This window comes from Anomaloglossus baeobatrachus, chromosome 4, assembly GCF_048569485.1.
Source record: "Anomaloglossus baeobatrachus isolate aAnoBae1 chromosome 4, aAnoBae1.hap1, whole genome shotgun sequence".
In the NCBI taxonomy this organism is placed as follows: Eukaryota; Metazoa; Chordata; class Amphibia; order Anura; family Aromobatidae; genus Anomaloglossus; species Anomaloglossus baeobatrachus.
In genome coordinates, this window is record NC_134356.1 from 18,166,457 (window position 1) to 18,238,545 (window position 72,089).

At 47.4% G+C, this 72,089-nt stretch overlaps 3 protein-coding genes, 1 long non-coding RNA gene and 1 pseudogene across 5 annotated transcripts; 2 read left to right on the forward strand and 3 right to left on the reverse strand.

The window, feature by feature from the left end:
* Positions 1–2,881: 2,881 nt before the first annotated feature.
* On the reverse strand, positions 2,882–3,262 carry LOC142301031 (histone H2B 1.1). The gene has a single exon (XM_075342051.1). It carries the CDS (start codon positions 3,260–3,262, stop codon positions 2,882–2,884), a length of 381 nt encoding a protein of 126 aa, XP_075198166.1.
* A 4,952-nt stretch (positions 3,263–8,214) lies between these two features.
* Positions 8,215–8,600, forward strand: LOC142301032 (histone H2A type 1-like; annotated as a pseudogene).
* Positions 8,601–13,449: 4,849 nt separating this feature from the next.
* On the forward strand, positions 13,450–16,103 carry LOC142301033 (uncharacterized). The gene is made up of 2 exons (XR_012752689.1): positions 13,450–13,679; positions 16,040–16,103. It is a non-coding gene; the product is annotated as an uncharacterized LOC142301033 (long non-coding RNA).
* Positions 16,104–56,996: 40,893 nt separating this feature from the next.
* Positions 56,997–57,406, reverse strand: LOC142301034 (histone H2B 1.1). Its single transcript, XM_075342052.1, has one exon. It carries the CDS (start codon positions 57,389–57,391, stop codon positions 57,011–57,013), a length of 381 nt encoding a protein of 126 aa, XP_075198167.1. The 5' UTR covers positions 57,392–57,406; the 3' UTR covers positions 56,997–57,010.
* Positions 57,407–59,602: 2,196 nt separating this feature from the next.
* Positions 59,603–63,702, reverse strand: LOC142301035 (histone H1.2-like). Of its 2 annotated transcripts, XM_075342053.1 has the most exons (2): positions 63,074–63,702; positions 59,603–59,785 (listed from the first exon to the last, which is right to left on the reverse strand). In XM_075342053.1, the coding sequence occupies exons 1-2, from the start codon at positions 63,697–63,699 to the stop codon at positions 59,704–59,706; spliced, it is 708 nt and encodes a 235-aa protein (XP_075198168.1). In that variant the 5' UTR covers positions 63,700–63,702; the 3' UTR covers positions 59,603–59,703. The 2 variants fall into 2 exon arrangements, with proteins under 2 accessions (XP_075198168.1, XP_075198169.1); XM_075342054.1 differs by lacking the exon at positions 59,603–59,785 and having other exon boundaries at positions 63,055–63,702.
* Between the last annotated feature and the right edge of the window lie 8,387 nt (positions 63,703–72,089).

Consider the following 72,089-nt stretch of genomic DNA (forward strand, 5'->3'; position numbering starts at 1 on the left):
TCCCCATATACATCCATACAGGGCCATAAACTCCTGAGTGCTCCCCATATACAGCCATGCAGGGCCATATACTCCTGAGTGCTCCCCATATACAGCCATACAGGGCCATATACTCCTGAGTGCTCCCCATATACATCCATACAGGGCCATATACTGCGGAGTGCTCCCCATATACAGCCATGCAGGGCCATATACTATTAAGTGCTCCCCATATACATCCATACAGGGCCATATACTCCCGAGTGCTCCCCATATACATCCATACAGGGCCATATACTCCTGAGTGCTCCCCATATACATCCATACAGGGCCATATACTCCCGAGTGCTCCCCATATACATCCATACAGGGCCATATACTCCCGAGTGCTCCCCATATACATCCATACAGGGCCATATACTCCCGAGTGCTCCCCATATACATCCATACAGGGCCATATACTGCTGAGTGGTCGCCATATACATCCATACAGGGCCATATACTCCTGAGAGCTCCCCATATACATCCATACAGGGCCATATACTCCTGAGAGCTCCCCATATACATCCATACAGGGCCATATACTCCTGAATGCTCCCCATATACATCCATACAGGGCCATATACTCGAGAGCTCCCAATATACATCCATACAGGGCCATATACTCCTGAGGGGTCCCCATATACATCCATACAGGGCCATATACTCCTGAGTGCTCCCCATATACATCCATACAGGGCCATATACTGCTGAGTGCTCCCCATATACATCCATACAGGGCCATATACTCCTGAGTGCTCCCCATATACATCCATACAGGGCCATATACTCCTGAGAGCTCCCCATATACATCCATACAGGGCCATATTCTCCTGAGAGCTCCCCATATACATCCATACAGGGCCATATACTCCTGAGTGCTCCCCATATACATCCATACAGGGCCATATACTCCTGAGAGCTTCCCATATACATCCATACAGGACCATATACTGATGAGAGCTCCCCATATACATCCATACAGGGCCATATACTCCTGAGAGCTCCCCATATACATCCATACAGGGCCATATACTCCTGAGTGCTCCCCATATACATCCATACAGGGCCATATACTCCTGAGAGCTCCCCATATACATCCATACAGGGCCATATACTGCTGAGTGTTCCCCATATACATCCAGACAGGGCCATATACTCCCGAGTGCTCCCCATATACATCCATTAATAACATCATGCTCTCCCCAGCACCCAAAGTTCGGTGCCTCTTAGTGACCTTTGACTCTGCCCTGTCCTTCATACCACACATCCGATCCCTCACCACCTCCTGCCGTTATCAACTCAAAAATATTTCCAGAATCCGCCCTTTCCTCAATCCTCAATCTGTAAAAATGCTAGTGCATGCCCTCATAATCTCCCGCATCGACTACTGCAACATCCTCCTCTGTGGTCTCCCTGCTAACACACTTGCCCCTCTCCAGTCCATCCTTAACTCTGCTGCCCGACTGATCCACCTCTCTCCTCAATACCACCCCGCGTCTCCTCTCTGCAAGTCCCTCCATTGGCTCCCAATCTTCTATCGTATAGAATTCAAACTACTAACCCTGACCTACAAAGCTATCCATTATCTGTCTCCTCCATATATCTCTGAACTAATCTCTCGCTACACTCCAAAACGTAACCTCCGGTCCTCCCAAGATCTCCTTCTCTCCTCCTCTCTCATTCGCTCCTCATGCAACCGACTCCAAGACTTCTCCCGAGCATCCCCAGTCTCCTGGAACTCACTGCCTCAACACGTCAGACTATCTACCACCGTGCGGAGCCGCCGCACCACCTACACCCCACCTACTGTCTCCTCCCCAAAATCCTTTAGAATGTAAGCCCGCAAGGGCAGGGCCCTCTTCCCTCTGTACCAGTCTGTCTACTGTAACTTGTGTATGTATTCTGTATGTAACCCCCTCATGTACAGCACCATGGAATCAATGGTGCTCTATAAATAAACAATAATAATAATACAGGGCCATATACTGCTGAGTGCTCCCCATATACATCCATACAGGGCCATACACTGCTGTGCACCTTCCATGTTGTCTACATCCCATATTGTACTATTTACACCCATTTAAAGCTTTATCACAGTAATATTCAGTTTTACTCCAAAACAGTCCAGTATTATAATATGAAAAATCCATACAGCGCTGTATACAGCAATATAGCGTGACCGTATCAATCACTCCCGGCCTGAGAAGATCACCCGAATCACCGCGTGTTACCGACAACAAAGAGCGGAAACTCTCAAAATTCACATTCAGCGCTCAGTCAATCAGTAAAGCTCTGGCTCCGCCCATAGACGCTATGTGTTAACCCGTTAATTCCCGCGATGTTCAAAAGCCGCCTCTAGAGCAGCACAGACTGCAGTGATCGAGCGCACAGGTTCATTACATAGAACAATTGTGGAAAGAGAACAGATGTAGCGATTCCGAGGGGCATTATCAGCTCCGCCCCCTCTTCTGATTGGCTGAGCGCAGAACTGTTAAAGATTTTAAAACTCCCGCTCATTGTCCACTTATTGTCTAGTAAACATCCATATACTGCTATATATCCCCATATAATACGGTTATCGCCGTATGCTGCATATACCGCCATATATTTCCAAATAGCTTTGTATGCTGACATTGCCATATAACCCCATAGCTCTGTATAGCGCAGTACATTCCTAATCTAGTCCTGTATACCGCAATATTGTGCTACACACCTATTAAAAAAAAGTGCTGTATAGTCAACTATAACCCTATATAACGCGTGATTGTGCTGTGTACCCCATACAGTTCAGTATAAAGCTCAGATCAGACAATGTGGTGGCTCTTAGAAGAGCCTTTGTGGTGAGGAGCAGCGGTGGTGATCACTTGGCGCTGGTGTACTTGGTGACGGCCTTGGTGCCCTCGGACACGGCGTGCTTGGCCAGCTCTCCGGGCAGCAGCAGGCGCACGGCGGTCTGGATCTCCCGGGAGGTGATGGTGTGGCGCTTGTTGTAGTGCGCCAGGCGGGAGGCTTCCCCTGCGATGCGCTCGAAGATGTCACCGACGAAGCAGTTCATGATGCCCATGGCCTTGGAGGAGATGCCGGTGTCGGGGTGCACCTGCTTCAGCACCTTGTACACGTAGATGGCATAGCTCTCCTTCCGGCTCTTCCTCCGCTTCTTGCCGTCCTTCTTCTGAGTCTTGGTCACGGCTTTCTTGGAGCCCTTCTTGGGCGCTGGGGCGGACTTGGCGGGATCAGGCATGATGAGAGCAGAGAGATCTCTTCACTGGAGAGAGAATAATGATCCTGCGCCTCCCAGAGCGGCCGTATTTATAGCCCGGCCATGCAAATGTTACTAATGACACATCGCTGTTCTACTGGGTGACAAAGGGAAACGGAACCAGCTCCGCCCCCTGCAGCTCATTGGTTGCCTCCTCTCTGCTGTCACATCAGCAGATTTTCTCTACTGTATCTCCCCCATACTACAGAGCTCCATACAGCGCTATAAACCCCGCAGTCTACACGGCGCTGTGCACCCGGGCCCCGTAACTCTGCCCCCGCTCTGCAGTCACCGGTAATGCCCCGTATAACACGGAGGAAGCAGTGACTGCAGGAGCGGAGTCTCGGTGCTGAGCGGCCGCTGCTCACTCTCCTGACAGCGGCTTTTACTTCTACATTCAGATATTTCACATTAGAAGCTGCAAAAACAACAACGGAGATTGGAAAACGAGATTTAGAGGAAGAGGCGGAGCTGAAGCGTCACCAGCCGCAGTCCTCTGTGCGGTCCGCCGCCGGTGACTGCGGGGGATGTTCCGGCTGCGGGAGATCGCGTGCAGTCCTCACTTCTGGGAAAATAAAAATGATTGTGATAACGAAGCACGACGACGAGAAACACCGGACACTGAGGGGTTAACAGAGAAAGACCACGTGGTGCCTGCACGTGGTGCCTGTAACCGGAAGCATTCTGTGGGCGGGGCCAAAGGTTTGCTACAAAGTGATTGGCTGGAAATCGAATTTTGAACCTTCCCGCTCAGTGGCCGATAGCTCCTCCCACTCTTTGTCTCTATTCTGTAACACGCGGCCTCAGGGCGGACGTTCTGCTGAGATTTCTACATCCGCCGATTCCCAGCGCCCGACACAGATCTGTGCGATCTGCAGACGATGAAGTTGGTTCCTAATTAATTAATCTCTCACTCTGGTTAACCCCTCATTGCTCGTGTTACCGCGGATCCGGTATTATTTCCGTGCACACAAAAGATGCGTCGTCACCACCAGAAGCAGCGGCACCGCACAATGATCCGCTCCCGGTATCACAGCAGAGGATGCATGTAGAAACGGATATATACGGTTATATACAGTATATATTCTCACAATCTGGTGCAGACACTACCACACAATAGGGTGAGCGGGATGTAAGTCATGCAGGGACCAGAATGGGAAACATATTGTTACCAAGATGGGATCAGGAAGAAACACAAAAGTGGACAAGGAAGGAAGATTTATGGGGGTGAGAGTGGAACTCTTATGGGGACCGTGATGTAAGAAATATGAGGGCCAGGATGGCACATATGGGAATCAGGCTGGGAGACATTGGGACAAGGTGTGTGAGGTATATGAGGTCTCGGATGACGTATACGGACGAGTATTGTGTACTGGAGATTGAGTACAATTCACATTATCAGTACATTTTAGCACTAAATACACTGGGCAGCCGGGAGATGTGCGGCAGTGGAGGTCAGCAATGGCAGCCGGGCAAAAGTACAGTATAGATGACATGATGGTCAAGCTCTAGATGCAGGGGTCGGATTCAGACGGTCTTGCCTCCCTGAACCGGTAAAAATCAGCGCCCACGTCCGATTCAAGGGATCATCCGCTTAATCTGATGGCCGACAGCTGATTTTGACAGGCATGTGGCCGACGTATAATGTCACCGCCATATGCCGTCCTGTCTGCACCGCACAGACAGCAGGAAGAGAATGCGGAGAGGGAAGTATCTTCATTTTATTTTTAGTAAAAAAAGAGCTAACATATGGGGACGAGAATAACATTTGGGGACCGGCATAGAACACATATAGGATACAGGAGGGGAGTCATATAGGGACCAAGAGGGAGCTAATATCGTATCCTGACCAGGATGGGAGACTTTTGTGGACCGGAAAGGCAAAAATATGGGGAGTAGGATAGAAGATATATGGGGTCCAAGATGGTAACATATGGGGACCAGGGTTGCAAAAATATAGGGCAAGTATGGGAAACAGATGGGTACATGAATGGAACACATATGGGGACCAGGATGATATATGTGCACCTGGATGGGAGACGTATGGCTATCAGGATCAGAGACAAATTGGTACTAGGATGGGGGAAATAGGTGGACCAGAATGGAAGACATATAAAGAGCAGGATGGAACACATTTTAATCAGGATGGGAGACATATAGGGACCAGGATGACATATGTGGCCCAGTAGGACGCACATATGGGGACCAAGATGATGCGCATATGTTGCCAGGATGGGAGATATATGGGGAAAACAAAGGAAGACATATGGGGACCAGGATGGGAAACATAAAGGGACCGGGATGGAAACAGGATGACATTTAGGAACTAGGATGGTACAAATATGAGCATCGAAATGGAACACACATACAGACAAGGATGGAAGAGCTATAGGTACAAGGATGGGAAATTTATGGGGACAAGGATGCGACCAGGATGACACAACAGAACCAGCCTGGAACACGTATATGAACAAGAAAAAGACTGTACAAAGGCTTAGAAAATGTATATAATTTTATTAAAGTCAAAGCTTACAAAAGGTATAAAAGGTTAAAAAAGGAAAATGAAAAGAGAGAACCAGCAGGTGGCGTACTCACACCACAACCCAAAAAACAAAGTCTTTAAAAGTAGTATTACATGTGCTGAAGCACCATACTGAAAAACCTACCATTTACTGCTTACAAGAAAGGCTATAAATGACTGCCAAACGGCATGTCCCAAGGGCCAGTAATCATGCAAAAAGGAGTTAGGCAGTTTCAGGATGTAAAACAGCAGGTGCGTGTATAAGAATAAGCAAGGTAACAGCACACTAAGAGTGGAGAAATCGTATACCTGGGTTGTGGAGTGAGAAACCAAGAGAACCCGACCTAGGTTTCGATCTTAATGCCTTCTTCCGGGGGTCAGGATGGGAGACAGATTGGGACAAGGATGGAGCTCATATGGGAAACCGGATGACATATGGGGACAAGGAAGGAGTGTGTATAAAAGCCAGGATGGAGAGCTTATCGGGATAGGCATGGGTGACATATGGAGAGCACAATGACATATGTGGCCTAGGGACCATTATTGAAAGTACAGGGTGAACGCAATTGGAGACATATGGGTACCAGGATGTGAAATATATAGATACTACCAGGATGGAAACATGATGACATATAGGAACTCGAATGGTAGAAATATGACTATCAAAATGGAACACACATGGGGACACAGATGGAGCTCCTATGGGAAACAGGATAACATATGGGGACAAGGATGTATAGAGACAAGAATAGAAATCTTATGGGGATCAGGATAGGAGACATATGGAGACCAGACTGACATATGTGGACGAGGATGATCACATATGGGTGCATGGATAGCACATATATGGGGACCATTATATGAAACATGAGAACCAGAATAGGAGCGGGATGACATATGGTTGAGGATGTTACATATATGGGAGACACATGGGGACAACAATGGTTCACAGATGGTGAACAGGATGTAAGTCATACGGGGGCTAGAAAGGGAAACACATGGTTACCAAGATGGGATCAGGGTGATATATGGGGACCAGGATGGGAGACATATTGGGACAAGGTTTCTAAGACAAAGAGAGGTTTAGGATTACATATGCGGATGAGGATGGAACACATATTTGGACCATCATGGGAGTCATATGAGGATGAGGATAGACCGTATGAGGACCAGGAAGGGAGACATATAGGGACCATGATATAAGACATATGGGGTGTCATGAACCAGCCAGTGACAAAGACAGCCCACCGTTTGTTGGTCGACCTGTCAATCTGTGATGAAACCGCACCTCACAGCCCCACCCTGACATCGCTAATACGTCAGAGCCACGCAACCTCGTCACTTCCAGCAGCACGCGATGTTCCATGCCCCCAAGGAGTATGTTAGGTCCGCTTGGCGCAGAATAACTCTAACACCCCCTGTCCATGCGGACACAGAGGTGTCACCGTACTATTGGTGCAAGAAGCGAAATAGTAACCATTACTGTCACTCATCACTAGTATTCTGCACAATATAAGGTGCGCAGCGCTATATGGCGGGATAATGCACTATATAGAATGCACAGCACTATAGGGAGGGACTCTTCCCTATATAGGGTTAATTGCACTATATGTGAATATACAGTACTTGCCTAAAGGTCTATAGTATTATATGTGGATATACTGCACTATATGTGAGTATACAGCACTATATGGCGCCATATAGCACTGTTTTTTATTCCCTCTTTGCCAACCTATTTATAACAGAAAATTATACAACATGCAACACTATATGGCGTATGCAGCACTATATGGCGTATGCAGCACTATATGGCGTATGCAGCACTATATGGCGTATGCAGCACTATATGGCGAGGATACAGCGTTATCTGAGGTTATAAGTGATTAAAACAGACATCGTTCTATTTAGCTGAGAAAGTCATGCAACCAATAAAGCCATAATAAGCTCCGCCCCCTGCAGCTCATTGGTGTTTCCACAAGTCTGATTTCCATTGCCCGCTTCAGATCTGTGCAATGACAGGAGAGGAGGGCGGAGCATCAGCCTATATATGTCAGTAGTAGCTGTTCTCGTCATTAGTTTATTTATTCGTAGCTGGAGCAATCATGTCTGGACCCGGCAAACAAGAAGGGAAGGCCCGAGCTAAGGCCAAGACCCGCTCAAATGCAAATGAGCACTGTTGTCACATCGCTGTTCTATTGGGTGACAAAGGCATGTGACAAGTGTAAACGTCATGATCACCGCCCCCTGCAGCTCATTGGTGAATCCACAAGTCTCATTTACATGAATGACTTCAGATTCAGTCAATGACAGGAGAGGAGGGCGGAGCAACAGCTTATAAAAAACTCCAGAGCCGGCACACGCGTCACATTACAGTTCTTTATCTGCTGATCTTTGAAAAACCTGCCACACAGCGATGTCTGGACGCGGCAAACAAGGAGGGAAGACCCGAGCTAAGGCCAAGACCCGCTCATCCCGGGCAGGACTGCAGTTCCCGGTCGGTCGTGTGCACAGGCTTCTCCGCAAGGCAACTACGCCGAGAGGGTGGGCGCCGGCGCTCCGGTCTATCTGGCCGCTGTGTTGGAGTATCTGACCGCTGAGATCCTGGAATTGGCCGGCAATGCCGCCCGGGACAACAAGAAGACCCGCATCATCCCCCGGCACCTGCAGCTGGCCGTGCGCAATGACGAGGAGCTGAACAGGCTGCTGGGTGGGGTGACCATCGCCCAGGGAGGCGTCCTGCCCAACATCCAGGCCGTGCTGCTGCCCAAGAAGACGGAGAGCAGCAAGAAGGGCAAGTGACGCCGCTGACCCGCATCCTCCACAACACAAAGGCTCTTGTAAGAGCCACCACCCCGTCCTCACAGGAGCTGACCCCGTCCTCACAGGAGCTGACCCCGTCCTCACAGGAGCTGGCCCCGTCCTCACAGGAGCTGACCCCGTCCTCACAGGAGCTGCTGATCTCTGCTGTGGTTCTGTACATATAGATTTATTATGGCCGGGGTTCTGTATATCTCCGGGGGTATAATCTGCACCTGGCAGTGGGAATAATCCTGTATTATGAGATTGGCAGTGGCTGTAATTACTGGCACTAATGAGGGTTATCATCTGCGCTGTCACTCGCGTTCTGTAGGAAGCAGCGGTCACAGCACAAGGAAGTGTAAAATATCCAAGTACATACACACATAGCGCTGTATATCCACCGTGCTCCATATACTGCTGTATAGGCGGCTGTAGTGCTGTATATCCTCCATATACTGCTGTATAGGCGGCTGTAGCGCTGTATATCCTCCATATACTGCTGTATAGGCTGCTGTAGTGCTGTATATCCTCCATATACTGCTGTATAGGCGGCTGCAGAAAATTAGAGAGCTAAGGCAGGTTCCCCCCACTAGTATTCTGTGCACCTGGGACGTAAGTAGCTTGTACACGTCAATCTCGCATGAAAAAGGGATCATGGCCACTAAACTAGCACTCGATAAAACCAATCTTAGCCAAGAGTCTATTGATTTCACTGTAGGCCTCCTGGAAATAGTCCTACATGAAAATTACTTCTTGTTTAAGGACGACTACTATGTCCAGACGCATGGGACCGCTATGGGCTCGAACATGGCCCCGGCTTATGCTAATCTCTATATGGACTATTTTGAAGGACGCTACATATACTCTTATCCGTCCTTTGATGAGCATTCCCATCTATGGGTTCGCTACATAGATGATGTCTTTTGTATTTGGCAGGGTGATCTCGATAGTCTGTTGTCTTTTGACAACCACATTAATACCATATGGCCAGAATTAAAATTCTCATTGAGTTACCACTCTGAGAGTATCAACTTCCTTGACACATGCATCAAGAAGGATCATCTGGGTACTCTTTCCTCAGATCTGTACCGCAAGCCAACGGATCGTAACTGTATGTTGCTTTATAGCAGCTGTCACCCTAAATCCACAAAAAATAGCCTACCTAGGTCGCAATTCAAAAGAGTCACAAGGATTGTATCTGATGAAGTCACAAAAAAAGAAAGGATAGAGGAAATGTCAGAAAGGTTTCGTGAACGTAATTACCCAGAGGCATTATTGGAAACTGAGAAGGGGATGGCGTTGACCACCACTCCGGAAGAAAGAAATAGAATACTTCCTGATAGAGTACCATTTGTCCACACCTTTCATCCCTCCATGCCAAAAATTTATAATATTATCCACCGCCACTGGCCCCTCCTGAGAAAAGCCTATCCACAAATTGACACCTTTCTACTTCCCCCCATTATGTGCAAAAAAAGACCCAAAAACATCAAGGACTCTTTAGTTAGAGCAGACGTAGGCAGTGACAAAAAATTAGACACGCAGACGTTCCTGGCACCAAAACGAACCGGAACCTTTCCCTGTTTAAACTGCCCGTCATGCTCCAATGTGATTAAAGGGGATCACTTTACGCACCCTAGGTCTGGGAAGAGTTTTTTCATCAAGGAACACTTCACATGTGAGAGCAATTTTGTCATATATCTCATTAAGTGCCCCTGCGGCCTCCTCTACATAGGGGAAACCATCCAACACGTGGGTGACCGCATTGCTAGCCATAAATCCACCATTAGGTGTGGTAAATTATGGCTACCAATCCCTCATCACTTCCATGAGGCAAAACACACAATAGCACAGTTACGCTACCAAGTGATTGAGAAAGTCCATAGACCTAGGAGGGGCGGCAACCACATCGAACTCCTCAGAAGAAGGGAGAGCTTTTGGATCCACAAGTTACAGACACTAACCCCTAAAGGCCTGAATAGAGAGCTAGATTGGCCAATGTAAAGTTTATAGTTACTTCCTGTGACTTATTCCTGTGATGGACTTTATGCTTACTACCATATACTAACTAGCTTGTATTGCTTACAGAAAACTTGAAAGATGTCACCCTTTCTCTGCTCTCTTCCCACATCGTGCACTTCTCCATAGATGGTAACGTATAAAAATTGCACTTCTATATAGTTCATAGTTTATGATCATGTATTCTCTCTAGCATGTTGGGACCCTACCTTGTTATTTTCAGAAATGAAATATGTCTAACCAATCATTTATTCCAGATTATATCCTCCTCCTGGACCTCTACATTATAAATCAAGTATACTACACAGTATTGGATGTAAATTGACAGGATCGTATTATGTTCCATTACAGTTTAAATATTGTTTGTCTAGGATAAATCTGCTGAATTATCTATATACCTATCCTTAATCCACTGTCTGCTGTATACTGATATGCTAGGAGGGTCAGCCAATGTGTCTTTATACGAAGTATGGTTATACTGCCTCTCTTCTACTGACTTTATCCTCATTTTACTATTGTACTCCCAAAATAACTATTTTTACCTACATTCTCTATCTCTCCCTTTCCATTTCTGACTTCGGAAACCAGCAACCCAATCATACCACTTCATTTACATATACCTACATCTACAACGCCTTCCCAGTGTTGCTGTATGCTCCTCCTGTGTCTAAGTCCGGAATTTGACGCACTGCGCATGCGCGGGCGCTCTTCTTCTATACCTAACGGTAACCACAGATATTCTAGTAGCAAGGCCGACTACCACTGCGCATGCGCAAACGGCGAATGGCACTTCCGGGTCACGGCGTTAAAATCCGGCAGATTCTGGCACATAGCACACTCGAGCCACAACCTGGGAAGGCGGCTATAAGGTATGTTGACAGCTCCTTTGACACTCAGCCAGACTACAACGCTATACTAAAACTAGACTTTGTCTCTCTTACCTTGTAGAGGACTTCTTGCATTCCACCCTTATACACCAAATCTTTCATATGCAGTATACAGGTAGTATGTCTTTGTTCCTTGGCATTTTTGTTCACCTTAAATGTAAACTAGCAAGATGGGTCTGTGTTCATACCTTGTGATCATATGCTTGACTCAGATGCAACCCCATATACATACGTTGCCTTTAAACATCTGTATAATATTGGCTATTATGACTTTGATTGTAGATGGAAGCACTCCTCAGTACACCATAACAAAAATTTGCCCTTATATGACTGGCCCTATCCACCGCAACCAGCAGGTAGCTAAAGTAGTGATGCAATAATTAAAACCCAGTACATGCTTGTGTTTCATGTATAACTTGCTTTATATCTACTAAGGTGCAACTCAGCAAAGGGTTTTTCCCTAGCCACTACGTCTTCCGCAAAAGACATATGTCCACACCTGAACGGCCCGTGTGTAATGAATACACGCTGTATACCATAAACTCCCTCTATACGGCTGTCCCCATCTACTTCAACTACCAGGTATTTTACTGAGTAACGCTATTAGTAGGAACCAGTATATATCTTAGTCTTATAAATAACTGACTCTATATCCATTAAGGTGCAACATATCAGGGAATTCTTCCCGTATTTCCACATCTACTGCAAAGGACGTACATCCACACCTGAACAGTTAATATGTAATGAATATGCAAAACAGGTACTGAGACAGATCTAGAAACCTCTACTCCCGGTTACATGTTTTTTACTCATGCACATACCATTTTATCTACAGAGCTCTTCTCCTGTGACCTCTATTCTAACATACCCTGGGTGGAAGTCCTCTCTATTCATCTCTTATCCCTGCAATTGCAGACTACATAGAATAAAGCAAATATTCTTGAGAGAAACTGTCTTTTTCTAGTGAAGGTATGCCATTTATGCTTGTCTTGCTGTCTTCTTCATAGCACTGCCTTATATTCAGTATAATCCTACAAGGCAGAGTTGCCTTTTGCCTATATCTGTCATCGTTGTATTTACAGAAATTCACTTTATTCCCTTCATGGGTTGTTCTACTTATCTGTATATATGTAAATTTTGTATAATATTGTAAAAAATTGATTATTACTTCTGTTCCCCTTCCCTAGTGACCCGGCGTGAGAAAGGCCCGTAATTAGGCCGAAACGTCTTCCTCCCTTGTCACTGTATAAATAAAATTCCACGTTTTTGCAAAAGGAATCAACTTTGTTCAAGTTTTTCTTCTACTCCTAATATATATTTGAGAGTGCAGTGTATTAATATTGACTGATAACCAGGACCACGGTCCTCTCACTTGCACCTCACGAACTTTGATTTTGGTTGGAGCACACCATATTTTTTTGAATATAGCATACAGCTTGGTTGCTGCACCGACCTACCCATGTCAGCTGAAACATTTGCGTATGATGACTCAACGAGCCTCAGTATATTGGCACAAGTCACCAACTCTACTGAGTTCTTGAAAACTCCAATCAGAGAAGTCAGAACCAGGGACTGGGAGAAGGAGAACCGGACATTCATATCCCTGGACCTGCACTGCACAACCTTGGCGGAGTACCACCGACAGAATCGTATTCCCAGAGGCTTAAGAAGTCATTTGAAACCCACCCTGTTTGCCAATATTGATGACTATTGTAAAAAATATCAGCAAATACTAAATAAGTGCTCATTAGACCTGATAGTTCTAACTATTGAATATTTACAAACCGCCATAAAGGAATCCAAGGACAAGATTCAAAGTATCGAGGCACAATTGGCGGACAGTTTGACCCCGAGTGATCTCACTACTCTTAAAAATAAAACAGAGGACGCGCTGAAAGAATTTAGGAGGAACCTGGAAGACAAGAAAAGACAAAAATTTCAAAGGGACACTGACGATTACTTGCAAAATCGGGTTTATAGATGGAACGACTGGTCACTGAACAATACAAGACCATGGCACAGACAACCCTCCTACAACCCATCCGCAAGTTCAGGGAGCGAATCAAGTGGCAGCCGAACAAATTCTGTTTCTTTTTTAGGACGCGGGAAGAAAAGAGGAAACCCACGAGGAGGTCGAGGAGGAGGAGATTGGGGAATGACGCTTCGGTCACAGGTGAGGGTCCCAATTTAGTCGTTAATATTTCTACTTACACTCTAGCCCCTAATGAACTTGCTGTACTCAACAAGGGTTTAACCTTCTGTCCTACATCTAAATGGGATGCCTTTTCTTTAGAAAACGATTTACAAAAATTCTATAGATTAATTAGGCTTAAAACACACTTTGGCCTCAATCCCAGTATAACTACGGATGCACCCTCACCCTCCGAGGACCTCAGTATAAAAACATTAGGTTTACGTAACCCTAGTCAGTACATGCCCCCAAGAACACACCATGCAACAGAAACTTTCATAACCCTGGTGGACCGGGATATTAAGGATAACATCCATGAGCATGCACTGGGTTTCTTCCCTACGCGTAATAACTTGAATGCCTCTGAAAGATCAGCCATAACCTCCTTAAAAAACAATAAGGAGATAACTATAAAGCCTGCGGACAAAGGGGGTGCTATTGTAGTACAGAATACCCACGATTATATTAGAGAGATCAAACGCCAACTAGAAGACCCTAATACCTACCAAAAACTACCATTTGACCCAGTCTTTAAAATACAGCAGAGGATTAAACAGTTTTTAGCTACATATGTAGATAACGGTATTATTGATCAAAAGACGTGCACTTTTTTGACTAAATTACATCCAATAACTCCTGTCTTCTATGTCCTACCTAAAATTCATAAGTCACTGTCCAATCCTCCCGGCCGGCCCATAGTAGCTTCGACTGAATCTATATTAGCACCTTTGTCTATTTACCTAGAGAAAATTCTCACTCCACTAACCAAAAATACTAAGTCATATATCTTGGATACCAATAATTTTCTACAGAAAATTAGAGAGCTAAGGCAGGTTCCCCCCACTAGTATTCTGTGCACCTGGGACGTAAGTAGCTTGTACACGTCAATCTCGCATGAAAAAGGGATCATGGCCACTAAACTAGCACTCGATAAAACCAATCTTAGCCAAGAGTCTATTGATTTCACTGTAGGCCTCCTGGAAATAGTCCTACATGAAAATTACTTCTTGTTTAAGGACGACTACTATATCCAGACGCATGGGACCGCTATGGGCTCGAACATGGCCCCGGCTTATGCTAATCTCTATATGGACTATTTTGAAGGACGCTACATATACTCTTATCCGTCCTTTGATGAGCATTCCCATCTATGGGTTCGCTACATAGATGATGTCTTTTGTATTTGGCAGGGTGATCTCGATAGTCTGTTGTCTTTTGACAACCACATTAATACCATATGGCCAGAATTAAAATTCTCATTGAGTTACCACTCTGAGAGTATCAACTTCCTTGACACATGCATCAAGAAGGATCATCTGGGTACTCTTTCCTCAGATCTGTACCGCAAGCCAACGGATCGTAACTGTATGTTGCTTTATAGCAGCTGTCACCCTAAATCCACAAAAAATAGCCTACCTAGGTCGCAATTCAAAAGAGTCACAAGGATTGTATCTGATGAAGTCACAAAAAAAGAAAGGATAGAGGAAATGTCAGAAAGGTTTCGTGAACGTAATTACCCAGAGGCATTATTGGAAACTGAGAAGGGGATGGCGTTGACCACCACTCCGGAAGAAAGAAATAGAACACTTCCTGATAGAGTACCATTTGTCCACACCTTTCATCCCTCCATGCCAAAAATTTATAATATTATCCACCGCCACTGGCCCCTCCTGAGAAAAGCCTATCCACAAATTGACACCTTTCTACTTCCCCCCATTATGTGCAAAAAAAGACCCAAAAACATCAAGGACTCTTTAGTTAGAGCAGACGTAGGCAGTGACAAAAAATTAGACACGCAGACGTTCCTGGCACCAAAACGAACCGGAACCTTTCCCTGTTTAAACTGCCCGTCATGCTCCAATGTGATTAAAGGGGATCACTTTACGCACCCTAGGTCTGGGAAGAGTTTTTTCATCAAGGAACACTTCACATGTGAGAGCAATTTTGTCATATATCTCATTAAGTGCCCCTGCGGCCTCCTCTACATAGGGGAAACCATCCAACACGTGGGTGACCGCATTGCTAGCCATAAATCCACCATTAGGTGTGGTAAATTATGGCTACCAATCCCTCATCACTTCCATGAGGCAAAACACACAATAGCACAGTTACGCTACCAAGTGATTGAGAAAGTCCATAGACCTAGGAGGGGCGGCAACCACATCGAACTCCTCAGAAGAAGGGAGAGCTTTTGGATCCACAAGCTACAGACACTAACCCCTAAAGGCCTGAATAGAGAGCTAGATTGGCCAATGTAAAGTTTATAGTTACTTCCTGTGACTTATTCCTGTGATGGACTTTATGCTTACTACCATATACTAACTAGCTTGTATTGCTTACAGAAAACTTGAAAGATGTCACCCTTTCTCTTCTCTCTTCCCACATCGTGCACTTCTCCATAGATGGTAACGTATAAAAATTGCACTTCTATATAGTTCATAGTTTATGATCATGTATTCTCTCTAGCATGTTGGGACCCTACCTTGTTATTTTCAGAAATGAAATATGTCTAACCAATCATTTATTCCAGATTATATCCTCCTCCTGGACCTCTACATTATAAATCAAGTATACTACACAGTATTGGATGTAAATTGACAGGATCGTATTATGTTCCATTACAGTTTAAATATTGTTTGTCTAGGATAAATCTGCTGAATTATCTATATACCTATCCTTAATCCACTGTCTGCTGTATACTGATATGCTAGGAGGGTCAGCCAATGTGTCTTTATACGAAGTATGGTTATACTGCCTCTCTTCTACTGACTTTATCCTCATTTTACTATTGTACTCCCAAAATAACTATTTTTACCTACATTCTCTATCTCTCCCTTTCCATTTCTGACTTCGGAAACCAGCAACCCAATCATACCACTTCATTTACATATACCTACATCTACAACGCCTTCCCAGTGTTGCTGTATGCTCCTCCTGTGTCTAAGTCCGGAATTTGACGCACTGCGCATGCGCGGGCGCTCTTCTTCTATACCTAACGGTAACCACAGATATTCTAGTAGCAAGGCCGACTACCACTGCGCATGCGCAAACGGCGAATGGCACTTCCGGGTCACGGCGTTAAAAGCCGGCAGATTCTGGCACATAGCACACTCGAGCCACAACCTGGGAAGGCGGCTATAAGGTATGTTGACAGCTCCTTTGACACTCAGCCAGACTACAACGCTATACTAAAACTAGACTTTGTCTCTCTTACCTTGTAGAGGACTTCTTGCATTCCACCCTTATACACCAAATCTTTCATATGCAGTATACAGGTAGTATGTCTTTGTTCCTTGGCATTTTTGTTCACCTTAAATGTAAACTAGCAAGATGGGTCTGTGTTCATACCTTGTGATCATATGCTTGACTCAGATGCAACCCCATATACATACGTTGCCTTTAAACATCTGTATAATATTGGCTATTATGACTTTGATTGTAGATGGAAGCACTCCTCAGTACACCATAACAAAAAATTTGCCCTTATATGACTGGCCCTATCCACCGCAACCAGCAGGTAGCTAAAGTAGTGATGCAATAATTAAAACCCAGTACATGCTTGTGTTTCATGTATAACTTGCTTTATATCTACTAAGGTGCAACTCAGCAAAGGGTTTTTCCCTAGCCACTACGTCTTCCGCAAAAGACATATGTCCACACCTGAGCGGCCCGTATGTAATGAATACACGCTGTATACCATAAACTCCCTCTATACGGCTGTCCCCATCTACTTCAACTACCAGGTATTTTACTGAGTAACGCTATTAGTAGGAACCAGTATATATCTTAAGCGGGCTTTACACACTGCGATATCGCCGGAATTTTGTCGTTGGGGTCACGGTTTTGGTGACGCACTTCCGCAATCGTTAGCGATATAGCTTTGTGTAACAGCGTTCAGCGATGTAAAATCGTCGCAAAAGCGTGATTTATCGCTAATCGGCTACACGGGTCCTAATTCCCAAAAATCGTTGTAATTTATTTGTAACTATCGTTGCTCGTTCCTTTCAACATACTTAACGTTACGTGTGACACTACTAAAGCGACTTTAAAAATTGTTGCTTCTTGCGTCATCATCGATACGGGCGTGTATGGTGGTTTAAATGTTCAATACGCCTACTTGTTTCCTATTTGCTAACGCATCTGCTCCATGATTGGACCATAATATATGTAATACGCTAACATCCTTTTTGCGTTTATCCATTTGGTGGGTTCATTTCCTAGGTTCATTTCGTCGGTTTTGGACGTGTCCTGCTGCCTCCGTGTCCGGCGTTTAGTTAGGCGTCATTCGTCTGTGAGATAAACTTCGCATGTGAGTTTTTTTTTTTTTTTTTTTTTTTTTTTATATAATTGTTGTATATTTGGCATTTTTGATAGGATTTATGTCTTCCTTTGTATTATAACATTTAAATATTGTTGTAGTATTAAATGGGGTTTATCTTAATTTAGTAACTAGCCTATATCATGACTGTATTTGTGTTTCTTTAATACATTACAGTGAGATATATTATATTATCCATAATTGTATGTTAATCAAGATTGCTGGCATCCAAAGTGTAACGGTTAAAAGACGTCAAACATTACTGTGACCAATAAGAATAATAATCATATTTGTTAAGGGGTTTTATTGTGCGACCCAAAATAAATTTTTAGATTATTATCACAAAAAGTTTATATTCTAAAATACCACAACAAATACTATATTATTCTCTGTTATACAGGCTAAATATGCGTAGTTAGCCGGAAAATGCCGTCATAGCTGCCATGCTTGTAGCCGGAGGAGCCCTTGCACTTGCCGAGGATCATGACATGCGATGCCGAACTAGAAAAAGACGAATTTGGGCACGCAAATGGCTACTAGAGAGACAACGCTATACTCACATGCACCTTGTAAGAGACCTACAAGAGCATAACCCACATGACTTTCGAAACTACTTACGCATGTCGGAAAGCTCGTTCTCATACCTTTTAGAGAAAGTCCGCCCTTATATCCAGCGCAATAATACAGTAATGCGTCAGGCAGTACCTGTAGACGAGCGTTTGGGGGTGACTCTTCGATTCTTGGCTACAGGACGCAGTTTGACTGACCTTCAGTATTCATCAGCAGTGTCCCGCTCTCTACTTAGCTCATTAATTCCAGAGACATGTTTGGCAATAGCACATGCTTTACATGACTACATGCATTTGCCAAATAGTCCTACTGATTGGGACAAAATTGCTAATACATTCAACCTATTATGGCAATTCCCTAATTGTGGTGGCGCTATTGACGGAAAACACATAAGGATAATGCAGCCACATAATTCTGGCTCATATTATTACAACTACAAGGGCTACCACAGCATTATCCTTATGGCGGTTGTCAACGCCACTTATGATTTTCTGTACATTGATATCGGCATGAATGGCCGAGTTTCTGATGGTGGGGTATTTGAACATACGGAGTTTGCATTACGGCTAAAACAAAATCAACTCCAATTACCCACAAACCAAAATACCATTGGAAATTTAAATTTTGTTTTTTTGGCGGACGAGGCCTTTCCATTACTACGTAATTTGTTACGGCCATATCCACTTACAGGCTTGAATGTAGAAAGACGCATTTTTAATTATCGTCTATGCAGAGCTAGAAGAGTTGTCGAGAATGCTTTTGGCATATTAAGCAGTAGATTTCGTATCTTTTCCATGCCAATCAACTTAAAACTTGAATCCATTGACAATGTTGTGCTTGCATGCTGTTATTTGCATAATTTTCTCAGAAAAAGAGATGGTCTTGAATATGTTCCACCTGGCTTTGTTGATGTAGAAAATCCAAGTAATGGTGTTGTTGAGCTGGGGGCATGGCGTCAGCAAGGTAACCCACTGGATAATCTTTTGCCACAGCCACCCCTGTCACGTAGTATGATGGATGCTATGGAAAACAGAACTAATTATTGTAATTTTTTTAATGGCCCAGGGGCTGTGTCATGGCAGCATGTTTATAATTAATTCATGAGTTTAGGTGCTCTTTAAACATGAGATTGCATGGTTGTGTTTAAATAATGTAAGTCATAAGTTTTTTTTGGTATTTGTGTTTTTTTTAACTTAAATTACCTTAATTGTTGAAAGAATCTGATTTTGAGTTGAAAAATGTTTATTGTGTTATTAAAGTAAATAGTTTGATGTAACTTAATACAACATTGTGAATATAGTTATTTGAAGTTTATTGTGATAACATGTTTAATCATCACAAAATAATGTATGATTGTAAACAAAATATTTCTTTATGCAAAATTTTTTTTTAAGAAATTATCATAATAAAAAAATTAAACAATTAAGCAGTACAAGCATTCTGTCAATCATTTTTCTCGATTGATTATTTACATTTACTAATATGTATGTTTTAAACATGACATAAAACATTATGATTTTTAAAACACGGCACTTTTCCATAACCAAAATATAATTCAAATATAATTCTTTAATAAAAACAAATAACAAAGTGATAAAAACAAAAATAACCATTTGCGCATAAAAAAATGAGCACATAAGTATTACTAAGGTACATTACGGCGACATACAATGTTCAGTTTTTTCACATATAAATAAAGAAACGTCATGACGTACAAACGTCTAAATGAGCATGTGACACGCCACACTGTGTACCTGCTGATCTAAAGCGAAACTGAAAGGGAAAATGGCAACCAACAAACGTTCAAAGGTCTGGGGCCAAGGGGAGGTCCAATACTTGGTGAAAAGGATGGATGCACTGGACTATATATGTGCAAAGACATATCCACGTCCTATGGGACATAAAAGGAGTGTTGTGAAAAAAATATGCAGGGGCCTGTTCCGTAAATTTCATATCAGACGCACATCAACGCAGGTACTGAAGAAATGGGCAGATTTAAAGTACAGGGATAAGGAGAGAATCGAAGAAATTCGAAGTAGCCTGGTAGTGATAGCTGGTAAGATAATTTTTTCATACATACATTATCTATATTTTTGATTAATAATATAAAAACATAAAAGTTTTAAAAATCATTAACGGTCTGCATTGATTTGTTAGATAATAAAATCACATTATATGTAGTTGTTTGGGTTAAATTAAAAGTGTTTTTATTTAATGTTAACAGATGTAAACTCATTGAATAATGAGTCAAGGCAGCCCACCAACAATACTAATGAAAATGTTGTCCAGCAGCTGGCTCCAAGCATGGATTCCAACCCTGAAAATAGCCTACCCATTTTAAATGAGGAAGCAGACAGCCTTGATTATGATGTGATGTCACCATCATCAGGACATGGTGATGCTGATGTAACGTCTGAAGAGAATATGGAGGACAATGGTACTGATGTGGTTTTCCAAATTTAGTACAGTGGAAAATCTTTTGCTACATGGCTAATACTCTAACTAAATTAACTTATGTTTCAATTAGGTGGTAGAGGATCAGGTTGGGACATAAGTGCATCATCCGGAGATGAACGTGAAGAACAAGTTGTCAGTAATGGTAAGTTTCATGAGTGTACAACATAATGGTAAATGTTTCAATTTTTCTATTTTTTCTAAAAATTTTCTAACCAAACGCTAAAATATATAACAATAACTGTTTTTTTTTTTGTTTTTTTTACAGAAATAGTCACACTATATGATATTTATGTGTCTGCGAACCGACTCAAAGAAGCCTCTGAGGCGCATGCTGCCATAATCCATAAATATATTAATCAACGTCATAAATAAATGATGTTTGTTTTGTAGATTTATATGTTAACCATGTATGTCTAATTGTTTGTAAACTAAGATTTTACCAGAAAAATGTTTTTAAAAAATTTAAAAAAAAAATATACAAGTTAATAAATGATTCTAAATTAAAATTAAAGTTTTAAAACATTTTCACAAAAAATGTGCCTAATTGATTCGAAAAACACAATAATTCATATGGCAGGTTTATTATCTGTGGAATGGTTACACATTTGTTATTTTCACAAATATGCACGAAATATCAGGCAACAGAAGGAATACAATAATCACCAAAAACATACAAAAATAATATACAAAAAAAAAACAACTACTTCTTTTTGCGTTTGTTAACCAAACTCATGCGTGACCTACGGCCACGCACACCACCCTTTCGAAGTGCTTGTCTTGATGGCTCTGCTGCAGCTTGAGGAATTTCAGGGGCATCAACAGGGTCAACAGGTTCAACAGGTTCAACAGGTTCAACAGGTTCAACAGGTTCAACAGGATGAGAAACCTCGCCAATGGCAACATAGGATGAGTCTGTTAGTTTTTTTGCTCTTGCCAAACGTAAGACATCCTGGATTAAACATTGGGCTATGTATTTTTGATCTGGGGTCAGTTCACGCATTTCATCATCCACAAACATAGCAATACCAGAAAGGGGTGGTCTGTTGTGCTGGTCTAGGATGTTTTGTGCCACTCCCATCAGTTTTGTTACAGCTGTAGTAGTGTTAGGAGGGATGGTTTTTTTTCTCCTTTGCCAACTTTGTGTGTATAACACATTGGATGGGCCTGCCTCAACCAAATCAACATTGGTTAATTGGCTAGCAGGAGTTTCCATTAGTTGTTCAGATGTTGATTGCTGACTTGTTGGCTCCTGCAATACAAAATTAACATGAATAAATAAAATTGTCATTCAAATCTATGTTTCAAAACAAAATTTGTACACTTTTACATATATATTGGAAAGTAGACAAATATTCATTTCATCATCATTTAAAAATACATAAAACAATTTTTTTAACCAATTAGTACAATTTGAAAAATTATACCTCAGATATAGTCACTTCATTGTTCGCATCAGGGGGAATATCAACACCAATATTGAGGCTACTGGTTGATGGCCTGTGAAGCTCCTGGTCCCTTGTGAAATTTAATAAATCAAAATACCACAGCGTTGGGACGTAAACATCACCAGTGCCAGCACCAGAACGCTTGGATTCCTCAATTTTGTTCAGTTCTTTCTTATAAACAGTGCGTATTGCCTGTATTTTTCTTTTAACCAGATCCTCGGTACCTTTTTGATTAGGATGGTATTTGTCATATATTGCAATCATTTTAAGGTACGCATCCTTTTTCAGTTGCCTATTGCTGTACTCGGGGGATTTTATTTTCCATAAGGGTGTTTGCGTCTGGTACACCTCAATGAATTCACGTAGGAATTCCTCCTTATTAGTACACATCTGTAAAACAGTAAATTGGAGATACATCAGTACAAGCACTGATTTACATAAGAAAAAAAAAAAATTATTAAAAAAAAAAAAAATTTGCACATACACGTCAGGCAAACATTAAATTGGAGCAAAATCAGTACAAACACTGAGTTTAACCAAATTAAACAAAGAAAAAAACAAAACAATTATATACAGCAAATACTATAGCACATACACGTCAGGCAAACATTAAATTGGAGCAAAATCAGTACAAACACTGAGTTTAACCAAATTAAACAAAGAAAAAAACAAAACAATTATATACAGCAAATACTATAGCACATACACGTCAGGCAAACATTAAATTGGAGCAAAATCAGTACAAACACTGAGTTTAAAAAATACATAAAAAAAAAAATTAAAAAAAAAAAGATGAAACATACCTTGAAGCAAAGAAAAGCAAGTCCAGATGACAGTTGTTTTCCAAAATAAGTTGTGCGAGGACAAACGCAAATGGGTAGACAACAGCTGCAAGAATGAACACGCATCTGCGCACATTTATACTACCAACATCCAATGAAAATCTATAGCGCTGATTAAACAAATGAGTCGAGGCAAGCATGGGTGTAGCGAGTTTACAATTCTACTACATCAAGATGCACTTTGTGTGGGGAACCAACGCCCATATCGCCATGACACTTGGAAATCCATGCGGTGAGACAGCAACACAACGATGCTATTGTTCCTCATTACATCGGGACACGAGATAGCTTGAAAGGTAACTATAACAGAGATTGTGACATGTAACCGTAAGCACACGACAAAAACATGGACACACAGCGATGAACACACATCGCGCTAACGAACAGGGCGTGCCGCACATACGGCGACATCGCGCCCGATATCGCAGTGTGTAAAGTAGCCTTTAGTCTTATAAATAACTGACTCTATATCCATTAAGGTGCAACATATCAGGGAATTCTTCCCGTATTTCCACATCTACTGCAAAGGACGTACATCCACACCTGAACAGTTCATATGTAATGAATATGCAAAACAGGTACTGAGACAGATCTAGAAACCTCTACTCCCGGTTACATGTTTTTTACTCATGCACATACCATTTTATCTACAGAGCTCTTCTCCTGTGACCTCTATTCTAACATACCCTGGGTGGAAGTCCTCTCTATTCATCTCTTATCCCTGCAATTGCAGACTACATAGAATAAAGCAAATATTCTTGAGAGAAACTGTCTTTTTCTAGTGAAGGTATGCCATTTATGCTTGTCTTGCTGTCTTCTTCATAGCACTGCCTTATATTCAGTATAATCCTACAAGGCAGAGTTGCCTTTTGCCTATATCTGTCATCGTTGTATTTACAGAAATTCACTTTATTCCCTTCATGGGTTGTTCTACTTATCTGTATATATGTACATTTTGTATAATATTGTAAAAAATTGATTATTACTTCTGTTCCCCTTCCCTAGTGACCCGGCGTGAGAAAGGCCCGTAATTAGGCCGAAACGTCTTCCTCCCTTGTCACTGTATAAATAAAATTCCACGTTTTTGCAAAAGGAATCAACTTTGTTCAAGTTTTTCTTCTACTCCTAATATATATTTGAGAGTGCAGTGTATTAATATTGACGTATATCCTCCATATACTGCTGTACAGGCTGCTGTAGTGCTGTATATCCTCCATATACTGCTGTATAGGCTGCTGTAGTGCTGTATATCCTCCATATACTGCTGTACAGGCTGCTGTAGTGCTGTATATCCTCCATATACTGCTGTATAGGCTGCTGTAGTGCTGTATATCCTCCATATACTGCTGTACAGGCTGCTGTAGTGCTGTATATCCTCCATATACTGCTGTATAGGCTGCTGTAGTGCTGTATATCCTCCATATACTGCTGTATAGGCGGCTGTAGTGCTGTTTATCCTCCATATACTGCTGTATAGGCTGCTGTAGTGCTGTTTATCCTCCATATACTGCTGTATAGGCTGCTGTAGTGCTGTATATCCTCCATATACTGCTGTATAGGCAGCTGTAGTGCTGTATATCCTCCATATACTGCTGTATAGGCTGCTGTAGTGCTGTATATCCTCCATATACTGCTGTACAGGCTGCTGTAGTGCTGTATATCCTCCATATACTGCTGTATAGGCAGCTGTAGTGCTGTATATCCTCCATATACTGCTGTATAGGCTGCTGTAGTGCTGTATATCCTTATATACTGCTGTACAGGCTGCTGTAGTGCTGTTTATCCTCCATATACTGCTGTATAGGCGTCTGTAGCGCTGTATATCCTCCATATACTGCTGTATAGGCTGCTGTAGCGCTGTATATCCTCCATATACTGCTGTATATCCTCCATATAGTGCTGTATTGGCTGCTGTAGCGCTGTATATCCTCCATATACTGCTGTATAGGATGCTGTAGTGCTGTATATGCTCCATATACTGCTGTATAGGCGGCTGTAGTGCTGTATATCCTCCTATACTCCCTACAGAGCTGTATGGGTCCATATGCTGCTGTTAGTGATGCGGGATTTTCTTGTTTTGCTGCACAGACTCCTTATAGCGCTGAATAGAACATTATCAGTCTCCTGACACCGCGGGTCACACAAAGAGCGGAAGAGACTCTCAGCCAATCAGCACGGAGTATGGGTTTTGCTCAGCCCATAGGCGACATCAGATTAGGTATCCAAACCGAAGCTGTCTGCGATGTTTCCAGCTTCCTCTAGAGCAGGGGTGGGGAACCTTTTTTCTGCCGGGGGCCATTTGGAAATTTCTACCAACCTTCGGGGGCCGCACAAAATTATCAACTTGAAAATTACCCTAATATATTTGGTCAAACAATTATCTCACTGTGGCGGCTGGAGCTTGTACTTTTTGGTGCAGCTGTAATATTAGGCGATGTTGATCTTGTTGCTTTTCACAACTGCTATTCCAGGTTTGAGTTGTCTGGGACTGCTGTATATACATCACAGGAGGGTATGGGGGCATATACACCACGAGGGAGGGTTGGGAGGAATATAGAACACTGAGGAGGCTGGGGGCATAGACATCACTGGGGGGTACATACATCATTGATGGGGAGCACATACATAGCTGGGGGCATAAACATTGCTGGGAGGAATATACATCACTAGGGAAGCAGCAGGGCATAGACGTCACTGGGGGTACATACATCACTGGGGGTATATACACATCACTGGGTTGCACAGACAAGACTGGGGGGCATAAACATTGCTGGGGTTATATACATAGCCGGGGGCAGAGAGCCCTGGGGGATGCCGGAGGGACACAGACAGCCCTGGGGGCACAGAGAATGATGGGAGAGGCTGGAGGCACAGACAAACCTGGGGGACGCTGGGGGGACAGATGGCACAGAGAAGGATGGGAGAAGATGAAGGCACAGACAGACCTTGGAGAGGCTCAGGGCACAGAGATCACTGGGGAGACTGGGGGGGGGCACAGAGATCACTGGGGAGACGGCACAGATCACTGGGGAGACGGCACAGATCACTAGGGAGACGGCACAGATCACTGGGGAGACGGCACAGATCACTGGGGGCGGGCACAGATCACTGGGGAGACTGAAGGGGCACAGAGATCACTGGGGAGACTGAAGGTGCACAAAGACCACTGGGGAGACTGAAGACGCACAAAGATCACTGGGGAGACTGAGGGGGCACGAAGATCACTGGGGAGACAGCACACATCACTCGGGAGACGGCACAGATCACTGCGGGGGACTTGGGGGGGGCAGAGATCACTGGGGAGAAAGGAGGGGCACAGAGCGCTGGGGGCACAGGCAGACCCGGGGGAGCTTGGAGGCAGTTAGAGAACTGGGGGAGGCCTGGATCACTGAGTGCTGGAGGTGGCTGCGGGCATGGAGAGCGCTGCTGGCGCGCACAGAGAGGATCAGCTTCTGCCGGGCACAGGTAGCCGCCACTGCCGCAGCCGGGCACAGGGAGCCACCACCACCGCTACCGGACACAGGGAGCCACTACCGCCGCTGCCAGACACAGGGAGCCGCTGCCGGGTACAGGGAGCCGCCGCCGGGTGCAGGGAGCCGCCGCCGCGTGCAGGGAGCCGCCGCCGGGTAAAAGGAGCCACCACCACCGCCGGGCACAGGGAGCCGCCGTCGCCGGGTACAGGAAGCCGCCTCCACCACCGGGTACAGGGAGCCGCCGCCGCTGGGAACAGACCTTGGGGATGATTGACAGTCAAGCCTTTCCTGTTTGATTTTAGCGCTCCTCACGCTGACCCCACCTACAAAGTACGTCCTCACGTAGGCAGTGCCAGCGTGGGGACGTAGTCTTTCAGGTATAGGAAATGCAGCATTCAGCATTGAACGCACTGTGTGGGGTTTTAAAGGGCCAGCAGCCAGCAAGATGTGGCTGCCGCTCCAGCACTGCAGACCCCGGGAATCAGCTCGGGGGCCGCAGGAAAAGTGGTCGCGGGCCGCAGGTTCCCCACCCCTGCTCTAGAGGACAGAAACTTAAGGCTGCTTTACACCAGACAATCTATCGTGCGATAGATCGTCGGGGTCACGGTTTTTGTGACGCACATCCGGCATCGCTGGCGATGCCGGCCTGTGTGACACCTACTAGCGACGCAGTATCGCTCACAAATCCTTAGTCATGTACTGGTCGCTAGGTTCCATAATATCGTTTAATTTAGTTGCTCATCGTTCCCGGGGTAGCACACGCCGCTCCGTGTGACACCCCGGGAACGATGAACAGCAGATCACCTGCGTCACGCGGCCGCCGCCGGCTATGTGAAGGAAGGAGGTGGGCGGGATGTTTAAGTCCTGCTCATCTCCGCTCCTCCGCTTCCATTGGCCGGCGGCCGTGTGACGTCGCTGTGACGCGGAACGTCCCTCCCACTCCAGGAAGTGGACGTTTGCCGCCCACAGCGTGGTCGCACGAGAGGTAAGTATGTGTGACGGGGGTCACCGACTTTGTGCGACACGGGCAGCGATTTGCCCGTGACGCAAAAAGGACGGGGGCGGGTACGATCGATTGTGAAATTGCACAATCGGTCGTACTGTGTAAAGCAGCCTTTACAGTTGGAGAGTATACAGCGATATATGGAGGCATAGAGATCTATTACTGGAGTATACAGCACAATAAGGAGGTAAACAACACTATATGGAGGTATGCAGAGCTATGAATATACAGCAGTATATAGACATTATGCTGCACTATATGGGGGTTAAACCACATTATAACTGGGATTCTTAGCTTAGAACAGGGGTGGGGAACCTCCGGCCCGACTCTTCCTGCGGCCCCCGAGCTGATTCCCGGGGACTGTAGTGCTGGAGCGGCAGCCGCATCTTGCTGGCTGCTGGCCCTTTAAAACCCCACACAGCGCGTTCAATGCTGAACGCTGCATTTCCTATACCTGAAAGACTACGTCCCCACGCTGGCACTGCCTACGTGAGGACGTACTTTGTAGGTGGGGTCGGCGTGAGGAGCGCTAAAATCAAACAGGAGAGGATTGACTGCCAATCATCCCCCAGGTCTGTTCCCGGCGGCGGCTCCCTGTGCCTGGCGGCGGCTCCCTGTACCCGGCGGAGGCGGTGGCTACCTGTGCCCGGCAGCGGCTCCCTGTACCCGGCGGCAACTCCCTGTGCCCGGCGGCGGCTCCCTGTACCCGGCGGCGGCGGTGGCTCCCTGTGCCCGGCGGCGGCTCCCTGTATCCGGCGGCGGCTCCCTGTGCCCGGCGGCGGCTCCCTGTACCCGGCGGCGGCTCCCTGTATCCGGCGGCGGCTCCCTGTGCCCGGCGGCGGCTCCCTGTACCCGGCGGCGGCTCCCTGTACCCGGCGGCGGCGGTGGCTCCCTGTGCCCGGCGGCGGCGGTGGCTCCCTGTGCCCGGCGGCGGCTCCCTGTACCCGGCGGCGGCGGTGGCTACCTGTGCACGGCGGCAGCTGCTCCTCTCTGTGCACCGGCAGCGCTCTCCATGCCCGCAGCCACCTCCTGCACTCAGTGATCCAGGCCTCCCCCAGTTCTCTAACTGCCTCCAAGCTCCCCCGGGTCTGCCTGTGCCCCCAGCGCTCTGCTCCCCTCCTTTCTCCCCAGCGCTCTGTTCCACTCCTTTCTCCCCAATGATCTGTGCCCCCCAGTCTCCCCAGTGATCTGTGCCGTCTCCCCAGTCTCCCCAGTGATCTGTGCCGTCTCCCCAGTGATCTGTACTGTCTCCGCAGTGATCTGTGCTGTCTCCCCAGTGATCTGTGCTGTCTCCCCAGTGATCTCTGTGCCCCCCCAGTCTCCCCAGGGATCTCTGTGCCCCCCCCAGTCTCCCCAGTGATCTATGTGCCACCCCCAGTCTCCCCAGTGATCTTTGTGCCACCCCCAGTCTCCCCAGTGATCTCTGTGCCCCCCTTAGTCTCCCCAGTGATCTGTGCTGTCTCCCCAGTGATCTGTGCTGTCTCCCCAGTGATCTCTGTGCCCCCCCAGTCTCCCCAGTGATCTCTGTGCCCCCCCCCGGTCTCCCCAGTGATCTTTGTGCCCCCCCGGTCTCCCCAGTGATCTCTGTGCCCCCCCCCCCCTCAGTCTCCCCAGTGATCTTTGTCCCCCCAGTCTCCCCAGTGATCTCTGTGCCCCGAGCCTCTCCCAGGTCTGTCTGTGCCTTCAGCCTCTCTCATCCTTCTCTGTGCCCCCAGCGTCCCCCAGGTTTGTCTGTGTCTCCAGCCTCTCCCATCATTCTCTGTGCCCCCAGGGCTGTCTGTGTCCCCCCGGCATCCCCCAGGGCTGTCTGCCCCCAGCTATGTATATAACCCCAGCAATGTTTATGCCCCCCATTCTTCTCTGTGAAACCCAGTGATGTGTATATACCCCCAGTGATGTATGTACCCCCAGTGACGTCTATGCCCTGCTGCTTCCCTAGTGATGTATATTCCTCCCAGCCCTCCCCAGCAATGTTTATGCCCCCCCCCAGATATGTCTGTGCTCCCCATCAATGATGTATGTACTCCCCAGTGATGTCTATGCCCCCAGCCTCCCCAGTGTTCTATATTCCTCCCAACCCTCCCCTTTGGTGTATATGCCCCCATACCCTCCTGTGATGTATATACAGCAGTCCCAGACAACTCAAACCTGGAAAAGCAACAAGATCAACATCGCCTAATATTACAGCTGCACCAAAGAGTAGAAGCTCCAGCCGTCAGTGAGTTAATTGTTTGACCAAATATATTAGAGTAATTTTCAAGTTGATAATTTTGTGCGGCCCCCGAAGGTTGGTAGAAATTTCCAAATGGCCCCCGGCAGAAAAAAGGTTCCCCACCCCTGGCTTAGAATATCACATATTTAACTCAATTAAGTTTTATAATGCGCTTTACCCCTACATTGTACTGTATACCTTCTATATACTGCTGCATACCCCATATCATACTGTATACTGTCCATACTGTCTTCATATAGTGCTGTGTACCATCTCTATACAGCTGTGTACTCCTAGATCTTTACAGGACATTGTGGCTCCTTACGTTATAGACGATGTTTCCTGCTCAAGACAATCTCCAGACACTGTATAAAGCTCCATGATTGTGATCCCAATCAGCTATAGGTCAGGGGCATCTGCAGATCGCGCTGCTTCCTCCGGGGGCGACACTGAGCGGCTCCTGTCGCTGGTTTCTCTCAGGAAAAGAAAAGCTGAGTTCTGTTCCTTCTCTATCATCTCTCTCTCATTTTTTCTTGGTCTCTTTATCCTGTTCTTAGTTGTGTGTATTTTCTATTTTCTATCTTTGTAGTTAATGTCCTCGTTGTGTCCTATGATATTTGGAATATTCCTGCCTCATCTTCATTTTGGATCAAGAAATGGAACCTCGTCATGGAAGATTCTTCCGGCCCAAGATGGTCTCTTTGTACTTTATTGTATTGGGATGTTCACACTCTTATGTCGTATGATATGTGAGTGTATATATATATATTCATGTATGTAGCGTTATTAATTCCACGGCGCTTTTCATACATCAGCAATACTGTCCCCATTGTGAGCCCCAATCTAATGTCCCAATCAGTAAATTTTGAATTCTGGGAGGAAACCGGAGAACCCGGAGGAAACCCACGCACGAGTAGAACATACAAAATTCCTAGCAGATGTTGTCCATGGCACGATTTGAACTGAGGACCCCAGTGCTGCAGGACTGAAGTGCTAACCACTGAGCCACCGTGCCGATTACATAAATATACTGTATATTGTATTACGCCAGAAATTAGTTTCTTCATTTGCACTGGCGTTCGGTACATTTATATAATTTATGGGCCGACACAATCAATGATGTTCTTTAAATGACGCTGTGAATATATAGTATATTAAATTCTGAATATTTAACCCCTTAACGACCGCCGATACGCCTTTTAACGGCAAAAAATTAGGGTACTTCTTCCGATCTGCCGCTTTTTAACGGCGGTCGAAAAAAAGGGTCTAGGGCTCCCAGAGTCAGAAAGTCTCCGGGGTTTCAGCTACTGGGGATAGCTGAGACCCTGGAGATCATGATTCGGGCTGGTTTTTCCGGTTCCCGCTCACATGATCACCGGTATACACCGTATACCGATGATCACATTGCAGTAAATGGCAGCGCCGGTACAAAATGATTTATCTCCCATCTGGCATGATCAAGCATGTCAGATGAGAGATAAATCTCGTCCCCCGGTGTCCCCAAAGTGCCCCCCCCTGATCCCGATCCCCCTCCCGAAAATCCAAGATGGCCGCGCGCACAGCTGCGTGCCGGCCGCATTTACCCTTTTCCTCTGGTTTCTGTCGCATGTGCCATCACACATGCAACGGAAAACTGGTGCCAAGGCCCTGCCAGGTCACCCCCTATTCCCCCAGGTGACCCCCGTACCCATACCTCCCAACTTTTAAAGAAGGAAAAGAGGGACAAAGTTTGCGGCGCGCTACGCGCGCCGCGGCAAATTTTTAGGCCACGCCCCCTAACCACACCCATTTCACAGTCACGCCCATATCCACTCCCCATCCACACCCATTCAGCACAAACACGCAGGCAGCCGGCGGGCCTCCAGCACGGACACGCAGGCAGCCAGCGGGCCTCCAGCACGGACACGCAGGCAGCCGGCGGGCCTCCAGCACGGACACGCAGGCAGCCAGCGGGCCTCCAGCACGGACACGCAGGCAGCCGGCGGGCCTCCAGCACGGACACGCAGGCAGCCAGCGGGCCTCCAGCACGGACACGCAGGCAGCCGGCGGGCCTCCAGCACGGACACGCAGGCAGCCAGCGGGCCTCCAGCACGGACACGCAGGCAGCCGGCGGGCCTCCAGCACGGACACGCAGGCAGCCAGCAGGCCTCCAGCACGGACACGCAGGCAGCCGGCGGGCCTCCAGCACGGACACGCAGGCAGCCAGCGGGCCTCCAGCACGGACACGCAGGCAGCCGGCGGGCCTCCAGCACGGACACGCAGGCAGCCGGCGGGCCTCCAGCACGGACACGCAGGCAGCCACAGTGAGGCGGCCGGTCGCCTTCACAGACAGGCGGCCGGCCGCCTTCACAGACAGGCGGCGGGCCGCCCGCACAGAGAGGCGGCCAGCCGCCCGCAGAGAGAGGCGGCCGGCCGCCCGCACAATGAGGCGGCGGGCCGCCCGCACAGACAGGCGGCAGGGGGGCGCCCGCACAGACAGGCGGCAGGGAAGCGCCCGCACAGACAGGCGGCGGGGGGCGCCCGCACAGACAGGCGGCGGGGGGCGCCCGCACAGACAGGCGGCAGGGGGGCGCCCGCACAGACAGGCGGCGGGGGGCGCCCGCACAGACAGGCGGCGGGGGGCGCCCGCACAGACAGGCGGCAGGGGGGCGCCCGCACAGACAGGCGGCAGGGGGGCGCCCGCACAGACAGGCGGCAGGGGGGCGCCCGCACAGACAGGCGGCAGGGGGGCGCCCGCACAGACAGGCGGCAGGGGGGCGCCCGCACAGACAGGCGGCAGGGGGGCGCCCGCACAGACAGGCGGCAGGGGGGCGCCCGCACAGACAGGCGGCGGGGGGCGCCCGCACAGACAGGCGGCGGGGGGCGCCCGCACAGACAGGTGGCGGGCCGACCGCACAGACAGGCGGCCGGCCGACCGCACAGACAGGCTCCGGCCGGGGGTGAGGGGGGAGGGAGGGAAATCAGCGCTGGGGAGATTCGTTTACTGTACCAGCAGCAGCACAGGCAGCGCTCCTCTCTATGCCACGTCTACTAGGATGGTAGGAGGGAAAAGCAGGGAGGCGGAGAGAGAGTGGGTGGGCGGAGCCCGGGAGCCGGCCGTCCCGCCCGTGGCAACGGGACAAACAACGTAAAGCGTGAAAGTCCCGCTGTATCCGGGACGGTTGGGAGGTATGCAGCATGTTAGAATGTGTACATAAGATCCCGCTGGTGGTGGCCGCAGCTTATAGGCCCCAAATCTGGTGACAGGTTCCCTTTAAAGTGAACCTGTCAGGTGCAATATGCACTCAGAGCCAGGAGCAGTTCTGGGTGTATATTGCTAATCCCTGCCTAACCGTCCCTGTATACACTCGCATAGATAAAGAGATCAAGAACAAATATTTTTAAAGATCTTATATCTTATGCTAATGAGCGCGGGGACTAGTCACAAGGGCGTTACTTCACTTGGCTAGTCGGCTTGCATAGCATGTTAGCATGTTATTACGCCCCTGTGTGAGTACTAACACGCTATATGAGCCGACTAGCCAAGTGAAGTAACGCCCTTGGGACTAGTCCCCGCGCTAATTAGCATAAGATATAAGCTCTTTAAAAATACTTTTTCTATAGATGCCTTTATCTATGCTAGTGTATACAGGGACAGTTAGGGAGGGATTAGCAATATACACCCAGAACTGCTCCTGGCTCTGAGTGCAGATTGCACCTGATAGGTTCCCTTTAAAGGGAAACTGTCACCAGAAATTTAGCAAAAAAAATAAAAGATTCCCCTCTGCAGCTCCTGGGCTGCATTCTGGAAAGGTTCCTGTTGCTATTGTGCCCCCTTTGAGACCTAAAATAATACTTTATGAAGTCTTACCTTTTTGTATGCAAATCTGTTTTTATGGTCACGGGGGCGGGCTGCCTGGCGTCCGTTATTCCCCCTCCTGCCGTTGTACGCCGTCCCCCATTGCTCATTTCCATACATGAGGACGCCTTCCTCATGTAACTGTCCTCCTGAAGTTTTGTGCATGCCCAGTGCCACTCTCGCGGGACTGAGCACTGTGCAAAGTGTGAACGCTTTTGAGGTGATTGCGCAGGCGCGAGATTATGGGCGGCGCTGTGATTGTCATCAGCAGCGTCATCCAAGTACCCGCCCATAATCTCGTGCCCGCGCTTCTCACTCTGCCTCCACCGTTATGCGCAAGCACTGTCCATATGAACCATGTTACCTATTACCATGGGCGCGAGATTATGGGCGGCGCTGTGATTGTCATCAGCAGCGTCATCCAAGTACCCGCCCATAATCTCGTGCCCGCGCTTCTCACTCTGCCTCCACCGTTATGCGCAAGCACTGTCCATATGAACCATGTTACCTATTACCGTGGGCGCGAGATTATGGGCGGCGCTGTGATTGTCATCAGCAGCGTCATCCAAGTACCCACCCATAATCTCGTGCCCACGCTTCTCACTCTGCCTCCACCGTTATGCGCAAGCACTGGCCATATGAACCATGTTACCTATTACCGTGGGCGCGAGATTATGGGCGGCGCTGTGATTGTCATCAGCAAAGTCATCCAAGTACCCGCCCATAATCTCGTGCAAGCAGTAATAGGTAACATGGCTCATATGGCCAGCACTTGCGCATAACGGTGGAGTCAGAGGGAAAAGTGCGGGCACGAGATTATGGGCGGGTACTTGGTTAACGCTGCTGATGACAATCACAGCGCCGCCCATAATCTCGCGCCTGCGCAATCACCTGAAAAAGCGTTCACATGCGCAAAACTTCGGGAGGACAGTTACATGAGGAAGGCGTCCTTGTGTATGTAAATGAGCAATGGGGGACTGCGTAAAGCGGCAGGAGGGGGAATAACGGACGCCAGACAGCCCGCCCCCGTGACCATAAAAACACATTTGCATACAAAAAGGTAAGACTTCATAAAGTATTTTTGTAGGTCTCAAAGGGGGCACAATAACAACAGGAACCTTTCTAGAAGCAGCCCAGGAGCTGCAGAGGGGAATCTTTTATTTTTATTGTGAAATTTCTGCTGACATGTTCCCTTTAACTGGTAGAGGAGCCAGGATAAAGCAGAGCTGAAGCTGTTGGGAAGCTAGGACCCAGCAGCTCTGCTCCACAGGCAGGAGACCACTGATCGGTAATAGAAGCCTGCAGATGTCACTCTGCATAGGTTATTGTCACTGCTATCTGCAGGAGAGAGAAGTGCTGATTGCACGGTCTCCTCTGCTTCCTGACTCCCCGCGTGTCTGCAGCAGTGAGAAGCCGCACACGGGGAATCAGAGAACAGCTGCCGACAAACGCAGGCTCCGGGACTGGGGGGGTCGGCTCTGGTGCAGGGGGGGGGCTCTGGTGCAGGGGGGGGGGGGCGGCTCTGGTGCAGGGGGGGGGTCGCTCTGCTGCAGGGGGTGATTCATACCTCAGCAGCAGTCACAGGAGTAGGTGCGCGCTCGGCTCTGTAATGAATAGTAGAAGGGAGAAACAGCGAGGCGGGGCTACAGTGGGTGGGTGGAGCCGGGATAAACAGCCTCACGGGCGGGACCCGGGATCAAAGGCTCAGAAGAGGGACTGTCCCGCTGTATCCGGGACGGTTGGGAGGTATGCCCGTACCTGTCGCAGCTCTGATCCCCCGCGGCCCCCTCCTCCTTCACAGTGCACGCCGGTCACACGTGCAGAGCAGCTGACAGCTTCCTGCCTTCAGAAATGCTGGCTGGCTGCTTGCAGTCTGCAGCTGTGACCCGGGGAGAGTGGGTGCAATGTCATTGCAACCACTCTCCTCAAATGGAGGGTCTGCCCTCCTAGAAAATGGGGGACATGTTCCCTGAACGTGCCCCCATATTCTAGAAGGTCCAGAATCGACGCGGGACTTCCAAAATGGATTACAGGGGACCCGTTTTTTTTTTTTTTCAATAAATTGGTGAAAGAGGGAATGCTTTAGGAAGTGTCAATTTTTTTTTTTATTACTGTCAATTAGTTATGTCTGGTATCAAATAGACGGCGTGACATAATTAATTGCTTGGCTTGATGCCAGGTGACATTACACATCTGGCATCAACCCCATATCTTAACCCGTTTGCCACCGCACCAGGGCAACGGGATGAGTTGGGGCGAAGCGCCAGGATTGGCGCATCTAATGGATGCACCGCTTCTGGGGTGGCTGCGGCCTGCTACTATTAGGCTGGGAAGAGTCCAATAACCATGTCTGTTATGATCCAGAACCATGAAAGACCACCACAAATCATTGGCAAAAGGGGACAAGAGCATTGGAAACTAATCTGGCCACCATCCCCTTACTAACCATCACAACTAGAAGTAGCCGAGGGGTGAACTAACATCCTGTGCACCGCGAACTCAGCCAGAGAACTAGCTATCCTAAAGGTAGAAAAGATGAATAACTCTCTGCCTCAGAAAATAGACAAGAATAGCAAGCCCCCCACATTCAAAGACTGCGGTGATATAGGAAAAACACAATACACAGGTAGATGACAGGATTAGCAAAGGTGAAGCCCCTGCTGACTAAAATAGGAAAGGACAGGAAAGGGACTGATGGTGGCCAGAGAAAAACCCTGCAGAATACCAACTTCCTGATAGTACAAAAAGGCCCTCAGATCGCACGATCTGAACTCTGTCCTATACCAGGTGCCCTTGTCATACCAATGAACAGAAAACAAGAATCATAACAAAGTCAACAAGCCACAAACTCATGGACCCAAAGGAGCTATACTCCACACAGAACTGCAGGGAGTTCCTCAACAATCCACTGAGGGGGAAAATCCCTGCAAGCAAATAACCTAAAACCAACCACAGCAAATGACAAACCCAGATAAACAAAAGAACCAGACAATAAATAAAGAGCACGCACTTATCCGGGGAAGATATGGTGTAGAGCAGGATTAAGCAGGCTGGAGATACAAAGAACAACTGACATCCGGCAACAGTCTGCAATCAGACCAGGACTTAAATAAGCAGAGAGATAGCAAAGGAAACACCCACTGCACAACCCACCTGGTCCAAGACCAAACCATTCCTGGCCATCAGAGGGAGCCTCCCAGCAGCCAAAGCATAACTAACATTCACAACACATGTCTCTTCCCACCTTGAGAATACCAGACCCCAGCTGTCAGCTTCACCTTGGCTGGTGACCTAATTTGGGGGGACCCCACGTTTGTTTAGTTTTTTTTTTAAATTATTTATTTATAATTAAAAAAAACAGCCTGGGGAGCCCTCCAAATTGATCACCAGACAAGAAGAAGCTCTCAGCTGTGGTTTGCAGGCTACAGCTGTCTGCTTTACCTAGCTTGCTATCAAAAATAGGGGGGACCCCACGTCATTTATTTTAATTTTTTTTTTTTTTGTGCTAAATACAAGGCTATGCACCCTTTAGTGCCACATGAAAGGCACTAAAGGGCGCCAGCTTAGAATATGCAGGAGGTGGGATGTTATATATGTTTGACATCTATCCATTCATACATTGTAGCATTTTACGCTGTGTGCCCACAATCAGGGTTTGCAGCGTTTTGGGCGCAGAGTGTTTTCCATGCGTCCATAACACTCCGTTGTGCAGTAGAAGCACAGTGGAAGAATTTTTAGAAATCCCATGCCCACTGTGCTTCTTTTCTCTGCACCATAAACCGACCTGTGGCACATTGTTCTGAGCCTCAGCATGTCAATTTATGCTGCGGAGACTAGAGTGTTCTCTGCAGGTAGAATAGAGTTAAAGGCCACAGCAGCCTGAACCCAAATCGTGGGCATGGGCAGCTGCGCTCTCCCGTGGACAACACTCACATCTCTGCAGGAGGCTGACACTGTGTACTAGACGCCGTGTCGCTGGGTCATGGGCGCATAGCCTAACAGTGAGAATATTGTTGCTACAGCAACATTTTTGTGAAGTACCTGTGGATTCAAAATGCTTATGTGACGCCCTGGACTAGCCAGGTAGTCACAAGCACAACATCGCACACACACCCTCCCCTGGATAGTTAATAACAGTCAAATAGAAATCCTTGTTGCTTCCTCCAGGGTCTGATGTCCACACCAGGTGGGGTGGAGCCAGGCGGTTGGCCCCACCCACCAAGGAGTTCACAGTCCTAGAGGCAGGAAAAGCAGTTAGTTTTAGAGTGGAGTTGAAAGTGAGAGGACAGAAACTGCTGGTGTCTGGGTTGGAGCCCAGGCACTGTCAGCAAGGTCGGCAGACGGTGGTGGCCGTCTGCAGGAGTGGGTGCAGGTCAGTGGAACCGTAGGACCGGGGATGGGCGGTGGCCCGCTGGTACCGAACCTGGGAGCAGATCTATATCCAGCACAAAGGCAGGGCCATCAGACCCCGACCAGTCTAAGAGCCGCCAAAAAGGTCAAATCCGAGAGTGACCGGAACCCCAGGGGTTCCCTAACACCCAAGTCCCGACAGAAGGCAACCGTCCACACCGTGAGGATAGAAAGCCACCGCCATAGGCTAGAGATCCAAGGGCTAGCGCCTGCGGGCAAAACGGGCTCCTTCGGTACATACACGCCGGGGAGCTGACTACCGTTGGGAAACCATCGCAGTCAGTTCCACAGCGGTGCAGGGAAAGACAGCCACCATCAACCTGCCCGGGGAGAGCAAAGACCCGTCCATCCAGCCGTTTGGTTTACCAGAGACTCTGTGAATCTGTGTCTGAGTGAGTACAACAGTGCCATCCGGCACCGCGCCACGCTGCCTCCGCTTTCCTGCATCCCCAACCATCCTGCCTCCCCATACCACAACCGGGCCCCGGGATCACCAACCCCTACCCACGGAGGGGGAACCAACATCCTAGCTGCTCCCCGCCATCGCTCCCGGGATCCACGTCACCAGCAGCGGTGGTGCCCATAATCACCACGACCCGTGGGTGGCGTCACAAACTATCTTCCCCCAAACAAACAAACCAACCCCCTTTTCACTCGTGGGCGAGGAGCGCTGCTCAAGTCCCCGGGTCCGGCCCACCGCTCGAGCCACCGAGCAGCGGCAGCAGCAGAAGCCCCGGACCCCGAGCGTAGCGAGCGCGGCCCCCTCTGCCCGCGACACTTACTATACTCCTGAATAAAATCCTTGAGGGGTCCAGTGTCTAAAATGGGGTCAGTTGTGGGGGGATTCTGATGTATAGGTACCCAAGGGGCCCTGCTAATGTGACATGCTGCGTGCAATTTATTTAAACTTTTCCAAAATTCAATTGGTGCTCCTTCCATTCCAAGCCCTCCCATTTATCCAAACAGAGGTTTTTGGCCACATGTGGGGTATCCCTGCGCTCACAAGAAATTGAATAACAACCTGTGGGGTCCACGTTTTGTTGTTGCCTTTTTGAAAAAGTGAGAAATGGGATGCTAAAACAACATTTTTTGTGAAAAAAATGAAAATTTCAATATGGCAACCTAAGCTTATCAAATTCTGTAAAGTATTTGTGGATTCAAAATGCTCAATATACACCTAGATAAAAGCCTTGAGGTGTCTTCTTTCCAGAATGGGGTCAGTGTGGGGGACCTCCACTGTTTAGGCACCTTAGGGGCTTTCCAAATGCGACATAGCGTCCGCTAGTGATTCCAGCCAATTGTTCAGTCAAATGGCACTTTTTCCCTTTCGAGCCCTGCTGTGCACCCAAACAGTTGATTTCCACCACACATAGGGTATCAGCATACTCAGGAGAAATTGCACAATACATTTTATGCAGATTTTTTTCCTTTTACTCTTGTTAAAGAAAAGCTATCTGGTTGAAGCAACAATTTTGTGGTAAAAATATATATTTTTTGTTTTCACAGCTCAACAGTATAAACTTCTGTGAAGCACCTGGGGGTTCAGGGTACTCACCAAACATATAGATAGATTCGTTAAGAGGTCTATTTTCCAGAATGGGGTCACTTGTGGGGGACCTCTTTTTTTAGGCACCTCAGGGGCTCTCCTAATACAACATGGCGTCCGCTATTGATTCCAGACAATTTTGCAGTCAAATGGCACTCCTTCTCTTCTGAGCCCTGCCGTGTGCCCAAACAGTTGATTTCCACCACATACAAGATATCACCAAACTCAGGAGAAATTGCACAATAAATTTCATGGTGATTTTTTTCCTGTTACCCTTGTGCAAAAAAAATGCTACCTGATTGAATTAACAATGTTGTGGTAAAATTTTATTTTTTTATTTTCATGGCTCAATGTTATAAACTTCTGTAAAGCACCTGGGGGTTCAGGGTACTCACCAAACATCTAGATAAATTCCTTGAGGGGTCTAGTTTCCAATATGGGGTCACTTGTGGTTTTTTTTTGCTGTTTACGTACCTTAGGGGTCCTCCAAATGCGACATGGTGCCCGCAATCTTTTTCAGAGAAATTTCCTTTCCAAAATTCAAATATTGCTCCTTCCGTTCCAAGCCCTCCCATTTCTCCAAACAATGGTTTCAGACCACATGTGAGGTATCACCACACTCATAAAAAGTGGGTATCAAACATTGAGGACAAATTTTTGGAATTACCTCTTGAAAAAGTGAAAAAATTGATGCTAAAGCAACATTTTTGAGAAAAAAATGAAAATTTTCAATATAATGTAATGTTATTAAAATCTGTGAAGTACCTGTGTGTCCAAAATTCTAACTATACCCCTAGATAGAAGCCTTGAGAGGTCTAGTTTCCAAAATGGCATCACTTGTGAGGGGTTTCTGCTGTTTAGGTACCTTAGCGGACATGTAAATGCAACATGGAGCCAAATTTGCTTTCCAAAATTCAAATATTGCTCCTTCTGTTCCGAGCCCTCCCATTTGTCCAAACAGAGGTTTCTGATCACATGTGGGGTATTGTCGCGTTCATAAGAAAGTGGGTAACAAGTTTTGGGGTCCATTTTGTTGTGTTATTTCTTCTAAAAGTGAATAAATTTGGGATAGAGCAACATTTTAGGTAAAAATTTATTTTTTGTTTTTTTTCATTCCACTTTGCTTTTGTTCCTGTGAAGCACATGAAGGGTTAATAAATTACTTGAATGTGGTTTTGAGTACTTTGAGGGGTGCAGGTTTTATAATGCGGTCACTTTTGGATATTTTCTTTCATCTAGGCCTCTCAAAGTCACTTCAAATATGATGTGGTCCCTAAAAAAATGGTTTTGTGAATTTTGTTGAAAAAATGGGAAATTGCTGATGAACTTTGAACCCTTTTAACTGCGTAACCCCAAATCATTTTGTTTCAGAAATTGTGCTAATGTAAAGTAGACAAGTGGGAAATGTTATTTATTAAATATTTTGTGTGACAAAACTCTCTGGGTTAAGGGCATAAAAATTAAAATTTTGAAAATTGCAAAATTTTCATCAAATTTCCGATTTTTTCACAAATAAAAGCAAAAAATATCGTTCTAAATTTATAACTATCGTGAAGTACAATATGTCAGGAAAAAACAATGTCAGAATCACGGGGATTCTTTAAAGCGTTCCAGAGTTATAACCTCATAAAGGGACACTGGTCAGATGTCCTGGCCTGGGCATTAAGTACAAAACTGGCTTCGTCCTTAAGGGGTTAAAAATATATTTAAGTTCAGACATCTTTTCCTGATGATATGTTTTCTTTCACCTTCTTAACTCCTTCATGATCGGCTGATTTTGCGCTTTCCGTGGGTTTTTCACCACTTTTCTACCGAGAGACGTATGTTTTTATTTTTTAGTCAATATGGTCATGTCAGGGCTAGTTTTTTGCACGACCAGTTGTACTTTTAAATGAAACTATGAGTATTACCATACACAGTACTGGAAATCGGCAAACAGTTCCAAATGCGGAAAAATTGCAAAAAAAAGTGCATTGGCAATATAGTTTTGGAGACATTTTATTCACAGTCTTCACTATATGGTAAAACTGATGTGTCGCTGTGATGCCTCAGGTCGGTGCGAGTTTGTAGACCCCAAACATGAATAGGTTTACTTTTATCTAAGTTGTTAAAAAAATAGAAATTTGTCAGAAAAAAGTGGCGTACGTTTTACGCCATTTTCCGTGACCCATAGTGTTCTCATTTTTCGGGATCTATGAGTCAGTGACGGCTTAATTTTTTTTTCTCGAGCTTACGTTTTTAACCGCACCATTTTGGTGCAGAGGCTACGTTTTTATCACCTGTTGTTGCATTTTGCGCAAAATTTATGGTGACTAAAAACCGTCATTTTGGTGTTTGATAAACAGAGTAGCTGCAAAAAAAATCCAATCAGATTAGTTGATTTTATATTTTGATAGATCGGGCGGAACCAAATGTGTGTGTATTCTTTTTTAACCCTTTAATTTTCAATGGGGTGAGTTGAACTTTTAGGTGTTTTTTTATTTTTCAAAATTTCTTTTAAAACTTTTTTATTTATTTTACTAGTCCTCCTAGGGGTCTATAACAATCAGCAGTCTGATCGCTCATTCATTTCTCCCGATCAGAGCAGCACCGCTCAGACTGGAAAAAGTGATCATCTCTTGTAACAGCCAGTACTCGGCTCTTTTTTTTACAGCACCTTAGTCATATGAGCACAAGAGTCATCACATGACCTTGTGCTACCATGACAACCACCGGATCCACGTGACCATGTCATGGGACTTCTGGTGGAGGCCTGTGAGTAAAGTTATAGCGTGATCGCTATTATAATGGCCCTGTCACATGTTGACAGTGTCATGTAAGGGGTTAAAAGGCATAGGCGGATAGCGATTCCAATTGTGCCTAGCAGGCATACATGTCAGCTGTATAAATCAGTTGGGATGTACACCAATCTCACCCGTCTCCCGGCAGCAGCCGGGGGATAATAATACTATGACCGATATGATATCCTATTACTGTCCGCGGTCGAGAAGGGGGTTAAAATGTTTCCCTCTATAAAATATTGATCTACTGACCCTCCTAAGACAGCGCTGCACATGCCTGACGCCTTCCTTTTCATTGTACGGTCCTGATGCTCTGTTAGCGACCAGCCTGAGCCTATGACGTCACTGGGGATTTCCCCCACTTGGATGATAACCTCTGACTGCTGATTTGCCGCGCACCTGGGAAGCTACATGGACTGGACATGCGCCACTGATTGTGAGGCATTTAGTAGATATCTGAGGATTGTGCTATTTTGACTTGACACACAACTTAGAACGATCCCCTGAGGAAGCCCATGTGAAACGTGCATTGGGGCTGTTCTAGTGCATAACTTACATTGAGGTAACTGTGTCATGGTGTGTCATGCAAATTAGGGACCGCGTCTCCTAAACTGGCGCACAGGCTAAGGGGGCCAAAGCTACTCCTGATCTCAAAAACACATCTCATGGTGACAATGTCTGGGTCGCCTTCCCTGCCCTGCTCCTGTACAGCCCTGATCTATTATCCCCTTTCCCTCACTCCAGGGAAGTGCCGGAACCAGAGTGATAGAATCAACAAAACAGGACAAACAGGGAAACCAAAACTCGATCACACAGCACACTCACACAGAGGTATTACACAACAAGTGATAAGGATGAAAATAAGAGCAAGGAAGAAACAACGAGAGAATTCCACAAATCCACGCAGTAACAATAATAATCTTTATTTCTATAGTGTCAACATATTCCTCAGCACTTTACAATTCAGAGGTTCATATACAAACAATCATAAGTAACAGTTACAGAAAATACAATAATTAAAGCAAAAATAATGACAACCCTTCACAAAGCAAAACAATCACCAGCAGGACTGGGATACAACAGGACACAGACCGGTAGAGCTGAAGCCATAGTTAGCATAGGAAGACAGATTCCTCCATTTTAACCCCTTCAGCCCCCAGCCTGTTTTCACCTTAAAGACCCGGCCATTTTTTGCAATTTTGACCAGTGTCACTTTGACAGGTTATAACTCTGGAACACTTCAACGGATCCTGGCGATTCTGAGATTGTTTTTTCGTGACATATTGTACTTCATGTCAGTGGTAAATTTAGGCCGATATGTTTTGCGTTTATTTGTGAAAATTTCGGAAATTTGGCGAAAATTTTGAAAATTTTGCAATTTTCAAATTTTGAAATTTTATGCTCATAAATCTAAAAGATATGTCACACAAAATAGTTACTAAATAACATTTCCCACTTGTCTGCTTTACACCAGCGCAATATTTGAAAAAAAAAATTCCGTTAGGAAGTTAGAAGGGTTCAAAATTCATCAGCAATTTCTAATTTTTCCAACAAAATTTACAAAAAAAAAATTTTTAGGTACCACATCACATTTGGAGTGATTTGAGAAACCTAGGCGACAGAAAATACCCAAAAATGACCCCATTCTAAAATCTGTACCCCTCACTCTGCTCAAAACCACATCCAAGAAGTTTATTAACCCTTTAGGAGCTTCACAGCAACCAAAGCAATGTAGACGAAAAAATGAAAATGTTACTTTTTTAACACAAAAATGTTACTTTAGCCATAAAAATTAGTATTTTCACAAGGGTATCAGGAAAAATGCATCATAAAATGTATCGTGCATTTTCTCCTGAGTACGCAGATACCCCATATGTGGTGGAAATCAAATGTTTGGGCACACGGCAGGACTCGGAAGGCAAGGAGCGCCATTTGAATTTTTGAGTGCAAAATTAGCTGCACTCATTAGCGGACGCCATGTCGGGTTTGAAGACTCCCTGAGGTACCTAAACAATGGAGCTCCCCCATAAGTGACCCCATTTTGGAAACTAGAGCCCTCAATTATTTTTTCTAGATGTTTGATGTGCACTTTGAACCCCTGGGGGCTTCACAGAAGTTTATAACGTTGAGCCGTGAAAAGAAACATTTTTTTTTTTACCACAAAACTGTTGCTTCAACCAGGTAGCTTTTTTTATCACAAGGGTATCAGGAAAAAATGCACCATAAAATGTATTGTGCATTTTTTCCTGAGTACGCAGTTACCCCATATGTGGTGGAAATCAAATGTTTGGGCACACGGCAGGACTCGGAAGGCAAGGAGCGCCATTTGAATTTTTGAGTGCAAAATTAGCTGCACTCATTAGCGGACGCCATGACGGGTTTGAAGACTCCCTGAGGTGCCTAAACAATGGAGCTCCCCCATAAGTGACCCCATTTTGGAAACAAGAGCCCTCAAATATTTTTTCTAGATGTTTGATGTGCACTTTGAACCCCTGGGGGCTTCACAGAAGTTTATAACGTTGAGCCGTGAAAAGAAAAAAACATTTTTTTACCACAAAACTGTTGCTTCAACCAGGTAGCTTTTTTTATCACAAGGGTATCAGGAAAAATTGCACCATAAAATGTATTGTGCATTTTCTCCTGAGTACGCAGATACCCCATATGTGGTGGAAATCAAATGTTTGGGCACACGACAGGACTCGGAAGGCAAGGAGCGCCATTTCACAGCAAAATTGGTTAGAATTATTAGCGGACGCCATGTTGCGTTTGGAGACCCCCCTGAAGTGTCTAAACAATGGAGCTTCCTCACAATTGACCCCATATTGGAAACTAGACCCCTCATGGAATTTATCTAGCTGTTTGTGAAGCCTCCAGGGGTTCAAAGTGCTCACTAAACGTTTGTAATGTTCAGCCGTGAAAATATTTTATTCTTTTTTTTACCACAAAATTGTTTTTTCAAACTGGTAGCTTTTTTTACAAAAGGGTATCAGGAAAAAATGCACCATAAAATGTATTATGCAATTTCTCCTGAGTACACAGGTACCTCATATGTGGTGGAAATCAATTGTTTGGGCGTACGGCGGGGCTCAGAAGAGAAGGAGCGCCATTTCACAGTAAAATTGATTGGAATTATTAGCAGACGCCATGTTTCATTTGGAGACCCCCTGAGATGCCTAAACAATGGAGCTCCCCCACATGTGATCCCATTTTAAAAACTAGACCCCCCCCCATACAAAAAAATTAGTTTGGCGAAATAAAAAATACAGACATCAGTAAAAAAAAAATGAATAAAAAAAAAAAAGAGCGCCTGCCACTAAGACCAGTGCCAAACGTGAGAGCAATGCACGAGTCTCGCATCGCATCATCCACTGCAGTCTGGAAGCGAGCAACTGCGCTGGATAATGCGATGCGAGAGGGCGGGGCGGCAGATGAGAAAGGGCGCAGCGGATGGAAGATGGGAAAGTGCGCAGCGGATGGAGGAGCGGCAGAGGATGGGAAAGGGCACAGCGGATGGAAGATGGGAAATGGCGCAGCGGATGGAGGAGCGGCAGAGGATGGGAAAGGGCGCAGCGGATGGAAGATGGGAAATGGCGCAGCGGATGGAGGAGCGGCAGAGGATTGGGGGGGAGGGAGGTGAGATGGGGATACCTACCTTACAGGATGGATCTAGGCAGCAGGATCACAGCAGATAGAAGAGGCAGCAGATGAAGGAGGCAACAGATTGAGGAGGGTGAGAGGGGGCAGTGAATGAAGAGGATGGGAGAGAGCAGGCAGCAGATCGGGGAGGGGGGCAGAGTCTGATGGGAGAGAGAGATGGCACATGGAGGAGGGGGGGCCCCGGGGGGAGGGTGGCTTGCAGCATATGTGGGGGGAGGGTGGCTTGCAGCACATGTGCTGCAAGCCACCCTACCCCCACATGTGCTGCAAGCCACCCGCCCCCCACATGTGGGGGGAGGGTGGCTTGCAGCACATGGAGGGATAGGAGGTGTAGTGGCGATGGAGAAGGGGCAGCCGATGAAGGAGGCGGCGGCCGCCGATCGGGAACAGTGGGGGCCGATTCGGGTGCAACAGCGGCTGAAAAAGGTGGGTGCGACGGCGGCGGGGACAGTGGCGAGCGTGGCGGCGGGGACAGCGGTGGATCGGGAGCGGCGGCGGGGACAGTGGCGAGCGTGGCGGCGGGGGGGACAGCGATGGATCGGGAGCAGCGGCAGGGACAGTGGCGAGCGTGGCAGCGGGGACAGCGGTGGATCCGGAGCAGCGATGGGGACAGTGGCGAGCGTGGCGGCGGGGACAGCGGTGGATCGGGAGCGTAGCGGGGCAATCGGAGCCGCGGCGGGGCTAGCGGTGTCGGGCGGGGGTATCGGAGACATTGGCGGTGGCGGGCGGGGCGATCGAAGACGGGGGCGGGCGGGGCGATCGGAGACAGCGGGGGGCTGGCAGGGCGATCGGGGACAGGGGGGGACAGGGGCGGGCGATCGGGGACAGGGGCGGGTGGCAACTTACCGATGGGCACCCGCAGAGACCGCTCTCCTCGGCTTCCAGGGACGGTTACAGGCCGCAGATCCACATTGATTGGAGAGAGTGGTCACAAGACCGGTCTCTCCAATCAGAGCTGGGGGCGGGTGAAGCACCGATCACCCAGCTCCAGCCAATGGCCAGTGCTACAGCAGCACTGATCAGGGCTGGATTTAAATGTTCCAGCCATTTTCAATGGCTGGAACATTACAGTGACTGTAATTGGCTGAGCGGCGTTTGTCAGCCAATCACAGCCTCTGTAGGTTCGGGGAGGAGGCACCATCCCTCCTGAGGTCAGGCAGAGGTCCCCTCCTTCCCGAATCTACCGTTTAATCAAAGAAATTGGACTCCCCGGGGCTCCGGGACCGCGATTTCGCCATGATGTACTGGGTACGTCATGGGTCGTTTAGCACTATGTCACCGTGACGTACCCAGTACGTCAAAGGTCGTTAAGGGGTTAAAAAGGCAGGGAGTGACTGTGATAGGTCTCCCAGAACATGATCCAATAGGTAACCATCAGGCTAGCAGAAATTACCTAATGCCCTCCTAACAAATGAACACACAGCTGGTTGGAGGAGGGAAATATAGTTAAGTTGGTATAGTTTAGAAAGGTCAGTCGAGTCTGAGACCCCAAGGTACGTAACCGTAGAATTCTGCCTTGTAAAGGGGAAATGTTCCTTAATATTGGCCACCTCTAGGTGGGGTAGGGTGATATTGAGGCCCTCTGATTTCTGGTAGTTGACTTTGAAGGTGCTAAGGTAATTGAGATGCAGGGCTGAGAAACAAATTAAGGCAGGTCATCTGCATAGAGAATATAATATATATATGTTACGAGGGGGACGCGGGAAGCGTGCCTAGATGGTCAAGGACAGCTTCTGCCGGTCAAGGTACACTGCGCGGTGTAGGGGACCGCTGCTATGGCTGGTGAAGAGTGAGCGGGTTGCTGCTAGCGATCGTCTGTTACATCACAGACGATCTATGTACACCGGCCCGCCCTAACCCGTGAGGGTTGTATGGCACGGGGCTACCAGCTCGGTGTACCTGTTGCACAGGGAAGCACAGAGGTGCCCAGGAACACGGCCTGCTAATCGAGATACTGCCGGAGCAGCAAGGCAGAAGCACGACCTGCAAACCGGGTACTGCTGGGGCAGCAAGGGCAAAGCCCACAAGAGGAAAACAAATGACTGCACAGCAGCGTGGCAGCACGCTGCCAGTCATACAACAATAGAGGACAGTCGCACGCTGCCATGTTGGCAGGAGGAGCTTTTAAGGAGGTACAGCTCCACCCGAGGGCGGGCGTGAGGTGAAGATGATGGACTTGACCCAATCAGGGTCCACGGCGTCCCAGCCCGGCCAGTCAGGATTCACCTCATCACCTCCCTCGTCATCAGGCCGTGTGATATCAGTGAGCGAATCAGAAGACGTCACGTGGGGCACATGCTCACTTCCTGCCTCTGGGACATGGAGGCGGGATCCTCGGTCTCACCATGTGCAGAGATAAGGGAAGTCTTGCTGCTTCCCTGACCAGATAACTTCTGCACACTGTGCAACCTCTCCGACCTTCTGCACTGCTGAACAGGAGGACCCGTGGCAGGCAAGGAATGGGAGACCGTCTCATTCCTTGCAACAGGAGAACCACTAGGTGTAACACTTCTGCTGCCTCTCTGAGCAGGCATCTCCTGTACACTGCGCAGTCTCCCAGACCTTTGGCGCTGCTGAACAGGAGGGCTCGTGGGAGGCAAGGAATGGAAGGCCGCATCATTCCTTGCCACAGGAGAGCCATGAGGTGTAACATATGTATATATATATATATATATATATATATATATATATACTGTATATACCTCGGTACACCTTGCTGATGGCACCCCAACAATTATACACAATAATTCCGCTGTCACCACCAAAACTTTCTACAGGTAGTTCGGACACCCATTACAGATAGCATAAGGCTCTTTGAACGGGTTTTGATTTGTGCATAGAACAGGAGGAAAACAACTATTACATTTTATACAGTGTGTCCACCCATATCCTGTGCACCACCATTAACTTGAGAATGGCGGCAGCTATAGGCATAGAAGTGGTGTCTAGGTATAGTAAAGTATTCATGCGCTACACAATGAAACCACCTATAGCGCCACCTGGTGGAAAACAACGAACTTAGCATTTTTATTTTGAAAACGGAACGAGATAGAGAAAAAAAGAGAATTAAAAAGTTGTAGGACATCATCAATTCAATTCGAATCGACATCTTGCGTACAGAAATGCTATGATTAGAACGTGTAAAACTCACAAGGCTGCGGACGTGAAGCGATACCTCATGGAGACCTTACTACAAGTCATTGGGTATGGTGGCTGTGTGGAGTGGCCTCCACGCTCACCTGACCTGACCCCATTATACTTCTTTCTGTGAGGTCACATCAAACAGCAGGTGTATGCGACCCCTCCACCAACATTGCAGGACCTACGACCACGTATTACAGATGCTTGTGCAAACATGTCACCTACCATATTGCACAACGTGTAGTAAGATACAGTATGTTGTCCAGAGCCCAGATGTGCATTGCAGCTGACGGGGACAACTAATGAGTGCCATATGCGTGACCAGCATTCAATGTTTTGGGGGGGTCATGGGTTTCATATCATAGCATTTCTGTATGCAAGGTATCGATTCGTATTAAATTGATGAGGACCTACAACTTTGTAATTCACTTTTTTTATCTATCTCGTTACGTTTTCGAGATAAAAATGCTCACTCCATTGTTTTCCACCAGGTGGCGCTATAGGTGGTTTCATTGCGTAGCGCATGGATACTTTACTATACCTAGACACCACTTCTATGCCTATAGTTCTTAAGTTAATGGCGGTAAACAGGATACGGGTGGACACACTGTATATTTAATCCGAAAATAGGCAGTGTTTATAAAATATACAAGATATTACAATTACATAAAGACAGTTATATAAAAATAAAAGGGATAAACGTGAAACTTACTAAATTTTTGCCATAGATGTGACATCCGAATTCAGGGGGGGACAGGTCCCTAGAACAAGAACCAAGCGGGCTGCACCACAGCCTAGCTGCACCTTCCTCAACTGACAACCTCTAAGAATAAGTTTCGGACTTTTATGACCTCAGCTCACCCTCCCACCTGTGACCTCATTTTATGATACCTTGTGGGCTGTGCCAAGGGGTCAGAGAAATGAGCTAATTCTAGTTTTTTACATATCTTTGCCCCTGGGCCACACAGGTAAAAGATATTAGCGTCATATTGTATATCTCGATTTAACATTCACATAGATACCAAACACAAAATATCTAGCATGATTTTCGTGGCCAACACCCATTTGTCGTGATACCTGCTATGTCCTAGTAAAGCCAAACGGCGCGCTGGATTCAGGGCTCCGCAGGGATTTTGGCAATATGGTTTTCATTTTTCCAGCATTAAGTGGCATCTAACAACTGTTTTAATAGTTTTCTTTTCCCTCCAAAAGAACAAAGAGATGTTTCTGTGTGCACTAGTTTGGTTGTAGCTACCATCACCCGAGTCGTAAATACCTAGCTTTCAGCCAGATCAGATAGTCCCCATGCGATCTCCATCTCTGTGCTACTGATGGTGGGGAGAGGTTTAGGAACCTTAACAGTTAACATGACAGGAGTGTCTGATAGTCGCCTTTCCATTGCTAACACCTGGGCATGATGCCATTTGTCAATTCACAGCTGATATCAACACCAAAAGTATTACCCCGATTGTCACAGCACCAGGATAATCAGGAAGAACTGGGGAAAGCGGCAGAATCTGTGCATTTAATGGATGCACCACTTCTGGGATGACTGCAGGCTACTATTTGTAGGCTGGGAAGGGTCAAATAAACATGGCTCTTCCCAGCTTGATAATACCAGCCCCCAGCTGTATGCTTCACCTTGGCTATTTATCAAAAATAGGTAAGAGGCCATGCCGTTTTTTTTAAATAATGTACAAAATCAGGATGGGATCCCATCTATTTTTGATAACCAGCCAAGGAAAAGCAAACAGGTGAAGGTAGCATCCCACAGTTGTCTGCCTTACCTGTGCTGGTTATCAAGAAAAGCTAGACCTCACATCAATTTTATTTTATTTATTTCATACGTATATGTTTGTATAGCATTTGCTGCCATTTTTCATCCTTCTGCAGCCCCCCAGCAAATACTACGACAATTTAACTGCACAGAAGTTTGGATCGCCATTGACTTACATGGAGTTTTGTGTCCTCGGTCAGGTCTGGGTCTTCAACCAAACTTTTAACTAAACTGCGTCCGAACCTGGCGAAACCAAACTTCTACGAATCGGCTCATCTCTACTTGTAATGTATATATATGCCTATGTGACTGGCTAATGTCTATATCTCAAAACAGGAGAGCAGCAACCATAAATGTACTGAAAACAGAATACAAAAATCTGCAACCAGAAATACAGATTATAAAAATAATCACAATCTGGTTTCAATCAGTTTAAAAAATGTATGTGACACATTCCCTTAAAGTAAAATACACCTAAAAATAGTTTTGGAGCAGCAGCGGGGGAACGAGGACAGAGGTGAGTGTGGAGCTGCGGTGAAACGAGGAGAGGTGAGCACAGAGCAGCGGGGGGGACTGAAGAGAGAGGTAAGAGCTTGTTTTTTTAGGGGGGGGGTTAAAAATCAATGCGTACACGATGGCCGGTGGACAGAGGCCATGGGTAGGAGGGCAGCATTACACATGGAGCATGGGGGGCTGGCAGCATTATACATGAAGGCCTGGGGTGAATTATAAAACATGGAGGTCTGTGGTGCAGTATAATATATGGAGGACTATGGGAAATGCATTATAATACATGGAGGACTATGGAGCTGCATTCTAATATATGAAGGGTTATGTGGGACCCTTTATACTATATGGAAGGCTATGTGGGGGCCATTATAGTATTTGGAGAATTATATACGAGGGGGGACAAAGATAATAGCATGGGATGGGAATGTTTTGTGCTGGGGAAAAGGGCTTTCTCTCGTCACCCAGCTTTCCCATGCTCTGCTATACATCTCTCAGCACCCAGCTTTCCCATGCTCTGCTATACATCTCTCAGCACCCAGCTTTCCCATGCTCTGCTATACATCTCTCAGCACCCAGCTTTCCCATGCTCTGCTATACATCTCTCATCACCCAGCTTTCCCATGCTCTGATATTGGAAAGTTGGGTGCTGTAGGAAAGATGTATAACAGAGCATGGAGAAGTTGGGTGCCAAGGACAAGATGGCTATCAGAACATAAGAAGGCTGGTTGCTGATAGAGGGATTTCAGATCATGGGAAATTTGGGTGCTGAGGGTAAGAGACAAGTGTTTGTGTCATTATCCCGTACCCAGAGTTTCAGTGTCATTGTTCCGTACCCCAAGTGTCAGTGTACGTAGAGAGGGGGCAAGGTCTGAACTTTCCACCGGGGCGCATCAAACTCTAGTTACGCCACTGGTCACAGCTCCTGGCTCTATGTGCTGCTTTGCCCCGTGCACTGTTGTGAGCCACAAGAATTATAATCTTCTGCCCGGGGGATTCTGCTGGCAGGTCGTGAAGTGCCCACCAGCCTAGGGCACTGCACCCTGAGATGTGTGCCGGTCCTGAGGGAGCTATGACCTTCACCCCTCAGTGACCGTGTTCTCCTGCGTCTCACTTGGTTCCCAGTGGTTTCTCGACTGTTGTATGTGTATGTGGCTCCTCTCTCCCCAGATCAGTTGCCCCGCCTGCCTGAGCATCTGACCTAGTGGATGGGAGGGCTCAGACGATGTCGTGACCATCCTAAATGACCCTACCCTAACCCCATCCCGGTGAGAGGGCAACTGATTTATGTATGTTTGTGGATTGCGAATGACCGTCACTGATCTCCTCCTTACCCGGGATGAATACTGCACCTCTGGTGAGGCGCAGTACCCTGTGGTGATTGAAGCCTCAGGGGCGCTACACATGCACCCCATATAGCACTGTATAGCCTTCCTATAGAGCAGTATGGGTCCATATGTTGCTGTTAGTGATGGGGGAATTTCTTGTTTTGCTGCACAGACTCCATATTGCGCTGAAAAGAACTTTGTGACCCGCGGTGTAAGGACGTCTGATATAAAGAACAAAGAGTGGGAGAAACTCTCAGCAAATCAGCACGGAGTATGGCTCTGGCTCCGCCTATAGGCGACATCAGATTAGATCCCCAAACAGACGCTTAAGGTACCTTCACACATAACGACTTACCTGCGATCCCGAAAACGATGCGACCTGATAGGGATCGCTGGTAAGTCGCTGGGAGGTCGTAGGTGAGATGTCACACAGTCATATCTTACCAGCGATACAGAACAATACAGATCGCAGTAGCGACCTGTATAACGATCTCAGCAGTCACTGTCACCCTGTCACACAGTGTCACACAGCGATGTGTCCTGCCCAGCAGGGCATCGCCTTTGAAGAAAATGGCCTGGACCATTCTGCAACGACTAGAGATCTCACAGCAGGGGCCTGATCGCTGGTAGATGTCACACATAACGAGGTCGCTAACGGGATCGCTACTGCGTCACCAAACGGTGACTCAGCTGCGATCTCGCTAGCGATCTCGTTATGTGTGACGGTACCTTAAGGCTATCTGCGCACGCTGCAGTTTTAATGGCGCCGAAACTGCAACTAAAACTGACACCTTGTCACAGAGAGCCTGGAAATGTAAAAAAAAAACCCCACAAAACTCGTAATGATGAACGATGCTGAAGTTGGTTTCTTGTTCATCCACTTTCTTATTCAGCAATTTAGTATTTTCATTTTTTTACAGATTTAACAACAAAAATAACACATCACAATAATAAAATACAATGCACTGATGTGCCCTAATATAAAAGCACTTAAAATCTGCTGCAAACATTTTAAAACTGGCAAAAAAATGGCCATCAAAGTGAGCACTGAAGTATGTTAGTGAAAGTGTTAAATGGCTTTGTGCCACGGATCGCAGACCATGTTTACATATCTAGTGATGCCCCTAATCAAATTCAGATCACTCCAGCCTAGCCCAAAGGGGTTATGGGCATCAGGACTGGCATCAAAGTGGGCAATCTATGAAAACTGTGGTTTTGCCCACTTTGATGCCAGTTCTGATGCCCAGAACCTGTTTGGGCCAGGCTGAAGTGATCTGAATTTGATGTGTGGCATTACTAGATATGTAAATGTGGGGTGAGATCAGTGGCTCAAAGCCATTTAACCCCTCAAAAACACCAGTTACTTATTCAAATTTGTGAAAATTGGCTGTGTGCCCAATTTGATGCCAGTACCCTTTTGAGCCAGGCTCGAGTCACTTGGATTTGATTAGGGGCACCACTAAATACGCAATTGTGGTGCTAGATTAGTGGCCGAAAGCCATTTAACCCTTTCAATAACATACTTCGATGCCCATTTTTTTTGCCAGTTTTATAATTTTTGCTGCTGATTTGAAGTGTATTTATGTTAGGGCACATCAGTGAGTTGTATTTCATTATTGTCATGTGTTATTTTTGTTGTTAAAAATGTAAAAAACTGAAAACATTAAATTGCCGAATAAGAAACTGATAAATAAGAAACCAACTTCAGCATCGTTAATGACGTTGCGTTTTTGCCTTGTTTTTGTTAATGCGGTTTTTTTAGAGGAGACAAAATATGATAGGATAATGGATAGATAACTAGAAAAGATAGAAAAATTATAAAGGATAGATAAAGAACATATAGAATATGTGTGGCTATTGGAGTAATATAAGGAGTTAATGTCAGCTGTGATTTGACAAAAAAACAAACCTGCCTCAAGCCCTAGGATAGTAATGGGGAGGCGCAAATGAGATCCACCATATTCAACCCTATAGGTCAAAAGAAAAGCACAAACACGAGAGAAATGCTTTATTTGAAATAAAATATGCGCACACCCTCGTTCACCCCCGCAGGTCCGCCATAATCCACACAACCCACGAGGATCCTCGGTTCTGCTACATCATGATGCTGTAGTGAAGGAAAACGTGACCGATCACTACAGCCTCTGGGACACTGACAGCAGCTGGAGCCCTCGGCTATGAGCAGCGGTGACGTCACTGAAGTCACCGGAGTTCACACCTGGAGACTCCCGGGGTATCATGTGACCGCCGGTCACCTCTGCCGGATTGCGGGACACGGCGGCAGGGCAGCCGGCAATCAGGTCACCGGAGTTCACAGCCCGAATATCACCACATCCGCTCCTCTCTACAGCAGCAGCCTCACATTGTATAATTACACAGCAGGGCCACACATAGGTCTGTTACCCCCATATACTCCTGAGAGCTCCCCATATACATCCATACAAGGCCATATACTCCTGAGTGCTCCCCATATACATCCATACAAGGCCATATACTCCTGAGTGCTCCCCATATACATCCATACAGGGCCATATACTCCCGAGTGCTCCCCATATACATCCATACAAGGCCATATACTCCTGAGTGCTCCCCATATCCATCCATACAGGGCCATATACTCCTGAGAGCTCACCATATACATCCATACAAGGCCATATACTTCCGATTGCTCCCCATATACATCCATACAGGGCCATATACTCCCGATTGCTCCCCATATACAGCCATACAGGGCCATATACTGCTGAGTGATCCCCATATACATCCATACAGGGTCATATACTGCTGAGTGCTCCCCATATACATCCATACAGGGCCATATACTCCCGATTGCTCCCCATATACATCCATACAGGGTCATATACTGCTGAGTGCTCCCCATATACATCCATACAGGGCCATATACTCCCGATTGCTCCCCATATACATCCATACAGGGCCATATACTGCTGAGTGATCCCCATATACATCCATACAGGGCCATATACTGCTGAGTGCTCCCGATATACATCCATACAGGGCCATATACTCCCGAGTGCTCCCCATATACATCCATACAGGGCCATATAGTCCCGAGTGCTCCCCATATACATCCATACAGGGCCATATACTCCTGAGAGCTCCCCATATACATCCATACAGGGCCATATACTCCTGAGTGCTCCCCATATACATCCATACATACTGCTGTGCACCTTCCATGTTGTCTACATCCCATATTGTACTATTTACACCCATTTAAAGCTTTATCACAGTAATATTCAGTTTTACTCCAAAACAGTCCAGTATTATAATATGAAAAATCCATACAGCGCTGTATACAGCAATATAGCGTGACCGTATCAATCACTCCCGGCCTGAGAAGATCACCCGAATCACCGCGTGTTACCGACAACAAAGAGCGGAAACTCTCAAAATTCACATTCAGCGCTCAGTCAATCAATAAAGCTTTGGCTCCGCCCATAGACGCTGTGTGTTAACCCGTTAATTCCCGCGATGTTCAAAAGCCGCCTCTAGAGCAGCACAGACTGCAGTAATCGAGCGCACAGTTTCATTACATACGGTAGAACAATTGTGGAAAGAGAACAGAGATGTAGCGATTCCGAAGGGCATTATCAGCTCCGCCCCCTCCTCTGATTGGCTGAGCGCAGAACTGTTAAAGATTTTAAAACTCCCGCTCATTGTCCACTTATTGTCTAGTAAACATCCATATACTGCTATATATCCCCATATAATACGGTTATCGCCATATATTTCCAAATAGCTTTGTATGCTGACATTGCCATATAACCCCATAGCTCTGTATAGTGCAGTATATTCCTAATCTAGTCCTGTATACCGCAATATTGTGCTACACATCTATATAAAAAAAAAAGTGCTGTATAGTCTAATTATAACCCTATATACCGCGTTATTGTGCTGTATACTCAGTTTCTCCGGTATGGAGCCCTGCTGTAGACAGTGTGGCGGCTCTTAGAAGAGCCTTTGTGGTGCGGAGCAGCGGTGCTGATCACTTGGCGCTGGTGTACTTGGTGACGGCCTTGGTGCCCTCGGACACGGCGTGCTTGGCCAGCTCTCCGGGCAGCAGCAGGCGCACGGCGGTCTGGATCTCCCGGGAGGTGATGGTGTGGCGCTTGTTGTAGTGCGCCAGGCGGGAGGCTTCCCCTGCGATGCGCTCGAAGATGTCACCGACGAAGCAGTTCATGATGCCCATGGCCTTGGAGGAGATGCCGGTGTCGGGGTGCACCTGCTTCAGCACCTTGTACACGTAGATGGCATAGCTCTCCTTCCGGCTCTTCCTCCGCTTCTTACCGTCCTTCTTCTGAGTCTTGGTCACGGCTTTCTTGGAGCCCTTCTTGGGCGCTGGGGCGGACTTGGCGGGATCAGGCATGATGAGAGCAGAAAGATCTCTTCACTGGAGAAAGAATAATGATCCTGCTCCTCCCAGAGCGGCCGTATTTATAGCCCGGCCATGCAAATGAGCACTGCTGGCACATCGCTGCTCTATTGGGTGACAAAGGCATGTGACCAGTGTAAACGTCATGATCACCGCCCCCTGCAGCTTATTGATGGATCCACAAGTCTCATTTACATGGATGACTTCAGAGTGAGTCAATGACAGGTGAGGAGGGCGGAGCAGTAGCTTATAAAACACTCCGGAGCCGGCACAATCCTCACATTTGATTTTTCTATCTGCTGATATTTGAACGGTTAGAGTAACATGTCTGGACGCGGCAAACAAGGAGGGAAGACCCGAGCTAAGGCCAAGACCCGCTCATCCCGGGCAGGACTGCAGTTCCCGGTCGGTCGTGTGCACAGGCTTCTCCGCAAGGGCAACTACGCCGAGAGGGTGGGCGCCGGCGCTCCGGTCTATCTGGCCGCTGTGCTGGAGTATCTGACCGCTGAGATCCTGGAATTGGCCGGCAATGCCGCCCGGGACAACAAGAAGACCCGCATCATCCCCCGGCACCTGCAGCTGGCCGTGCGCAATGACGAGGAGCTGAACAGGCTGCTGGGTGGGGTGACCATCGCCCAGGGAGGCGTCCTGCCCAACATCCAGGCCGTGCTGCTGCCCAAGAAGACGGAGAGCAGCAAGAAGGGCAAGTGACGCCGCTGACCCCGCATCCTCCACAACACAAAGGCTCTTCTAAGAGCCACCACCCCGTCCTCACAGGAGCTGGCCCCGTCCTCACAGGAGCCGGCCCCGTCCTCACAGGAGCTGGCCCCGTCCTCACAGGAGCTGACCCCGTCCTCACAGGAGCTGGCGCCGCTCATCTCTGCTGTGATTGTGCTTTGTCATATGAACACCACAATGCACGGAGGGAATAATCCAATCTATTTAGGTGGACACAGTTTGTAAAGCGCATACTCTTTGCAGTGGTAAAATTATTTAGGTTTATGATCTGGTTTGGGACTCGCGTTCTCTTATTCGCACTCGCGATCCCATCCCATGTCCTGTAGCGGGAGGCGCAGAGTAACGGCCGATGATGGCACCGGGCATTAGGTGGGTATAATGTGGGCAGATGCTCCTCTTCCAGCGGCTCCTGATGACTTCACTAGTGCAGGACGACCCAGTGTTAGGGCCCCATGTGGCCGCGCAATGTATTAATATACAGCAATTTCAATGGCGCATGCAGCACTATATGGAGGCAACTAATAAAGTGGTGTGTGCGCCCTATATCTAGAGCTGTATAATATAGATATGCTGTGATTCTCCTAGTACAGTGCAATATACCTCCATGTGCAGCAAAGAAAGGGTTTTTTTTGTTTTTTTTTAGCTCAGTGTGAATTCCAGGAAACTCCAGAAGGTGCAAGGGCTGAATGTCAGCGATCCGGGAGTCCACAGCATGTGATGGAGAATTCCAGCAGCGCGTCCAGATGAATAGAAAACACGTTTATTTTCAATTCTTAAAAACATGGATCCAAGTACAAATAAATAAAGGGCCAGTCCTTCCCACCGCAGTTCATCTGGAATTCTCCTCTCTCCATATAGAGCGGTATACCGCCACATGTTCACCCCCAGAGCGTTAAATACTCCTATACCATCTCCAAGAAGTGCTGAATACCCATAAATACAGCGGATCTTCACTCCCAGCTCCACAGGAGCAGATGACACCCTCCCGCCCGACACCGCGTGTTACACAGGACATAGAGGGATGAGCCATTGTGCGGGAACTTCACGTTCAGCAAAGTTCTAGCTCCGCCCAGTGTTAACCCCTCAGTACCCGCGTCTTCTAAGGCAACAGGAACAGCACAGCACCACTAAGCGGAGGATTCATATCCAATACCCAGCCAATCAATAGTAAGTTACACGCCCCGCCTACAGTGTTAACCCTTTGTACCAATTCATTGCTCTATTCAACATAGATTCGAAAACGTATTAGCATTATTCCCACAGACGTTGTTAACCCCTTATTGCTCGCGATATTCCCACCCGCCTCAGAGTATCAGACTGCAGTGATCGAGCGCAGCACCACTCTCCCGCCCCTCCCCCGGCAGCAGGAGCTGTAGCTTCTTCTCAGATAATGTGGGCGGCTCTGAAAAGAGCCTTTGTGTCAGGATAGAGCAGAATTAACCCCCGAAGCCGTAGAGTGCGGCCCTGGCGCTTGAGCGCGTACACCACGTCCATGGCGGTGACGGTCTTCCTCTTGGCGTGCTCGGTGTAGGTGACGGCGTCACGGATCACGTTCTCCAGGAAGACTTTCAGGACGCCGCGAGTCTCCTCATAGATGAGGCCGGAGATGCGCTTGACGCCTCCTCTGCGGGCGAGACGGCGGATGGCGGGCTTGGTGATGCCCTGGATGTTGTCCCGGAGAACCTTCCTGTGCCGCTTGGCGCCGCCCTTCCCCAGACCTTTCCCTCCTTTGCCACGTCCAGACATCTTCCACGTAGAAAGAAAACAGGAAAATGACGTATTACCAAGGCGGAATATTTGCATCGTCAGCTCCGCCCATCCTCTGCTGATTGGCTGAGCGCAGAACTGTTAGTGATTTTGAATTTCCCGCTCATTGTCCGGTTATTTTCCCGCTTCTACCGCGTTATGTTAAATATAGACACAACCTTCATTCCAGTAAACCTCATATAGTGCTGTATATTCCAATATTATTCCGAATATCTCCATATACTGTTATATAACCCCCATATAGTGCCATAAATATTACTGCTGTACAGTCCCACATGCCACTCCCATATACTGTACATACAACAAATTGATCTATACGCCCATATAGTACTAATGTGTATAGTCCTCATATAATCCTGTATACCTACAAGTACTGTTGCATACTGCCATATTGTGTTATATAACAGGAGACAATAAATATTTTTCTGTCCATGGAGCTGGAAACTTGCTGCAAAGTGATGATTGGATGAAAACCGAATTTGAACTTCCCGCTCAGTGGCCGATAGCTCCTCCCGGTCTTTGTCGCCATCCGTGTATAACACGCGGCCTCAGGGCGGACGTTCTGATGAGATTTCTACAATCCGACGATTCCCAGCGCCCGACACAGATCTGAGCGATCTGCAGATGCTGAAGTTGTTTCTCTTTCTCACAAGTCTTAACGAATTACAAACACGGCACTATTTGAGCAGCGCGAAATCACAGCCCGATACAATCTCCGCCCGACCTGCAGATATTCTCCAAGCAGAACAGCGATCTGGAGTGAGGATCCCCCTGGAACATCTACAGATCCCACAGCCCCCGACATCACACACCGGATCCCAATAACCGCATCACAGGGCGCATGAACATCGCTGCGGAACTTTCCTCCGTCCTTCACTGATCCTGACGGGACCGGAGCCGCGGGGAGTAAATCCATCGCCACAGCATCTCCTGCTCCAGCGTCACACAATCCGATCACTGCACCCGACACAGCAGGAATTGTAGCGTCTCCAGGATCAGGGGCGGCTGAGAAAAGACTTACAATAGAGCGGTCTGGAAGACATGAGATTATACGGGGAATAAAGCAGCTCCGACATCAGCCCCAACTGCGCCGCACATTGAGCCGCTCCTAGTGAAAGGACAGATGGTAAGAAACCACCATAATAATAATCCAGACACAGGCGGACAGTGCGGGTTGTGCTGAAGAAGCAGAGAAAACAGGAGACTCGGCAGCGCCGCCCGTCAGATGTACAGAGACCGCGGGAAAGCAGAATCAGAGGCCGGGAATCAGCTCGTCTGAGGGAGGATTTGGTGGCTCTGAAAAGAGCCTTTGTGTTGTGCTCGGGGGTGCGGGACAGATCTACGCCCTCTCCCCGCGGATGCGGCGGGCCAGCTGGATGTCTTTGGGCATGATGGTGACCCTCTTGGCGTGGATGGCGCACAGGTTGGTGTCCTCGAACAGCCCCACCAGATAAGCCTCGCTGGCCTCCTGCAGGGCCATGACGGCCGAGCTCTGGAAGCGCAGATCGGTCTTGAAGTCCTGGGCGATCTCTCTCACCAGGCGCTGGAAGGAAAGCTTCCGGATCAGCAGCTCGGTGGATTTCTGGTAGCGGCGGATCTCCCGGAGAGCGACTGTCCCCGGCCGGTAGCGATGCGGCTTCTTCACTCCGCCGGTGGCGGGAGCGCTCTTCCTGGCGGCCTTAGTGGCCAGCTGCTTGCGGGGAGCTTTCCCTCCGGTGGATTTACGGGCGGTCTGTTTAGTTCTGGCCATAGCGCTGTATAAAGAAAAACAGAAGTGATGAGAGGAACAGCGGGAGCAGAGTATTTATCCTCCTGTGCGTGTCCTCATTGGCCTGTGTAAATCACGCCCCCTGCACCCTATTGGTTACTTCACACAAAAGAAAATTACACAGCCAATAATCATCCTATGTCTCTGACCAATCATTCATCAGAAGAAGCTCCGCCCTTTAAAATACCCCTCGGTAACCCCGCCCCTTTTGTAACCCCTTTTGTCCCTCCCCCTCAGCACTCCTGCACTTGTCACCTCCCATGATGCGCTCAGCAGCTCACACGCTTTTCCCGCCGCTCTAACAAACAGATGTCACATCCCGGCTACACGCGGCTCTGGAGCCACCGATGTAACTGCAGCTTCATCTCCCCGCACACAGCGCTGTACAGTGCAGCCCCGCATTATCACTACATCCCCCGAGAACTCTGCTCCCGACATCCAGCCCCGGGTTAACCGTATAAACCCCTGTACACAAGATCACAGCGCAAATAGCGATTTATCCGGCACTGATTATACAGAGGGAACAAGGTGATGACACTGATCATACAGCTCTGCAGGACAAGGTGGTGACACTGATCATACAGCTCTGCAGGACAAGGTTGTGGCATTGATCATACAGCTCTGCAGGACAAGGTGGTGACACTGATCATACAGCTCTGCAGGACAAGGTGGTGGCTCTGATCACACAGCTCTGCAGGACAAGGTAGTGACACTGATCATACAGCTCTGCAGGACAAGGTGGTGGCACTGATCATACAGCTCTGCAGGACAAGGTGGTGGCTCTGATCATACAGCTCTGCAGGACAAGGTGGTGGCACTGATCACACAGCTCTGCAGGACAAGGTAGTGACACTGATCATACAGCTCTGCAGGACAAGGTGGTGGCACTGATCATACAGCTCTGCAGGACAAGGTGGTGGCTCTGATCATACAGCTCTGCAGGACAAGGTGGTGGCACTGATCACACAGCTCTGCAGGACAAGGTGGTGGCACTGATCATACAGCTCTGCAGGACAAGGTGGTGGCACTGATCATACAGCTCTGCAGGACAAGGTGGTGGCACTGATCATACAGCTCTGCAGGACAAGGTGGTGGCACTGATCATACAGCTCTGCAGGACAAGGTGGTGGCACTGATCATACAGCTCTGCAGGACAAGGTGGTGGCACTGATCATACAGCTCTGCAGGACAAGGTGGTGGCACTGATCATACAGCTCTGCAGGACAAGGTGGTGGCACTGATCATACAGCTCTGCAGGACAAGGTAGTGGCACTGATCATACAGCTCTGCAGGACAAGGTGGTGGCACTGATCATACAGCTCTGCAGGACAAGGTGGTGGCTCTGAGAAGAGCCTTTGTGGTAGGAGGACAGAGCGGCTCCCGCTTATTTCTTGGCCGCGGGCTTCTTGGCTTTAGTCGCCTTCTTAGCCGGACTCTTGGCAGCTTTGGGTTTTGCCGCCTTCTTAGCCGGACTCTTCGTCACCTTCTTGGGCTTTGGAGCGGCCTTCGGCTTCTTGGGGCTCTTTGCCGCTTTCTTGGCGGCTGCTGCGGGCTTCTTGGCCTTTTTCGGGCTTTTCTTGGCCGCGGCCGGAGCCTTCTTGGGCTTCTTCGGAGATTTGGCCGCTTTCTTGGCTGCCGGCTTCTTAGGCTTGGCCGCAGCTGCTGGCTTCTTCTTGGCCGCTTTGTCCTTCGTCTCCTGCTTCTTGTTCAGCTTGAAGGACCCGGAGGCGCCGCTGCCCTTCACCTGGAGCAGGGAGCCCTTGTTGACCAGAGCCTTGATGGCCAGCTTCAGGCGGCTGTTATTCTTCTCCACATCGTATCCTCCGGCAGACAGAACCTTCTTCAGGGCGGCCAGAGACACCCCACTGCGCTCCTTGGAAGCGGCCACGGCTTTCATGACCAGCTCGGAGGCGCTGGGACCGGAGGATTTGCTGCTTTTCTTGGCGGCCCCGGATTTCTTAGGCTGCTTCTTAGACTTGGCGGCCGGTTCGGCGGGAGGAGGAGCGGCGGCCGGTGCGGTCTCTGCCATGGTTTGAGCGGGACGTAATCACAGAAATCTTCTGAGAGAGAGAAATCACTGAGACCGCAGCAGGAGGCGCCTGTTATATATACAGTCTTACTGCGCACTGATTGGTTGCTGCGCTGCACCATCCTGAGTTTTCATTGGCTGAAACTGAGCACAGGCCCCGCCTTCTCCCGGCTGAGCCCAGTGAAGCTCCGCTCTCCCCTTGTGCTTCCCTGCCCGGGATAAAAGCTCTATATTATCGGCTACAGCCGGACGGGTGAGGAGCTTCCGCCATCACTTCTCCTCCGCCATCATCTCCGCGGAGCGTGTGTGGCCGTCACTGCCAGAGATGCCGGGAAAGAGCGCAGAGGATCCCGGGATCAGCGCCGCCGTCCTCCCGATCTGCTCATCACTGAGTGTCCGGGAAGATAAACCTGCTGCGGGAGCTCGTCCTCCTATTCCCGGCTCTTGTCACCACCACTGGGATCTTCACTACAATATATATCGTGCAGGAAGCGGATTGTACGATGTGGGGGCGACCTGGAGCTGCTGACAGCCCAGAAGGGTAACACAGGCAATGGCCTCCGCTGCCTGCACCTCCCGGAGCTGGAATATAAATCTATCCCGTGTGTGCAGAGTATTGGGGGGAGGACACGTCTCCACATTAGTGGATCACACCCGGAGGAGGATGAGTGCGATCTCCGGCACAATATTGTGTCTTGTCCTCTGTGAAGCTTTTATCTCTGAGGCCTGTAATGGAGGGAAGAGCTGTGCTCAGGCGATGGCTTCACAATGCGACTCACTCCCCATCAGAAAGCAGAAAAAATTCCGTGTGATCACAGAAATATTAATTCACACATCTGACACCAACTATTGTGCAAAAGGTGAAATACTGAGGAAGAAGCGGAGACACAAAATGCAGAATCCACACACAGAGCACCGCTGTATATACTGCACAGACTCATACATACTGCACAGACTGCACAATCAGCACAGCACTGATCAACAGCATTATAAGTGCCCATAATAATAGAGCAGGGTGTACAATATATACAGCTGTGTGTACAATATAGTGTACTCTATTGTTTACTTTATACAGACTTGAAGAGAAGGAAATGCATCTGTGCATCCTAATGCATGTGAGAACTTTGCAGAATTCTCCAGTAAGTGCAGGGAACAGGGGAAGGCCATGGCTGCTACAGCGAAAGAAAAGTGAAGACATGGAGAAAGCGGACAAAGTTGGTTATGGAAGTGAAATGAAAGCTTACAAGTCACCAAAGGAGAAAGAGTGAAAAAGTTTAAGGACCCAAATGCTCCCTCTGTTTCTTCTTGTTTTGCTCCAACTTCCCTCCTGAAATCAGAGGGCAGCAGCCAGGTCTGACCATTGGGGACGAGGCAAAGAAATTAGGAGAGATGTGGAATAACAATTCATCAGGGAACAAGGCGTCTTATGAGAAGCAAAAAAAAACCCTGAAGAAGTACAAGGATATGGCGCTGTATCGGTCCAAAAGCAAACTAGATAGAGCCAAAAAAGGTCCCTGCTGAGCCTGAAAAGGGTGAATAAGAGGATGAAGGAGCAATCTCCATCAGTCTGTTTTCATTTGCTTCTATAGCACGTCCCATTCACTGAACGTGTAATAAATGTTTTCCTCCAGAAAGAATTATTAAATTGTTTCACACGTTTCCTTAGTTTGGAGTTAAAAAATAACCTTTATTAATTAATTGAAAATAAACTCCTATAATGTCCAATAATAGAAATCACAAATATAAGAAAACGTGAAGTGCAAACTGCTGCCTAAATATGATCTACCCATCCACAATCCATATTACACGGGCTTTTTATAAAGCATTCATTCTGCCATTATTTACAGAGCAGACAATGTATCTGGCGCTGATTCATCTACTATACGAGACAAGTCACTGAACAGATCATATAATGTTGATAGACAATAGATCTGAGAGGGGCACACTTATTATTATAATCATTCACTAACGTCTCCACTATAGATAGTCAATTATCTTATTTAATAAATGCTCAAGTGACTATTACAACATTCCAGTCAGTGACTGAGTAGATTAATACCAGTCTCAAGAATCAGGCTATACATCCTATTTTCATTGGTCAAAAGTGAGAGCAGATAGCTGCGTTAGAGCAGCTTTTTCAGTAACTAAATCAAGTTTTCCTGGTATAGTATGCACCTCCAGCCAGAAGAGTAAAGATTTCTACTATACTCAGGCGGTAACATCAGGCCACGTGGAGCTGGACTGTGAAGATTCCCAGCAGCTAAACTGCCAATAAGCCCTGTGCAATGTACTGAGCGGTAGATCATTTTATCTCTAGTGCCTCTCTATCGTGTACGCGCCCTACGCGTTTTATCTGAATTGTTGATTGCTGCCCAGATTCATTAGGGGTATGTGGCAGCTTGTCTAGTTGCATGATGTTACATATGATGCATGTAACAAATAGTAGGCTCCATTATAGCTACAGCGGGGAGCGGCTCCTGCTTCCTCCCTTCAGTCCACCAATCAGCCTGCGATCCATGACATGATGGAGACTGCTGGCTATCAAAGCGGAGAAATGGGGAAACAGTAATCACGGCCGAACACAGCCAATAGCGTTGCTCAAAGCAGGATCAGCAACCAATAGGAATAGATTTCGGACCCAATCATAACTTATGCAGACACAGACGCTATGCAGCACAATGGAAGAATCTGCAGCAGTAAGTGACAATAATAATTACATTAATCACCAGCAGTCAGTAACATCAGCATATAAATTCATAAGAGACCGGCCTAAATCTGTATAACACAAAGCCCATTCACTTCTATAGGTGAACGGCGATATATCAGCCGCGGGGATAATAATGGGGTGTTTATTATTAGCTGTAACATTAGCATTAGATCAGATGAATTACCTGCAATACAAGCAAAGCAGGTGACAATGAGAAGCTAAACACGGGGCTGATACATAACGGCATTATTGTATCTACGCTGCAGCCGCCATCGCAGCAATCCCGATTATTCCAATATCAGACACAGAACAGCTCAGCAAATACAATGCTCAGCCTCGCAGGGATTATGCAGCAGAGCATAATAGCCATGTATAGGATTATAGTTATATTACAATTATTACATATCTTCTCTTTATAATAATACACTCACAGATGAATCTATAACTCAATATTTCATTGCACGAATGTCCTTGTTCTCGGCAGAAAGAGGAAGATGAAAGCTCCTAAACCCGAACATGTTCATTGCACGACTTGCTCTGCTGGGGATCTGGCTCTGAGAAAGGCTCTTTTAAGAGCCACCCACAGTTTCTGAGGAGAAGCTACAGCTCCTGCTGAGGGGGGAAGGGCGGGAGATCGGTGCAGCGCTGCCCGGCTTCTTCCGGGTTAATAACTGCTGCTAACAAAATAGAATGTATTAACATTCCCGGGATAGAATGTATGAATAGAATGTATTAACGCCCGGGATAGAATGTATAAATAGAATGTATTAACATTCCCGGGATAGAATGTATAAATAGAATGTATTAACATTCCCGGGATAGAATGTATAAATAGAATGTATTAACGCCGGGATAGTAACTGTCTCTCTGTTTCTCTCCCATTCTCTGTCTGTCTCCCCCTCTGTATATATCTCTCTGTCTCTCTCACTATCTTTGTCTGTCTGTCTCTGACTGTCTCTTTCTCAGTCTGTCTCAATCTCTTTCCCTGTCTGTCTGTCTATCTATCTCTGTCTCTTTCCCTATCTGTTCCTTTCCCTCTCTTTCCCTGTCTGTCTGTTTCCCTGTGTCTGTCTCTGTCTCTTTGTCTGTGTCTATCTCTTTACCTGTCTCTCTCTTTCCCTGTCAGTCTGTCTCTTTCCCTGTCAGTCTGTCTCTTTGTCTGTAACTGAATAGGATAACTGAAGTGAGCACTAATATATATATATTATGAGTGCAAGCCAAAAAATACATACTATACAAGGATAAGGCTGCACATCAAACATAGATAATGGTATAATGCCTCAAGCATATGGAAAAATATTGGAATATACAATGAAAAATGCTACTTGCTAATTTGAACATGTGAATAATGAATTGCATACCTGCCATGAATATTAGGAAAAAGGAGATATTTAGCAATCGCATTGATCAATGTAACTGAGCCCCAAGACCTCGTCAAGGTATATCTCTATATTGGGGTCCCTTAGTGATGAGCGAGTACTAAAAAGCTCGGGTGCTCGAGGCTCGGGCCGAGCATCCCAAGATACTCGTGTACTCGGCCCGAGCACCGAGCCCAATGTTATCCTAAGGGAGACCCGAGTATTTTTATGAAATGACCCCCGGCAGCATGTAGAAACCCTAAAAATGTCACAAAAGTCTCAGAAGAGTGCTCAAATGACATGGCAACAGCATGGGAAAGACCCCTTGAAGCATTTATCACTCAAAAGTCACAGCTGTGAACAATGTTGTCCGCGTTTTACGCCATTTTTACGGACTCACCAGAAAACCTTCCAAAATGACACCAAAATGAATTTTCATGGCGGAAATGTTAAGGGCACATACCCAATAGTGAGATAGAGCTGTTGTATGTTACTTTTGGAGATTACATGAAAGATTTTACGTGAAAACATTGTGTGGCACTCCGATGTCCCTGAGAAGAGACGTACATGAAGGCCTCTTGAGTCTAATGTGCCCATTTTGAGGAAGTGGGTCTATTGTAGTATAGCCCTTTGGCAGGGCAGCCACAAATTGGGAAGCTCCACATTGTCCCTGGATAGAGACGTGCATGATGGCCTGTAAACCTGAAGTGCCCATTGTAAGGAAGTGGGTCTATTGTAGTATAGCCCTTTGGCAGGACAGCCAAAAATTGGGAGGCTCCACGTTGTCCCTGGATAGAGACGTGCATGATGGCCTGTAAACCTGAAGTGTCCATTGTCAGGAAGTGGGTGTATTGTAGTCTAGCCCTTTGGCAGGGCAGCCAAAAATTGGGAGGCTCCACATTGTCCCTGGATAGAGACGTGCATGATGGCCTGTAAACCTGAAGTGTCCATTGTCAGGAAGTGGGTGTATTGTAGTCTAGCCCTTTGGCAGGGCAGCCAAAAATTGGGAGGCTCCACGTTGTCCCTGGATAGAGACGTGCATGAGGGCCTGTAAACCTGAAGTGTCCATTGTCAGGAAGTGGGTGTATTGTAGTATAGCCCTTTGGCAGGCCAGCCAAAAATTGGGAGGCTCCACGTTGTCCCTGGATAGAGACGTGCATGAGGGCCTGTAACCCTGAAGTGCCCATTGTAAGGAAGTGGGTCTATAGTAGTATAGCCCTTTGGCAGGACAGCCAAAAATTGAGAGGCTCCACGTTGTCCCTGGATAGAGACGTGCATAAGGGCCTGTAAACCTGAAGTGCCCATTGTAAGGAAGTGGGTCTATTGTAGTATAGCCCTTAGGCAGGGCAGCCAAAAATTGGGAGGCTCCACATTGTCCCTGGATAGAGACGTGCATGAGGGCCTCAAAACATTGTTCCCATTGCAAAGGAGCGGGTCTCCTGTCGTTGTAATGTCCATTCTGAAAGAATGGGCGAAAAAATTTACCACTGGGGGTATACCTGAAACAACGGCCTAACTATTGTAACGGTCATCATGGTGGCACATGAGGAGAAGGAGGAGCAGTCCAGCGATTATCCAAAGTCCAGAAGTGTGTACCCATGGGTGAGTGGAGGTACATGGCAAATTCCCATTTCAAACTTTAAATTCCGCTCTCATTTGCTGGTGGTGTGGTGAAGTCTGGCCCAATCCAACCCTTGTTCATCTTGATCAGAGTCAGCCTGTCAGCATTTTCAGTTGACAGGCGGGTGCATTTATCTGTAATGATTCCACCTGCGGCACTAAAAACATGCTCTGACAAAACGCTAGCGGCAGGGCAGGCCAGGACTTCCAAGGCGTAGAGAGCCAATTCATGCCACGTGTCCACCTTGGATACCCAATAATTGTAAGGCACAGAGGAATGTCGGAGTACAGTTGTTTGATCTGCAAGGTACTCCTTGAGCATCTGGGCAAACTTAGGATTTCTTGTGGCACTACCCCGCACCTCAGGGGCTGTGGTACGTGAGGGGCTGAGAAAACTGTCCCACATCTTAAAGACTGTTCCCCTACCTCTGGCGGATTGGACTTGTGCCTCTCTCGGCTGTACGCCTTGGTTGTCCACTGATTCCTGACCTATGCCGCTAGCGTTTTGTGAGGGGAATGCTTTGCCTACTTCCGTGACTATGGCCTTCCGGAACTGCTGCATTTTGGTTGACCTCTCCGCCTCGGGAATAAGAGACATAAAGTTCTCCTTGTAGCGTGGGTCTAACAGTGTTACCAACCAGTAATGATTGTCGGCCAAGATGTTCTTAACGTGAGGGTCACGAGACAGGTAGCTTACCATAAAGTCAGCCATGTGCGCCAGACTCTTAACAGCCATCACTTCAGTATCCTGACCAACACGATGACTGAACATGCTGTCCTCCTCCTCCTCCTCCTCCTCCTCCTCCTCATCTACCCTGTCCTCTGGCCAGCCACGCTGAACCGAGGATATGACTGATGTGCATGTCATATCCTCAATTTGGCCGGAGAGTTGCTCCATGTCTTCATCCTCCTCCTCGTCATAGTCCTCCACTGCACGTTGTGATGAGACGAGGCTGGGCTGTGTGTTATCACCCACACCCACTACTGTTTCTTGCTGCAACTCATCGCGCTCCGCCTGCAATGCATCATGTTTGTTTTTGAGCAGAGACCGTTTTAGAAGGCAGAGAAGCGGTATGGTGACGCTAATAATGGCGTCATCACCACTCACCATCTTGGTGGAGTCCTCAAAGTTTTGGAGGATGGTACATAGGTCAGACATCCATCTCCACTCCTCAGGTGTTATGTGTGGAGTTTGACCCATTTCCCGACGGCTTAGGTGTTGCAGGTACTCAACAACTGCCCTCTTCTGCTCACATATCCTGACCAACATGTGCAGAGTTTAATTCCAACGCGTGGGGACATCACACACCAGTCTGTGAGCCGGAAGATGAAAACGGCGCTGAAAGCCGGCAAGGCCAGCTGAAGCAGTAGGTGACTTTCGAAAATGTGCAGACAGGCGGCAAACTTTTACCAGCAGATCAGACAGCTCTGGGTATGACTTTAGAAACCGCTGAACCACGAGGTTGAGCACATGGGCCACGCATGGAACATGTGTCAGCTGGCCTCGCCTCAAAGCCGCCACCAGGTTCCGGCCATTGTCACACACGACCTTTCCTGGCTTTAGGTTCAGAGGTGTGAGCCAGTGATCTGCCTGCTGTTTCAGAGCTGTCCACACCTCTTCTGCATTGTGGGGTTTGTCACCTATGCAGATTAGCTTCAGCACAGCCTGTTGCCGCTTCGCCGAGGCAGTGCTGCAGTGCTTCCAGCTTGGGACTGGTGTGGAGGGTAAAGTGGATGAGGATGCGCAGGAAGAGGAGGAGGCTGAGGAGCATGACATTCCGGAGCTGTAGAGTGTGGGTGAAACCCTGACTGAGGTAGGGCCTGCAAACCTTGGTGTGGGAAGGACGTGTTCCGTCCCTCGCTCAGACTGGGTCCCAGCTTCCACAATATTAACCCAGTGTGTCGTCAACGAGATGTAGCGGCCTTGCCCACAAGCACTTGTCCACATGTCTGTGGTTAGGTGGACTTTGGGTGAAACAGCGTTGTTCAGGGCACGTGTGATGTTTTGTGACACGTGGTTATGCAATGCGGGGGCGGCACACCGGGAGAAATAGTGGCGGCTGGGGACCGAGTAACGTGGGACAGCTGCCGCCATCAGGTCGCGGAATGCTTCTGTCTCCACCAGCCTAAAAGGCAACATTTCCAGCGCAAGCAGTCGCGAAATGTTAGCATTTAGAACTGTGGCATGTGGGGCGTTGGCAGTGTATTTGCGCCTGCGTTCAAAGGTTTGCTGAATGGATAACTGAACGCTGCGCTGGGACAAGGACGTGCTTGATGATGGTGTTATTTCTGCGTAGGCAACTGCAGGTGCAGGACCGGAGGAGGCTTGTTCACAGGCAGCATGGACAGGGGATTGGCTCGCATGCACAACAAGCGAAGACGTAGCAGTGACATCAGCAAGCACTGCTCCTCGACTCTGTTGTACTTCCCACAAAGTCGGGTGCTTGGCTGACATGTGCCTGATCATGCTGGTGGTGGTCAGGCTGCTAGTTTTGGTACCCCTGCTGATGCTGGCATGGCAGGTGTTGCAAATGGCCTTTTTAGAATCATCTGGAGCCAACTTAAAAAACTGGCAGACTCGGGAAGACCTAACATTTGTACAGGCACCTTGTGTCGTGTTGTTGTTCCGGGGAACGGTTGCCTGACTTCTGCCTGGAGCCACCACCCTGCTTCTTACTGCCTGTTGGGAAGCTACGCCTCCCTCC

Excerpts from the sequence above, each read along its gene's own strand:
- LOC142301034 (XM_075342052.1), bottom strand. The coding sequence starts at position 57,391 with ATGCCTGATCCCGCCAAGTCCGCCCCAGCGCCCAAGAAGGGCTCCAAG.
- LOC142301031 (XM_075342051.1), bottom strand. The coding sequence starts at position 3,262 with ATGCCTGATCCCGCCAAGTCCGCCCCAGCGCCCAAGAAGGGCTCCAAG.
- LOC142301035 (XM_075342053.1), bottom strand. The coding sequence starts at position 63,699 with ATGGCAGAGACCGCACCGGCCGCCGCTCCTCCTCCCGCCGAACCGGCC. Across the intron at positions 59,786-63,073 it reads AAGGCGACTAAAGCCAAGAA|CCCGCCATCCGCCGTCTCGC; the intron begins GCCCGCGGCCAA and ends GGCATCACCAAG.